Below are 58,289 nucleotides of genomic sequence, written 5' to 3'. Positions count from 1 at the left end.
TGCCTGAACTTGTGGTGTCACCTCAAAGTACACAGCCAGGTTTCATAAATAATTCTTAGGGTCAGCTGGATACCATATGAGAAGCTTGTAATACATGCAACCCATTGTTGAAAGAACCACCAGAAACAACCAATTTTGGTCTAGAGAAAAAACCCAACACCTTTGTCACCCATTTGGCACCTCTGACCAGAGCTCTGCATCTGTTTGTGGGCAAGAGACACCCAAATCCCAGCTTTCTCACCTGAGAGAGCGTGTCAGTGGCCTCATGGCTGGAGGTAGGAGAGGGGCTCAGGATCTTGGACCTCAGATCTCCTGGAGCCGAAAGTTTCTCTCACCCCTCCTGTGACAGTCCAATTCATCAGAGCACTGGCTGTCATATAGTGGAAGCTCTCTTGATTTCACATATTAAAGATGCTTTATTTTGTATAAATAGCAACATCAAGCTAGAGAGGGACCAACTGTCTCCAGTTAACAAGGTAGTCCTTTAAAAGATGAATATATGCACTTACAAAAAATCTCTTGCAGAAAACTCATATAAAATTATATGAGTTATACAGTAGCATCTACCTTCAGATATGGAATAAAGAAATTGAAAAGTCCCATTCTGAAGCAGGAATTTCACCCTACACCATATTCCAGTACCCAATGAGACACAATTAGCCACCTTTTTCTTTAGAGATACCAGAACATGTTTAACAAAATAGTCTGTCCTGGTCAGGTAAGCACTCTACAGTGAAAATCTTGTGCCAGCCTGGCATCAGCTTGAAGAAGGATCCACAGCAACCTGTAAGGAGTGGAGTGAAGTTTGGTGTTTGAGTGTCTTTGCACCATGAATTCAGAGACTCCATGGGATTGGGACTTGGGATGGGGGGGGACAGTTTGTGATAGCCAGAGAGTTGCCAGAGTTGTCTAAATGAAGGAGAAGCAACTAAGAAATCAAATGCTCGTAAACACCTTTTAGGAATTCTGTTTCAGCTTCTTCCATAGATTTGACATGTGATACATCCATCTTCCGAGCCACCGCTCAAGAGTCAGTTAGGGAGAGAGAAGGGAAGATAATCCTAGTGACAAGCCTGTGCATCCCCTCTGCTTAAGCTTTAGTGCTACAAGTGAAGCCAAAGGCAAGGGCAGGCTGGAGGGACCACAGAACAACACTTTTCTGAACCTGCATCTCCCTTGTTTCACTTTCTGTCCACTGAAAGGAAGAGTGTCAGAGGAAGGAAAGCGTGCCACCCAGGCACAGGTATTTTCCCCCAAAATCTCCACTGATTCCATACTGGTCCCCGCTTTCTTCTTCTCACTGATCAGCTGTAGCTGCCTGTGCAGGGACTTAAAGGGAAATGTTTCACCTTTGACTCATATCCCAGGACTTAAAAATAAAGTAGAAGCTGATTTGCAAAGGCACAGGTGTTCTTTAATGTCTTTTCCCTGAGCTTCAAACATCCTTTCCTGCCTCTACATTTCTCCTGCTTTGGTCTTGGGACATTTACCAGTATCTTCTCTAACAGATTCTGGTTATCCCACTCGTGACCACTTAACTGCTGTTAGTCACTTTAAAAATAAATACAGACACTAGGGGAAAGAATCTTAATAGAAGCACAATATGTTCATGTTAATATAAGTACCTATTAACTCTGGGCTTCCCGGCACAAGAGAAACCATCTGAAAATCAGGCTACAGAGACTGGATAAATCTACACTATTCTCCCTGGTATACCGCAAGCAATTAAAACTCATTTAAAACTCAGCTTGCAATCTGAGTTTGTGATCCACAGTGTCCTGCAGCACAGAGTTGTTCAGTGCCCACAGGAACTGTAGAAGAACAGAGGGACAAAGAAACCACCACTGATTGCATAAATCCTTCATAGGCAAGCCACCGTTGGATGTAAAGTACAAACAGCATGTGGAATTTGGGTATTCAAGGATATTGTGCTGTGTACAGAACCATTTCACCACTGTGTTCCCGACGCAGATTTAATTCCATGTCTGTTGGTGGTAAAGCAACCCGACAGAGACAAGCAGTAATTATCCTACCCAAAAGAGGGCAGCAGTTAAACTTCTATGGCGCAGTTCATGTTCTTTTCAGAAATGGTTTTTAGCAATGACAAATGTTGTTTCAAGTAGCTCAATGACTGGGAATTGTGCCAGAGCCTGACAGTAGAAGCTGTTATTTTATTGATATTTCTCAAAAGGAAGTCAAGCCTGATTATCCATGTTGACACTCAGAAAATGTAAAGTAACATTTAAATTCATAATAAAGGGATGAGAATGCTTTCTGTAAGAGTGAGGATGTTAATAATTTAATTTAAATCAGTCATTGAGCTGCAAAGTGAATTTCAATGTATCAGGAAAAAGCAGACAGAACCAGAGATCTGCAATCTGTTTCAGAAAGTTTCCTCCCTGCAACTTGAGCTCCAGCTGCTGTTGCTGGGGTTGTCCAGTTGCTGTCTATGCCACACCACAACTTGTCCTTACCACAAAGTGACTCCTAAGTCCACTGATCAGCACAGTTTTCTTCTTCTTACTACTGCTAGCTGCTAGAAAAGAGTTTTTCTTCCAGATAAACTGCTTTCCATCTTATTTATTGGTTATTTTTTTTTTCTGCTGCTGAGGCTTCCACCTTCTGACTGGGGAACCTCCAGAAGCTCCTTGCCATCCTTGGCCCAGAACGCCCGAGTCCCAAGGGTGGAAGGGGTCCTGCAGGTTCAGCCTCCCGTGATGAACTCAGAGCAGGCAGCATAAGGTCATCTCAAGGTGTTTTACAGGAACCAAAGCTGGAATGTGCTGGAAGCAATTTACTCTGCTTTGGCAAAACCATGTATTAAATCAGCTGATTCTTCAGCCAACTGTTATAAAACCCTCCAAGCTATTGCCACACCAAGCAATTAGAATTTTTGCAGCTTGCCACCAGGTTTCTCCTCAACCTGTGAAGGAGATCTTGAAGTGGGCTGGATTTAACAGAAACCAAACACAAGAGTAAAGCACTGCAGAGAGAGGTGCTCAGCAGGCTGCCTCCAGTCGCCTCCAACCTGCTTGAGGTTCTTCATTTTGATGTGACTTTGAGTTACAGGCTTCAAGGTTCTGACTGTATTAACTACCAAGGCCAAGTGCAAGGCTGCTAGGAATATAGAATTGGCTTCGGCTAGGGAGCTACATAAGGCAGGGGTTGGTCTTGATTCCTATGTGGAATTTGAGTTCAGTCAAAGAACACTAGGAAGCTCCTCCATCAAACAGCACCAGTTATGGGGACATGAAATATGGAGGCACCCCAGAATATTTTCTTCTGTGGGCATCACATGCCACTCTTAGCCTGGTACCTGTGAGGCACCTGATGTGCCATGCTTAGCTGTGACAGTAAAGACATAGGATTGGCTATCACCCTGGGTGACTCCATGTCCCTCAGATGTGTCCTTCTGCAGCAGCAAGATGACAAATCTCCTAGGCCATGACAATCCGTGCTGCTTTGCTACTCACTGGCCCTACTAGTGGGGACAGAAAAACTTCCATAGGGGATGGGACATTAGTCCACTAGTGCCACTAGGATGGGCACAAACGCTGGGTACCACTTGGTTTTAGGAGTGGTGACTGCTCACTGCTCCCCTTCTGCCACAGCAGGTGCAAAAATTCCTGCCCTTGCACCACACTCGCTCCCGTTCGTCTGCTCTGGGCTGTGGGTTAAAGGCCTTAAACCTGCCAGCCCTGAAATGCTTTCACATCAATACATCTTGTCATCTACCCTACTCTTTACCTTCCACTGGGAAAGCTGCCAAGCACATCTGGGCTATGGTTCATTTTGAAAACAGCACTAACAAGACATTCCTGCATTGCTGCAAACATGCAGCCGCTTGGGACACCAATCCCAGCCACCACTGTTCCCCTGACATGACCACAGTAGAAAAGAACACTTCCAAATCAGCAAACCACAACATTTCAACAAACTAAAGGAAACTGTGTGTGCAGCAGTGTCAGTGCCTCAGCTACAGGCCAGGGTAAATACCCTTTGCTTGTCCTGCCCTGGCACTTCACAAAGTGATGCTTCCCAGTGATCGGCTCAGCCACGGGAATGGGCTGTGTGGAGCAGGCCCAGCAGCTTGGCCAGCCCCCCACTCAGGCTGAGGGTGCTGCTCTCTGTGCTCCTGGGCTGTCCCCAGCGTGTGACACCCTCCACTGACGGCACTGCAGGTACTGGCTCCTTCCTGCTGTGATTCCCATTCCTAGCCCTGGCTGGAATATGGATTAAAGTTCAGAAGAGGGCAAGAAGATTGATAACATCAGAGCTATATGCGGGATGAGGCTGTCAATTAAGTTCATTTTCATTTTAGATGTTAGTCGGATTTGTTATTTTTAGAGCTAGTTTAAGTTGGCAGGTCCTGCTATGTGGGAAATTGAATGTTAAAACAATCCTTCAGGCCTAAATTGGAATGCACAGTTGGAAATTTCCAAGAAATTGTATTTCCAAAATCTGTTCTGGAAACTTCAAAATGACATAGTCACAGCAGTTCATTTTAATGTTTGCAATTCTGAATATAGTGTGTTAAATATAAAATATAAGCCCTTTGCCTTTTTACTACATTTTTTTGGTTTGATTTCTTTGGAAACAAAGTATTTTTACCATGTTTTAGATATATGATTGCAAATGCACTGCTAAGTTCTCCCAAAATATTTCCATTTTGTCAAACCAATATTTTCCTATGTGAAGTATTTTCTTTGGGAGAAGAAAACCCACAATGGATTTGAATTCACCTCCTTCTGCCCAGGGATTTGGTCTCCAGCATCACAAATACAGTTCCCTGAGGGAAACAGCCTGTCCCCAACCAACCCCTGGGAATGGAAAGACAATTTTCTTATGGGAGATGCTTTTATTTAGATAATTCTTCCAGAATTAAGCATTTGGGGGGCAGAGCATTGACATGTGTCAGTGTTACAGTCCCTCTGTGCAGCAGGGACAAGGCATACATTGAGAAGATGGATACAGAAAAGGCATTAATTACTCCTCTTAGTGACATGCCACGGGTGTCCCACCAGATTTGCAGCAGATCATCATCATTCCTATCAGTGCTCTGCCATTTATCTAGAATTTCTGCCTGTGAAAAGGTGCCTGATCTGTGGCAGTCACCTCATTCACCTATGGCTGTGTGGATGCACATTTTCTGAAATGGGCTCCTTTTAGGTGAGAGTTGTGTTCTGGCTGTGCATGGCTCTGCTCAGTGGTGGGCGAAGGCCAGGGTGGTCTGTGCCCCAACACCTTAACAGCTGCAGAATCCTTCATGCAGCCCTTTAGCCATACTTTCTTTCAGGATCTTTTGGCTGGGCACTGTCTGACCATGCATTCCTGCAGCTGTGGTACAACACTCAATGGTGATATGAGGCTTCTGTGTGGGGCCATGATGCCAAGAACAACCACAGAACCCCCACAGCCAGGCTGTCAAGGGCTTGGAGACCAGCACATCCAGTTGGTGACAGCCATCTTCTGCTCCACTCAGCCTCAGGCCCTCGTGCTGGGGGAGGATGTGCCACCTTTGGAGGCTTTTCCTGGACAAAAGCCTGGCTGGCCAGTCCCAGTGCAGGCTGCAGCCCACGGTGAGTCAGAGGTTGGACTGCAGATCTCCCAAAGTCTCTGCCAGCTGTGGCATTTCTGTGCTTCTATTGTCTGCTCATCCCTGGTCCCAGCCAAAGCAGATCCAGCTGTAAAGCCAGCCTTGATACTCACTGCTCTTCCTGCCAGTCCCTGGTCAGCTTGGGTATCTGCAGTCTTCCTGGTTTCCTCCCAGGTGAGTTCCCCCTATTAAAAACACCCTTCCTTTTGTTGAGTTCTGTCATAACATCAGGGTAAACCACACACTACCCAGGTGCTTTTGAAGCTGAATTTTGACTTTTCTTACCTGCTAGATTTCATGCCTAGAAACCCAAACCAAAAAACCTCTTACCCATCCTTCAATGTTGAGGCAAACCCCAACATAAAAATAGCTGGAGAACATACCTGTGAAGTATTGGACAACTGAGCCTTTCATAAGAATGTGCCAATGTACACTTTTGTCCTTGTGCCAAGGTCCCAGTAGCTAAGTTAGACACATAAAGGTAAATGTGTGTTCCCTCCATTCCTTTTTACTGGCTGTACTATTGAGCACTATCAGGTCTCTTTTAGTGAAATTAACTGCTTTGAAATTGGCACCAGACCAGTAAAAGCCATAGACAGTTGCTGAGCTTACTGCTGCTATTGAGGCCAAGAATGACCAATGCTATGGAAAGCAGCTGTCAAAAAGACACAGTAACTCATCTGAGCATGAGGCCACCACGAGAGGCGACGGACGGACGGAAGGAAGGAAGGAAGGAAGGAAGGAAGGAAGGAAGGAAGGAAGGAAGGAAGGAAGGAAGGAAGGAGCTGCCCCCTCAGGAGCAGTGATTTCATTTTCAGACTTTGCATTACTAAACATAACCCACTTTAGTGGGTTAACTTTGCCATATTACTGAGTGACCTGCAGATCCTTCTCCTTTCTAGTTCAGTTTCCCCTCTGGCCACAGAAAGCTATCAGAGCTCCCTATGGAAAGAAGCAGAATTGTGCAGCCAGCTGTTGCCCTGAAAAATGAGAGGAAAAAACCTCACCCATAGCTGCCCAACAGCATAAAAGCAGGAGAAAAAAAAAGCACTGTAACTTATGACAAGCATATTTATGGGACAGTTGATGTGGCCTTCATAGGAACAGCCAGGAATTTAGGGGAAAAGCTTTCCATCTGTGGCTACACTTGGTGGCACATGGTGTGGCACTTGGCTGGGCAAACCAGCAGCCTTGGGGTGAGCTGCCGTGCTTTGCTCTAAAGCAGCCCAGGGATGGAGGTGGTGTGGCAGCAGGGCAGCAATGCAGCCTCCCTTCCCTGTACAGCAGCACCCAAAGCTGCAGGCCTGGCTCACTGTGAGGACACGTGCAGGCTCCCTCCTGTCCAGCAGAACTCCCTGGGAAGGCTGCTGTGTGCTCCCAACAAAGGTGAGACCAACAGGAGGTGCCAAGAATGTTCTCCCCAGCACATGCACCCCCACGGGGTAACCACTGCATGCTGCAGCAAGGCTGGACCATCTTTAAAGTCTTTTTCCTGGCTGCCACTCACAGCCTAAGAGGATCAGCTATCTCCTTCGGCCCACATGTACCTCTTGCACATTCAATTACCCCATTTCTTACAACAGCTAAGTACCTGGGGCTTTCTTGGGTCATGGGGATGAGATGGGGTGTACTTTTAACTCTATCTTTTGAGCACCACTGAAGTTTGAGAAACACTTAAGATCACTCAAAGTATGCTTCATCAAGCCCCATTTTCTACACATTTTAAAAACAATAGATGCTGTCACAGGTATTTTTTATCTCACAGCACTGAAGTAAAGGCACTTTCAAAACCATGAAGGCTGCAAGTCAGTGCATCCGTCAGTCTGTTCAAATTTCTGTTGTCCGTGTCACCAGGCTCCAGTTTCTTGTGCAAGGCCTGGAGCTACTGTTGCATTTGCAGAAGGTGACCCCAGCTTTATGGATCAGATGCTCAGTTTGTTTTGGTAAGATGGAACCCAGGACTCCGTTTTTACAAAAAGCTGCCCACTGTTCATTCACTGCTCAGAACAGAAACATGAAGTAGGCACAGTTTCCATGTTCTTAGCTGCAGCAGATTTCTCTGCCAGGAAAAACATTTTTACACTTTTTTTGGGGGTGTGTGTGTGTGTGTTTTAATGGCTGCTATTTCTACATTATCTATTCTTAAGATTATTTCCTGTAGGAAAGATTTATTATTTTTAATTCCAATAGTAAATTTAGTAACAGTTGCCATTTTCTGCCAATGTTTCTGCATTTTGGGATAGTACCAAATTATATGTTCTAAATTCCTCTTCTCATTGCAGTTTCTCTAGGAAAGCTTTTAAGGCAGTTATTTCATACCTCAAAAATTACAGGGAAAAGAATTTTCTTGTGCTCCTGAGACCAATTTTCCATCCAGTTCCAGGCTATCGCCTGCTTCTTACATAGCCTCATTCTTCCATTTCCATTTAAAAGTCAAATGCTTCTCTCCCTCATTTAGCTTTCACATTGCTCAAGCTAGGCACCTGGTTATAACTTCCACTGCCAGTTCTTTTGCATCCCACTAGGAATAATTTGCTTCTCAAGAATTGCTGCTGCTGCTCAACAAATCTGGCCCTGCTGAAGAGTACAGGTATGAAAGATTTGTAGAGGCTCCTTTCTGTTCCTGGTAGCCCTGCTATATAAAATTTTCTGATTTTTATGAAGTTATCTGGGCTTTTTTTTTTGTTTGCTTTGTTTTGTTTTTGAGGAAGGGGAATTTTAATACCAACACTGAATTTTTATAACCTCTGAAAATAATATCCTTGATTTTGCAGGAAGTTCAGCAGAAACAAGAATTAGAGCCAGCCTCAGGATGTGGCTCAAGGTTTACTTGTCCAAATTTTATAAAATTTACTCCCAAGTTCCTGTTTACTTCTGAAATGTCTGCAAAGGACGAGAGGCTTCTACAGACAGTGCCTGATAAACTTGAAAGATTGGTTTTTCAAATTGGTTCTTCAGGTAAAAGAGGAGTTGGCTTCTGTTCCCTGCAGCACAGATTGTAAATCAGTAATGGTGGAAGCACCTGTTTCCTTCTGGGCTGGCTTCTCTTGTTTTGCTTAGTTGCAGAGATTCTGTATGTGCAGGTGAATTATCTACATTTTAGAAATGAACTGGAGGCAACAGCCAGAGGGAGCAAGCCAGCGTTGTGGCTGCCCTGGCAGCACCACCACTGCACAGAAAGTGACTGTGTTCAGTTTTATCTATTCCATTCCATATCTATTCCATCCACTGACCTGCTCACTCCAAACCAAGTTTTACCCGGAATCCTGCTCCTTATTCTTAAGGGCCGTGAGGACAGAAGAAACAGTCTGAAGGTACCCCGAGATTCCACATCAAATGCTGCAGGAGAGATGAGATTTGGATCTTATGTTTGTAGCTCAACACCATCAATAACAATACAAAAAGAAACCCAGTAAAACTTCTGCCTAAAAGGAGGATTCAATAACACATAACACATTGTAGATTTTGATTCAGATTTTTAATAAATTCTGCCAGTAGAAGCTTTCAAAGGCAATGATATATCAATAAATAACAGTTAAATTGAGTTCCTGAGAAAGAACCTACCACATGAAAGAATGTCAGATAGATGTAAATAACAAAAAAATGGCATTACTATATAAAAAAGCAGTAATACTGAATCTTACATGAACTGTCACACCACAAACACTGCATACCTCAGAACATTCCTTTCATACAAATGTAAACAAATACACAATCATTTTTGTTTAGTTTAGGCTGATGAATTCATATGTTGTTGCTTAGATATCTAAACAATGGATAGGATAGGATATGCTAAAACATTAAGGAATAATATGTGGAATAATATACGGAAAAAATAATGAAGCTCCAGATTTAAAAATAAAATAAAGCAAAAACACATTAAAGGAGTGTTTTCATCAAATGTTATTAGGTCAATCACTTTAAATAGGACTGTTACACTAATCTGAATTATGGATTTTTATGTGTGTTTACTTATTTAGTTATATATAATATATATGCAAATATGTATGGCTTAATTATCTTTAGTATTCTGATATCATCTTGAATAATTCTCACTTATACATACAAGAAAAATGCATATTTTAACATAGTTAAAAACTGATATTTCAAAGTATGCCTATAATTTGACAGAAATGAAGGCCTATTGTGCTCCATCACAGCAACATTTTAACCTCTAGACAACGGGACAGAATGACCTACCAACAATGCCAACATTTTCCAACGTTAGTGCCTAAAACACTAGGATCCTAAATGGATACACATGTGGGATCTGATGTCTGGAAAGCCACGTACCTCCAGGTTCCATAGGTGTCCGTGGAGCTGCAGGCACCCAGCCTCAGCCTCGCTGCGTTACAGGAGCCTCGCGATGGGAGACACTCTGGTCTGGATGCTGTGCTGCCTCTGCCAGCTGGAGCCACAGCCTCTGTGCTGCTCCCTGCCTGAGCCATGGCCACTGTGCTGCTCCCTGCCTGAGCCAGCCCCATCCAGGCTCTCCCCACAAATCTGCTCTGTTGTAATGTTCTGGCTGCTGATCCTCGGTGGGGAAACGTGTGCCTGTGACACATGCTTGATAAAACCATCTATTACATCAGACCACAACATCACTACTCAGATATAACCTTTGCAATCTGTTTTACAAAATTAATATTGGATACAATCATAAGAGGAAACCATCCACACAATACATTATCAACACACGGTTTAAAATGGTCTAATTTTAGACCCTTAGAAAAATGAATCCACAGGACCTGCCTGTGAATGGCAAGAAAAGGCCATTTCAAATAGAAAACCACTGCTCATGCAACATTCTTCACACACTAGACAATGAAATCACACCCAAGTTGCCACTTGCTCACACTTTCTATTACACTCCAATAAGCAGAAGGAAATAAAGCAGCTTTAAGGTTATGTCACAATTTTGAAATGTGGAAAATACATATAATAAACAAAAATCACGGTGTGAATACAATGGCATCAGTAAATTTAGAAAATTAGAGAGCAGTTTTCTTTTTTTCATTTTTCTTCTTCTTTTTTTTTCTTTCTAACATTATTGCACAGAGACCTTTCATCACATGTTCTTCAGCTTTATGCATCTTCCTAAATATGAAGTAAGTGCTATGGATAAAATAAAATGTAGAAAAGAAGAACAGCAGCATGATTTGTCAAAGTTAATCCCTATAATTTAGTAGGAAAAAAACCCTGCTATAAACAAAATATAAGTGCTCTTTGTTCATTTAAAAAATAACACTGACAGTTGCAGAAGTCTGTAAGTGTTAATCTGAGTAAGGGGGATGCTGACCTCAAATAAAAATAGGCCAGAAATGAGAGACTGCTGGCCTTGCAGATTTTGGTGAAGACCAGGATTTCAAGTGTAATTATCAACAAAGTTATTTACAGTAGAACTGACCTGAACTTTCAAGAGTGCCATCTTTAGGACCTGGCCCTGCAAGCTTCTTTTACTCCCCAGGATGTCTCCAGCTTCAGCTGAAGGTAGACAAGTGCTGCAGGATCAGCTCCTAAAGGATCAGTTAAAGGCCCTATTGGATTTGAGATTAGTCTTATCTGGAGTACTCTATACAATAATTTACACATATACAGGCTGACAAGCTCCAGTATGATCTACCACACCTTTCTCTTCTACATCAGACTTCTCAGACTGGCAAACTTCCATTCCAGAAGGTTTGGGATACCTGAACGGATACCCGTTGTCATCAAAGAATCTTCGGAAAGTAAACTCATAAAAAGCATGTTCTGTGTGTTTGCTGTTGGAAGAGGCTAGTGGATCCCAGGTCCTGGTGCTGTCACCACTAGCATCACTCCAAGGACTTTCTTCTTCAACTGGATCAAAATTTGAAGTGTCCATTGGATGGCTGATCTTTGGAACATAGGGAGCTGGCTGCCTACGGATATCGGTAGAGAAGTCCATAGAGTGAAAGAAAGAATGGGCTTTAATATCATCTGCTCCATTTCTTCCAAGCCTGTCCTCAGCAGCACAGCAGAGCTTTGTGATCAGATCTGTTGCCTCAGGGCTCAGCTTGATCTGTGAGGGAATGTGCAGTGTGCTTTCCCAATTTATCACCTGCAGGTAACAAAGGTATTAAGGAACTTCTGGAAACAGAACTCTTCCAATGGCCAACATGAACTGTACAGGAGTACATATGTAACAAGTCATCTCACAGTCTGCATAGTTCACAGCTTCAAGAACCCAATTACCAGATTGCATTTCCTGTTAGTAATTACTCTAATGAACCAGAAAAACATTGTTGGCTAGCAGACAAAAGGGACAATTCAATTTTTAAAAAAAAAGCAAATTCCTTCCCGAATGCTCCCATAATCAGATTTGAGAACATACTCAGTTTACACTAAGGAATTCCTTCTCTTTGTCTCCAAAATGTAAACTAGGAAAAGTGGTCACGAGACAGATCCCCTCTAAAGAAGAACCATCATTGCTCAACTTTGAAACACTTATATTGCCAACCACAATTGTCACTGGCATATTAGGTACTAATAGGCACCCTAAGGAATTAAATGGATGAACTTGTGCTTGAGAAATCACAATTCTGCTGAGAAGATTCATAAAACTAATATCTATCTCTGCAGCTGGCAAAGTAAATTCTAGTCTGATATTCAGTGTCTTCATTTACTGGCAAAGGATGCATGCTTGCATCCTATTTAAAATCAAGCTTTTTTAACCATTACTCCTTTCTTTAGCAAAAAAAATGGGAGTAGGTCTGGGAAGGGAAGGGTTAAAATTTTGCTACCACAGACTGGAACTTTGCTTCCACTTACCTTCAGCTGGGTTTCTGTGGGTGTAGGAGCCAGGAAAGGAGGCTGTCCCACTAACATCTCAAAGAGGATCACACCAACACTCCACCAGTCACAGAGCTGAGTGTATCCTGAAAGCCAAGTCAAAAGGTTGACCTCCACTAGCCAAGGAGAATGTGTATAGAGCTACTTGCAATTAAGTATTAAAACATACAGCACAAATTTCTGCCTTTTGTCAGACAAAAGGTTTGTGACTTCTGCTTGCTGACCTACTTCTACTGCTGTTTACTTCTAGTAAAGATCTAATCCTATTGTCCTTGAACCTTTCTGAATAAATTCTCAATGAAAGTGAATCATGAAACTATCATTAAAAAGAATGAAGGAGGGTTTTTTTATGCCCAGTCCCACAGCTATGCAGCACAAACTGAACCTCAAGTAACAAAAATGTTTAGCAACTGATGTCCACCTTAGGTTCAGTGGAGGTGATTCCACGACTTTGAAAAGCTGCTGAAAGACACAGCCTGACTCTGCAGACAGAAGAAAGCCACAGATGACTCTCTGAGCAAGTTACAAGCAAAGGAACAACTTTAATCACTTAATTGCTGTGACAAGACCAATAAGGTGTATGTTTAAGATCTGAAATTTAAACACTGATTTCAATTGAATTTGTGTAATCAAATGATGTAGGATCCAATGTGAAATCTCTGTTAGAGAAGATCTGGCTTAGGATCTATCTTGCAGACAAGTCTCAACACCTAATCTCCTTGCTACAGTGACCATGTCAGTTCTGCATGGATAGTCACCAAGTACTGCACAAATTCCTCAAGCTAACCTTTTGAATGTAGGGTGTCCAGAGCAAATTGTGAAAAGCTTTCTGTTGGGTTCCACAGGTTCTGGCTGGGAATATGGAGGACATATTTCCACAAGTTTACATCATCCATGCTGAAGGGGCCCATCTGAATCAGTGATCCAGAACTGTCAGCTGGCTAACTCACTGGTCTGTGTAAACTTGATAGAGATCAGAGTTGTACTTCATAAGTACAGATAATCTGCTTTATACTTGAAAAACATCACTCTTAAAATCATCCAACACATTTATTAGCAGCCTCACTCGAAGGCCTCAGAGTGTGGACATTACACACACAAAGTATGGCTATCCCCAGTGTTAGTGAAGTGGTGCTAAACACTGGAGCATGAGGAGTTCTCCTTAATCTGAGCCAAGTGTTTGTGGCCTTCAGAATGACAATCTTCCAAAGCAGCAAGCTTATTCAAGGAAAAAAAAAGCAAAACAGGAGAAAAATACAACCTACCTTTACGAAGCAGGACTTCAGGAGCAATGTAATTAGGGGTTCCAACTAACGAGTGGGCCAGACATCTCTGGTGCTGCTTCTTAGCTCTTTGTTCCAATGTCTTCAGCCTATCTCCACATCGACAGTTGGACACATCATCCCAAAGATCACTGGGCTCCATGCTATCTTGTCTGATATGGCTCCCTTGCAAATGGGAGAAAAGTTCACATTTGTGGTCATAGAACTCGACACACAAAGAGAGAAGTATTTACTCAGATCCAGAGCCACCTCCTACTCTCACTGAAGAACAGTGTTTTAACTTTAAGCCCAAGGTATTTTTTTATGTCCTTCCATTCACAATAGGTTTTCCATATAAAATGTCCAACAAAATGTCTGTCTCAGCACAAGGAAGTATAGTTCCATATGGGGGACACAGAACTAAGGAGTATACTTAAGTTAGCTACACCAAGTGTTTATGACCTCTTTGCCAACAGACACCAGAATTCAACAGCACATACATATGTATGTGGACTACGCCAAATCTGCGATTCAATAATTTCACCACCAAAAGAGACCCTCCAAACAAGTATAAACTGAAAAATTACTGCTGCTGCAGTGGACAGGGTTTTAAACAGTATTGGAAACAAAAGGACTGGAAACAAGCTAATTGAATGAGTTAGAGAGAGACAGACACATTATATTGCCATTGACTGATTGTCCAGTCTCCTGATTTTGTGTTTCTGCCAAAAAGTAGGTGCTTGTTTCAAAACAAATAACAGAATGCCATCCTAGAAAAATGGTGAAAATATTACCTTTCTGATAGTATTTTGAATTGTGAGTCCACCTGAATCCAGTACAAAGTCCAAAGTCAGTCAGTTTGATATGCCCATCGAGGTCTATCAAAATGTTGTCAGGCTTGATGTCTCGATGAATAAATCCCATTTTGTGCACACTCTCTATGGCCAAAGTGAGCTCTGCAATATAAAATCTAGCCAGTCGCTCTGGGAAGACCTCCATCCGAATCAGCAGGCTCATCATATCCCCACCAGGGATGTAGTCCATCACAAAGTACAAATTGTCTTTGTCTTGGAAGGAGTAATAGAGCTTAACCACCCACTCATTGTCTGCCTCAGCAAGTATGTCCCTCTCTGCTTTGACGTGAGCCACCTGATTCCGGTTCAGCACATCCTTCTTTCGCAGAGTCTTCATGGCATACAGGGCATGGGTGTCCACTTTGCAGGCCAGGCATACTTCTCCAAATGCACCAATACCCAGAGTCTTGATTTTCACAAACATAGATTTGTCCATTTTGGCCCTTTTAAGTCTGTTGTAGTTGGACTCCTTCTGGTAGAGAATTTTCCTCATTTGTTCCTGTTCTGCTTCACAGAGGCCTGCCTTTACAAAGGAAAGCAAACCACAAGAGCTAGTACCGTAATATTCATATCAAGAGAAAAATAAATGAGCATTCCTAAAACACATTTCTCAGAAAAATTAACCAAGAACCAGAAAAGATATATTCATGAGGGATATACTCTCTTGTCTGTCTGTTGAGGTATTTCTGAAAAAAGGGCAAGCTCACTGTGCTCAAACTTGTTGTCTGAATTTGCAATACCTGAGATTGCTATGCCTGTCTCTTTTGGCTGAACAAGAAGACATGGGGCAATATTGTCAGAGAGGGGAATACAACGTAACAAACCTGACCATGGGATTTGGTTTACACCTTTCAAATGTGCACTCGGCCACTGCACTCCACTACATGTACGTGCACTTAAGCCCAGCTTAATTTAAAATGAAATTTAAACCTTAAACAAAGCAGTTCACTTTGTTCATGAATGGTTCCCCAGGGCAACTCACATTAACAGCTCCTTCCTTGGGTGCTGTCTGTTTGGTTTTGTGTTGTAATTAAAAAGCTGCTTTTGACCTACACATTCCCAAGTGCCTAGAAACCTTCTTAAAAAATTCTGTTTCTTCCTCTGCCATAAACATCCTCCACTCTCAAGGTTTTTAGATCTCCTGAGCACCTGTTCTATAAGCTTATCTTTTTCCCCTCCCAAAATATGTACATAAAATCCTCAGGTCTGGTCTCCCCTCAGCCACTGCAGCCCAGACCCTGGTGCTATTTCCGTCCTAAATGTATTCTTTTCCCTCTGCACCCAAGCTGTAGAACAGCTGGCTTGTCCACCTCCTGTCTCCAGAGAGCCTCCCAGTAACTGCAAGTAACATTTCACAGGGCTGTGGGGAGAAACCTCCTGGAAAAGAGAGAAGCAGCAGGATGCAACCAGACTTTCCCCATCTTCCAAGACAGAGCCTGCAGAGTACCATCTCTCCTAACTTCACTGTCTGGCCCTCCGTTGAGAGCCACTGGTGGCCTCCACCCGCAGAAATCCCTAGGCTGACCCCCAGGCTTCTCTGACAACTCACTTCCTGCAGCATGCTCTTTTCTTTCTGCACATCCCAGTTCCAAAATTGTGAATTAATTGGCATCAACTGAACTACTTTTGAGAGAAAGATCAGTGCCTGGTGAGAAGGGGCCATTGGGAGGGTAGAGGGGGCTGAAGCTGACTGATTAGCGGGCTAGAAATCAAAACATACACCCACAGGGCTGCTGCTTAGACTGATTTAATTTCACATCTGTAGTCTAGGTATCTAAAGATGAATGTGGGCAGCCAGACTATGCAATGAGATGCCCACAGTATAAAAATTAAATCTGTATGAATAAAGGATAGGGTAAGTTTACAGAAACTTGCAGAACAGGTAGGATAAAGTTTCAGACTGAAGGAAACAGCCAAATCAAAACAAGGTATACTGTTTTTGAAATGAAAGATAACTACATCCATCCACAACAGAGGAAATATTTACTTTTTAGAGTAACATAATGAATGTGCTCTGTTCTTGCTAATTCTAGAATAATGCAATATTAAAACAGCCAAAATCTCCAGCATGTGTATTTTCAGCCAGTGATAAGGTTTCTAGGGGAAGGAGTTGTTTTTGCTTATACCTGAATTATCTCTGAATGAGGGAAAGCTGAAGAGTCAGAAGAGAAGAACTAGCACAATTAGATGCTGTTGTACCTCTCTAGAAATCATTCCCTATCTCAGTCTCAGAAAAATATTCACAAGACTCAAGCAACACAATACAACCTGTACTTGTAGTGAGGACAAACTATTAACTGTCAGTAAAATGCCAACGTTTCAAGAGATTTTCCAAGAATATTCTCTTAATTCTAACCTCAGTAAACAAACGCCTGAGTTTTCTGATGCAATGTAAGCATCAAATCAATTGAGTCTGGAAACTTACTGTGCTAGGGAAGATTGGGTAGTTAATTATTATCCATTACGCATTAATAACAGCTTTCCTTAGAGCTTATCCTTTAATGCAAAAGTAGACTAGTCATATTCCAGTCATGCCTGGGAAGGAAAAAAACTCCTCTTCCAGCAAAAATTTAAAACACAACTGCCAGACCAACCATCAGAACTTGGCAGCTTTGTTTTAAGCACCACTATCGGCTTAGATTTGAGAGCTACAGTTAGGCATGAAAGAAGTTCTATCACTATGCTAAAATGTATCTCCCTGAGACCTGCCTCTAGCTAGAACAAGTTCTGGTAACAGTCCCAAAATCAGTTCAAGCTGGTCCAGTATGGTTACTTGCATGACATTATTACTTACATGTGTTCAACAGACAACTTTCAGTCAAGTATTACATAGTCATCTGAAAATACGGCACAGTGACTGCCAAGCTGAACCACAGCTTTGGTGAATGGGCAGCAATCATGGGACAGCGAAGGAGGAACTAGAGCAAAGAGTTTTACAAGAGCTGACAAAGTATTGCCAGAAACATCTCAGCCTCAAGCCTGCATTCTAAGTTCTTACCTATAATATGGGGGGAGGAGGGGGGGGGGGTGGCTCGCCTCATTTTACTTTTCTGCTATGAAGAAATATCATTTCACAACTCAGGTTTTTCAAACAGCTTCCCAGACCTGCATCCACAATTCTAAGGGATCGAATCTGCTATAGGGAGGTGTCTGATACCTACTACTTCAGTGGATTCTGCCTTTACATTTTTTTTTTCAAATTAAAAATAGCAATAATCAATTTGAACCTATTAGATTTTATTATAACAAAACAAGAATTACTTTTGCCATTTCTTGTTCCAGTTGTAACCTTCTGTTGATTTTCTGCTGGTAAGTCTTTATGACGTTCTCTACATGTTGCTCCATGTAGAACTTGAAGGCAAAAGGTGAGTAGCTCTTTATTCGGGATTCTCGCTTTTCCTCATCTTTGCCATTTTTTCGCACAGGCACTGGAGACGTCTGAATCTGCTTTTTATCTTTGCTTGGTTTTTCAGCTTTAGTGTTCTTGCTGCTTTTATCATTTCGCTCACTGCTCTCTTCAGCCTTGTTGCTTGTCGAACTGGGGACCACACGCAGAGTCTGCTCCACGCCCTTGCACAAGCAGTTGATATCAAACTGCTCAGAGGTGCCAGGAAGTAACAAATGCTTGGGATAGGGTGGGGGTGGACACCGCAGTTCCTGGTTACCATAATCCACATCGAGCTGGTAGGCATTAGCTGCTCCGGGTGGTGGCACATGCTGCTCCATGATCTCCAAGCCATCCACAGCCGGTGCCTGTGCAGGCAACCATGCAGGGTGGGTAGGTCCCACTGCAGTCTGAGGCTCTGGTCTCATCACCCGCATGCTCTTCACTGGCTGGAGGATATGAGCAGATGTGACTGCCGTGATTGTGTTTGGAGACGTAATGGAAGGATCGGGTTTTACTGGAGGAACCTGTCTCATAGACACTGTCACTTGTGGCTGCTGCTGGTGGTTGTTGAAGGAGTTTGTTCTGCTTGGCACGGCGGCATCAGGTCTGAAGGATACATGTTGCCGTGGAGATGTTTCTATTCCTGGGTTTTGTACAGAATCTCTGCGTGATGGTGTTGCTGCCTGCCACTGCTGAACTTGAGGATTGTTCATGTCATAGAGGTCCATGTTTAGGCTATTTCTAGATGGAGTCAATAGATTTTGTGGTGGACTGTCTGAAAAATCATTAGCAAAGGCTGGACCTCTGGATATAACATGCATTTGATGAGAAGAAGGACTTGTCTGTTTGTGATGAGAATGTGAGATATACAGGCTTGCTGGTGCCTGCTGAAATGCATGACCAGTATTGTTCTGAACTACTGCCCCTTTATTTGGGAGATTGGCATATCCCCCCTCCTGCTGCATCTTGTTTTGGAAGGATGGACTCCGCTGAACACCATATCCCATAGGTTCTCCCTGCACCATCATGTGCTGCCTGCTGTAATGTTGGCTGTTGCAGCCATGGGACGCCTGCAGCTGCAAGGCCTGACTGCTGTGATTAGCCACTGGATAATTAATCACAGAAGACTCCATATTTGCAGGGTATGCTTTCTGCTGATGGCTTGTTGGTGTGCTGTGAGTGCCTACCCCAGAGGGTCGCTGTACAGGAGCAGTCATAGCTGAAGACTGAGAAGTAGAGATTAAATAGTCCATGTATGGCCTTGGAACCTCAGTAAGCATATTTGCACCTTCTGGTCCAAACCCTGTCCCTTCATAGGCTGCATTACTGATCTGATGGTAGGACGGAAAAGATTCATTTGATCCTTCAAAGCTTGGCCTGCGGGTTACATTATTTGGCACAATACCCTTTCCTTTATAAAAAGAATACAGAAGAATGTTAGGAAACAATTCAGGTGAACCAATTACTTTGTATTACTCATGCATCTATACATACATACACACACACACACACGCACACTGCTCAGGAAGTATGTGTTTTAAAAACACCTTTCAAAATCTAAATTAAACACTCTGAACATTTAAAGTTATAGGTGCCAAGTATTCCTACTGATAACGAGCTACTGGCTCACAATAATGCTCATGCCAGGAATCATCAGGGAGTCCTATCAAATCATGAAAATAGAAGCACAAATTCCCTAACTATGAACTCATCAGACTACTTTACAGCCTGTTTCCTAAAGCTGGACCAGTATTAGCAGTTATTGCTCTCAGACAGGAGGAAGCTACAGAGCAGAGTGTTAAGTACAACGGAAGGAAAAAAGCTCCTGGAAGGACTTTCTATACAACTTAAGGTCAACTTTGTTATAAACTACTAGGCCATCACATAGTCCATCTTCTGCACAGTGAACCACATGCTCACACTTGTTTTCTGTTTACATTGCTCTCTTCCATCATTCTCAAAAATCCTTCTTTCCTTCTGCTTCATTTAAACAAAGGCACCATACAGTTTTTCCTGTATTCCTTCCAATGTGTTGGACACAGAGTACCCCCTCATATTACTCATCTTCCATCTGTTGGGGAGGAAAATCTTTCAGGGTGTCAACATATTAATCTTAGCTTGAAGAATGTGCAAAGACAAGAAAGCAGCATTCCTACAGTGGAAGTGTTAACGGCACTTTTCATCAGTTCTTTGGTCTGAGGACAAATTGCAGGTGTATAAAGCACTGGCTGTGCTAAAAAGACAAGGGGAGACTCTGTGCTGTTGTTATGCTTTTGCTCCCCTTCTGTTTCTTTAGCTCTCACAAATCACAGGACTTGGCCCATTTATGCCTAAACCATTTCCTTTTAAAATCCTGACTTCACAAACCCTGTAAGAATAGCCATACTGAACTAACAGGCTTGACCAGTGCACTACAAGCTTTTTGCAGTACAGCACGCCCCAGCTGGGCCAGATGCAGCACACCTGAGCACAGCTGCTGACTCCTCACCTTGACACACAAGCCCTGCTGCCTTTGGACACACAGGGACATGCACAGTATTAAGACAGGTTTCTGCACAATGTCTGCACACTGAGGATGTGCACCACACTAAATGACACCCTCATAAAGAATGTAATGTTTTGAAATGGAATCAGGTTGGACAAATAATCAGAGATCTTTAAAGTGAAATCTGTAATTGGCAGCTCTTTCTCCTGTGATAACACAAGGACAGAATTACTGAGGCTGTTCTTACAACACCCCTGACAGCTCATCTGCTGGGACACAGTGAGATGCACCGATGACGCTGTAGCAATCCAAAGCATCCTAAGAAGTGGCTGCTCTGGTCTGGAGGCGGGAGGCAGCCATAAGACCCACTGTCATCTCTGTCAGCAGGATTCATGCTGAGCCTTGGGTGCAAGCTGACTTTGCTTTCCCTTATCAGAGGCCAAAAGAAAGTAGCAGCAATAACTGTGCTTCTTTGGGACACATAATTCAGCTGTGCAAATAATCTTGATGTCAAGAGACGTATGATGTCCACCTCCTAGATTTATATAGCAGTAAGTCTGTTCTGGTCCAATGGGGGAATATTTGGATTTGAACAATAGATTTCTGTTTAAGAAGGTGGACTATGTATGTGTACACAGACAACTCTTTGGAAGCAGGTGGCCTTGCAAAGCCAGGATCACTTCATTGTCTCCTACAAGACTGCTCTGGAACACTGCTGTCCGACACTTCTCCCCAGCAGTGACCCTATTTAAAAACAAGCTTATTGCAAGAAAGAAGAACACAATAAAAAAAAAAAACCCAAAAAACAAAAAACCAAAACATGCTCACCTGGTGATGTTTGCTTAATTACACGTACTATCTGTTCATTTCTAGGATCCAAGTAGCTCATCTTACTGATGTACTCCAGCGCTGCCTCAATACTTCTGCTCCCTGTCTGCTTCAGTGCTCGGACAGCCATCTCCTGTACAAAGCAAACCAGAATTGAATCATGTTGTGACAAAACCCAAGCATTGAACTGCAAGCTGAAAAGCAGTAAGTGTTCTGACATTAATAGGAGCATTTTAAACACCAGATCACAGCTGCCTGAAGCCAAATGGGGTCGTATTTTGAAAGCATTTGCATGCCTCACACAAAAAAAATCATAAGAAGGAAATAATAAAACACAACAATCTACCCAGATTCTAGCAATTAAAGAAGTCTCAAATTAAAATGTGTACTTCAAGAGCCCTTAAAACAATCTTTGAATAAGGGATAGAAAAGCCAGCATAGTTTCACACTGCATGAAATGAAATGAAAATTTAGCTGTTAGTATTTGAGAACATGTCTCTTAATCACGCCTGAACACAGTAAAAACTTTATCCTTTCACAAATACCACAAAGAAGCTAATTAGGCAGGACTTGATCTCTGCTCACTAGAGTCCATAGGGAAGAAAAACTGCTCTTTTCAGTACAGCTGGGACATCATCCACTATTTGCTTGGAAAATAACTGGGCATCCCAAACTGAAAGCTATACTGTCAGTCTTTTTAGCTGTATTTTATTAACAACCATGGTTAGCAACCCCTGCTCTACTCTACAACTCCTAGCAGCTTGTTTATACTTTTACTTATAGCTCAGATATAATAAACACCTTTCAATGACTCAAACACTGCATGACTGGAAAGCAAAATTCACAAATTCTCATGAGGCTGCGTGGTCTTTTCTGAAATGATGGAGATACTGAAATCCAGAGCTTTAAGGCTGAGTTTCACTCACAGAACTTCACCCATCAAAAAGTTGGATACATACTCAAAAGTAGGTGCTGAGCACCTGTCTATAATCACCTTCGAAAGGCAATTCATAAAATAGATATAAGAGGAGATAAACCTTAGTGACACATGATTAGAGAACTAACTTGAACTAAACTCCCAGCTCTTAGATGGCTGAAGCTGAATGAAATGAATGCCCCCACCAAGGATTTGCCTGCAAATGTCAGTATCCTATTCTCTTGCCACTTTACCGCTATTTTTAGGGGAATTCTGTCATCACAACCTGCCCACTGAGCGCTGAATCAGAGGGAGGTCGTGCCTCCCTGGCTTGGCTGCCCAGTTGCAGATGTGGCAGCTGGGTTGGCACTGGTGCATGGCTCTCCCACGGGTCAGTTCTGGGCACTGGCTGGCAGTCGGAACTCCAGTTGGAGCAAAGGTCAGCTTTGCTGCACTGTACACGTCAAACACCCGCTAATTGTTTACTTAGCAAGGGAGGCCCATCTCAGATGACACCAATTCACACTTAGCACAGAGCCACATGCTGGCACTTGGCATCTTGTTTTGTTTAACTCAGACCCCTCCTACTCTCCCCAAAATGGCAGCAGTTTCTTCATTACTCAGAGGTTCTACTTGTGGAATAGCTATAGCAAGCTGAATATTCTTCATACAGTTTATGTCTCATAATTCATAGAAAGGCAATAGCTGGTTTCAAATTTCCTATAGCTGAAACACTTCTCTGGCATCAACATATTACCAAGGACAATTTTAAATCAACAGAAAAATATTATGTATGAAGGAAAGAATTTCCCACAATGTTTTTTCCTCTTTCTTTTTTTCTTCTTGTGGATACATTTCTAAAGTATTAGCAAATTCACATCCTAGTGCTCACCATTCTCATCATCCAGGGACTCTGGGCTTTACAGCCATGTTCCACACAGCTGCTAACATACTCTGTCCCATTTACAGCAGCTGGATCTAGCCTTAGGTCACAAGTCTTAGTTTCCTAAATTAAATGTTCTCTATAAGCACATTTGGGCTTGTTTGGATGCTGGGTAACAAAAGTATTAATAATTAATCAAACAGCCCACAAGGTCCATTTCTCCCTCTGATCTGTGCTGGCTGTATATAATTCCAAGGGGCCAAAATAGGAGAAATGTTATCACCAGCACACTGATATAATCTCTGAAAGCATACTGTAACTTTCTCCTCTTTAGCCATTGCCTGTGTCTGAAAAGCAAGAGTAAAAACAACACTCATCTTCCTGAAGCTGCATGTTCTACCTTCAGCACAGTTTAGGGGACTCATATTTAAACTTCAGTGGGAATAATATGGGGGAACAGGCACAATACATTCCACTGAGCACAGCTAGATAACCTAAGAGGCCAGCAAGAGCTTGGGATCAGCAGGTGTGGCAGTGGCAATCTCACCCTTGCAAGCCCCCAGTGCAACAGCAGCCCTGTGCTCCAGCTCCCCACTTCTCATCTTTCACTAGGTCAGCTCCCACCCTCCAAAGGGTTTCCTCATTACACGCTCTTTGCTCAGCATTTACATTACTGTTGGAAAAAATGAAGTCTTTTTGTGGTTCAAAAGAACACCTGTGATTCTCCCGTACAGCATCCCACATCTCGGGCCCTTTATCCTGTAACTCTCATGAGACACCAATATCCTGAGTTTCTGATACTAATGCAGAAAAACCTCACATCATCTACAAGCAAATGGAGAGTAACCAAAAAAACCCAAAAAAACCACCAAAAATACACATACAAAAGGAAAAAAATTTCCTCAGAGGCAGATCACAGATAATCACAATTCTCCACCCAGGAGACAAATCCCTCTGGGGGCATGTGATACTCAAGGACAGTGGAGGGCAACAAGAAGCCCCAGCAGTGTTGTAGCTGGCATTTGTCCTCTTCTGCATCATTCTTCCTATTGCCACTGTCCATGCCCACAGCTCTCTTCTCTCTGGCAGTCACCTGAAAAGAGCTCCATTACCTCCAGCACCTTTTCCTTAGGGACAGAAAACATGCTGATGTGTGGCTGAGGATCACAGAGAGTGTGCTCTGCCCGAGGTGGCTGCTGGCTCCTGAGGCACGGTGGCCTTCTCCTTTCTACGTGCAATACAGGGATGAGCTCTGCCGAGCAAGGGAGCATGACTGGCATGAGGCACCAAAGGGAGCCTGCTGAAGGGGAAGGTGGCTCCCTGCAGGCGGCTGGGGCCTGGGCTGAATTTGCCAGAAATCAATATAAGGATTGTTTTGAAGTTGAGGAAGAAGGGCAGAAGATGGATTAAACAATTACACTCGTTAGAGAGCAGAGGCTTAAATGAGATGGAGGGTGTTTGTGAGAAGCAGCAGAATGGCTCAAAAAGGAATGAAATCGATGCCAAAATCTTGCAAATCAATACATAGACAGTAGAAGGGCTGAGGAAATGAGGACAGACACTGGGCAAGGATAAAAGTGCCCAGCTACAGTGACACAGATGGAGCTGTCTTGATTTTACACCACTCTTACCTTCGTAAGTAAGATTCTACACATACTTACCTTTGTAAGTACCCTTTAGAAAGACAAGGGGAAAAAAGGAACCAGAAATGAGGGAAAAAAGCCACTTGCAACTGCAGCCAATGCCAAAACACTCAAGTAGGCACAGGATCAAATCCAGCTTCCACTGAGGTCAACAAAGATTTCCATTAACTGCAAGGTACACTGCATTGGGCCCTCTGCTTCAGATTGTTTCCTTTTCACAAGGCCAAGCGCTGTCAGCCGCAGTACGGGTTGAGAAACTTGGCTGCTGGCTGTGCTCTGCTGCCCCACAGCAGCTGCCAGGCCCACGGAGCAACACCAGCCACTGGCAGTGTGCACACAAACCACAAGAGAACAGAGTGCTCCCAGCCCCGACTCATTCTCTGTATTCTCTTTGGAGGATTCAAACATCTCTGTGCAGGGCTTTTATGCACCTTTTTGCTTCCAGACATCACTAACTATTGATGAAAAAATCAACCAGAAAAAGTAAAGGTGAAGAGCTACAGGGGAAAAAAATGCACATTTACAATTAACTCTAACAAAGCTGTAATTAATTTAACAGCTGCAATATTAAAATGAGATTTCAGTGGTCAGCTATGGTTCTGGACAGATCTAATGGAAAACCAAAGTCAGGCCATGAACCACAAAACAGACGGAGGAAACTGCAGTATCCTAAATTTGTGGACTCAAATAAAAAAATGGGAAGCTGGAGTTTCCCAGCTAATTCCTACAGTGGGCTACCTAAACCTGACTGCTGCATGGTCCACATGCTCTCTGTTATTTCCCCAGTCTTGCACTGGTAAATGGCAGCCTTCCAACAGATTTCAAGATTTTGCTAGAAGGAAGGCCACCTATGAGCTCAGATGCTCAATAGGAGAAATCTTTGTTTGATGGTAAACAGATATTTGGATGTGTGCACATAAAGACTTCATCTCACTCTGTGCTCTGCAGACAGTGTGAAAGGCTTTCCCCATTTTACCCTCCTGCCTGGCTGCACTCCACCAGCATTGGCAGAGGTTTGCGTTCTTGCTGTACTACAGGGTTGTCCAGCAACATTTTTCATTCAGAAAGCTCCTCGTTGCCAAGATGCATTTATCATCCAAGTGAAGATTGCACAAGAGGTTACAATAAGTAAGACTTTTTCCCAAGAACATTGTGTCTGAAGGAGACAATAGGTCCTCCAAAATTTGGCAAGGGTAATTAATTGCTAACAACAACAAAATTAATTACTTGCTTTCCATTCACCAAGAAGGATGGGTGACAGATGCAGGAAATAGATACAGGTTCCCTGCAGAAAGAGAAAGAAATAAAGCTCATGCCAAAAGAGATGATCCAGCATTGATTACAAGCCTTTCTGCGATAGCCCCCCATTGTAGGATTTTTCATTCATGACTTTAAACATGCAAAACCCAAGCAGTTCAGGAAACAAGGTGTAAAATGTACTCTACCAGAACTGCTGCAGCCCCACAGAACAGAGAAACCTATTTTGCAATATTCTCTCTCTGTAATTATTCTCTAGCTGGACATTTCATCCAATTTTGTACTCAACTTTTGTTTTGCCTGTTTTCAGGTTGCTAACATCAGGGGCTAAATTTTGCACATAAATTCCCATGCCTACCATAACCTTGATTAAAATATTCTAGCTGCATAATTAAGATATTATCCTGAGTATCATTAGTGCTTTACAGTTTTAGTCCATCAGAAAAGCAGATGAAATCAGCAGAGGCAGAAACCTACTGAGTGCTGAAGCATCACTTAGTCCACTCTGAAACCATGTGACACATTCAGAAACTAATGGACATCCTACCCCGTGATTAGTTAAGGTTGTTTTCTGTCCCCACTGCTCCTGTTACAAACTCCTCCAAAGCCATCCGGCTTAGGCAGTAATAAACCTCCCTGCCAGCCTAAATTATGCAGGGTCAGTTTACTGCCTCTGATTTTAGTTTTCATTGTCTTTTGACAGCAGTTCGGCTATTACTGTTACGTACACAGCGAGCCCCTTTTATCCTAAGGGATTCTCACAGTTTGGCCTCCAGGGCTGAATTTGTTTTCTTCTGCTAAATGGGAATTTCGTTCCCTTTACCGCTGTAGTAGCCTGTCTCTGTATCAAGAAAGATCAGACAGGGACATGATTTTGATAAGAGGTGCACACACCATTCTTGCTGACATGCCAACAGTGGTGGAAAAGTCATCCTTGTGGTAAAGTCACTTGGGGCTTCAGTCCTGGCTTTTAGCCCTTGCATTTCTACCTTTTGTGCTCCTGAATTATTTTTATTTCTGCTAGCACTCCAGCTCTGAAGGTCACCCATTCTTTTGGCTGGATGCTTTAGCTCTGCTTTGCACTGACTATGCATTCCCACCTCACATTGTCAGAGTGCTTCCTTCCTCCTTTTTTTTCCCTCCTACCAGGCTTACCAGGGGTTGAAGTATGCAGAGGAGACACACTGTAGTACATAAAACTGGGCAGAGAGAAAAAGAATATAGACACATGACAAAATGTACGACTCAGTAAATTAAATCACATCAACATAGGAAAAAAGTACATGACTGTAAATCAGGAATGGGGAATTGGAGGTAAGGAACAACTTTACCAGTTTTTATATACATTTTCAAGGGATATTTGCAGAATTAACAAAGACAGTATGTGCAAAAGACAGAGGGAGGATTCTGTAAATGATACAGTGCTCTGGTAAATGCCCTATCAGAAGAAAAACAAATAAAAATAAATCTAATGTGACAGTCATTGCTATGCCACTGCTCATTCTGTTTGCCTTCCAACACTTTTAGTCTTTATTTAGCCAGTCACCTACAGAAGATTGGTATATTTACTACTCTGTTTGTACAGCATCCAGTACAATGGGGTCCTGTTATTGTTGTGTTTATGGCAGCAGGATAACTTACTATTAAAGTAAGGTAATTAAATCCAGGACAAAATATGCAACCTTGAGTACTAGGCAAAAATATGTTGGAGGGTTGAAGTGTCAATTCTACTGGATCCCAGCAAAGAAACCCTTGTATCATGACCATCACAAACCAACTCTGAAATAAACTACCTTAATCCTCAAAGCCACAGAATATGACACATTCCACAGAATCACTACAGCTGCAAAAGACCTCCAAGATCATCGAGTCCAACTTTTGACCGAACACCACCATGTCAACTAGACCCAGGGATGGTGACTCCACCACCTCCCTGGACAGACCACTCCAATGTTTAATCACCCTTTCTGTGAATAAATTCTTCCTGATGTCCAACTATATTCCTTCCATGGCTATATTTGCTATTGCTGTGGAAAGAATCAGACAAAATAAACCAAAAGTAACTAGATCATCTGGTTACTTTTTTTCACTTACAAAACCCTTCTTTTGGTGATCAAAGTGTTTCTAATATCTTTTAGGATTTAAAACAACTCTGGATGGTTAAAAATCAAACAAATGAACCAGACAAGTGATACCAATATTTGAAATCTATCACTTTGGTTTTTGTATTTTATTAGCCTTAGAGTGAATACAAAGCTCTCTCACAAGTATCACAGAAAAGACTTTTCTACTTTTCAGTTTTTTCCCAACTGCTTCTCCTTAAGTTGATGACTAATCAAAGCTATTTATGTTCTTCCAAGACAAGAAAAAAGTGCTATATAGATTTAGCAGCAGGGTACTTATAAAGAACAGCTACCATAACACCTTCATCATCTTATAAAGGATAAGAGTGAAAAAAAACAGAGTTGAGAACAGCAACTGGAAATATGACATAATTTCTCATCAGACGTCTCAAAAGGTGCCAGTTACATCAAAACACTTTTTAACAATATGCAACTTATACTACCTAGCAGCATAGAACTCCTTTTATTTTTCTTTCCTGGTATTTGTTTGTTCTTTTAACTAAGCCTGTATACTCCACTCCCCCACCACAGCTCATTGCAAGACACACTGTGTTTGGCCATGGGCATTTCACAGGAGACACGTCCCATTTTACACTATAGTCCTTGTGTTACACAAGTTGTTAAAATATGCCTCTTCCCCTGAAAAGGAGAGATATGAACTTCAGGCTATAAGCCAATCCATGGTCCCAAAGTTAAGACATTTGGAAATAAATCAAGCATGGCTGCTCAACATATTTCCAGACAAATGCCTGTAAAATGAAGGAAGTATTTATAAAAAGCCATCTCCAGACAAAGAGCATATATGTAAACACTTCAAGAAGCTCTGATGAACTATTCAAGAGATGCAATCTGTTTAAAGAGAAAACACACGTGCACTGCTATGTCCATTTTCAAATCCAATCAGAAAACTTCATCAAGCAACTCCTGTTGATGCCCCAGAGTGTGTGTGTATGTACTGACACACATACAGGTATTACATAATGTCTGCACATCTGTGTAGATTATTTCCTTTCAAATAATCTAATTTCAAGTGAGCCCCCTAAAAGTAATATGTAAAAATAAAGAAGACTCTTATTTGTGTCACCAGACAGATAAAACAAGTAATTTAATTATATTTACATATACATTTATTGTACTGTTTCTGGAAGCACATCAGGCACTCTGGAAAATATTTGGAAAGGGGGAGGCTGAAGGAAGCTGGAAGAGGTCCTGCTCCAGGCAACAAAGCTGCACTCTGCACAAAGCTCAAGTGCCATGAAAGAACAAACAGACAAGGAAAGACAGACCACAACATTAAGAACAATAACAGAGTGAGTGAAAATAACTAAGAGCCCCCACAAATACCACTCTTCTTCCTTTCTTTCAAGTAGTCTGGGAAGGAAAAACAGACCTGAGCTGCTCTCTTCCAGCCAGGACACAGGCATGAGAGGAAGGGGAGCAGGGTGTAGAGAGCTTTATCACAGAGGCAACTTAATAGGTAGACCTGAGGAACAGTGACAAATAACCTGTTCTCCTTGTCCACACCAGCCTTGGAAAAAGCACATTTGTGTCTGAAAAGCTGATGGCACAAGCCTTATTTCCTCAGATATTTGGTGAAGGGAGTGATACTGTAAACATCCAAGATGCGTGGTGATTTGCTGCCTACCTCAAAGGCTCTAATGCCCCGTTCTGAAGGCACCTGCTTGCTCCCCCAGCTTTTCAAAGAGCACACACTCCTGATTTAACAATCATACTTGGCCAACACGAATAGGCAATAGCAGTAGTTCCCTGAGTACAGAAAATTCCCCTTCTGGAAAACACACTGCTTCAGATTCCACATCAGTAGAGAACTGTAAGGAGCGAGCACACAGCATTCCATTTTGAACATGTGTAGTACTTGAGAACTATCTATATTCCAAAATTCACAGGGGTCAGGTTTACATTAATGATAGAATAAAGGAGAGGGAAAAATGTGTATTTGTACATCTGCAGTGCTCAAATTATCCTTTCTACTGTGATGGCACCCCAATGCCTTCTGCACTGTGCTGAGCTCTGCACAGACACAAGAGAAGAATCCTATTTTGAAATGGATTTCTAATTCAAAACAGAACAAACAATTGTATATACGGCCATAACTGTTCCTCATTACTCTTTAAGTATGCTCATTGGAGAGCTATTTAAACAATTTAGAGTTCAAGTCTAACCAAATGACCCATGTCAGGTCCATCAACAAACAGAAAGTTGGACAAATCTCTCCTAACCCTTCCTTAGCACTGGAGGAGGAACACTATAATGTGCTAATTCAGAAACCTTATAGTCAGGCAAATCTTGTTATAAGCAGCATTTACAAATTACTGCACTGGCAGGTTTACATTACAGAGCAGCATGGAGGAGCTTTGCTTACTTCATGCGTGAGTGAATGCACATGCACACATGTGCAACTGTGTATATAACCCCTTTCCAAAGATCCTATTTTCCTTCCCTGAAATCCTCTCACTTTGGTTACAGAAACTGGGAATGTCCCACCCTCGGGATACAGTCTGTGTTTCAGCCTGCGCTCCAGTTGACTTCTGTCTGGCAGCCACTGTAGAGACCTGTAATCCATCACACAGTGCTTCAGCCACATGCCTAGCATTAACTAGTGTGGTTTAAGAGCTACTCCTGATTCCACAAGGCAAGGCACAGCACTATTCCTCCACACCTTTAGTACTGAAATGTAAGGTAACATCCTACAACAGCTTTTGAACACTGAGGAAAAGGAAACAGAGGACAATTAGTAAACAAATCCAAGTACAAGCTCATGAGTTGTCTCAAACCAAGCACCACAATCACCTCCTGTAATGTTCCCTGAAAACCCCTTCCAGGATCCTGTTCACGTTTTTTAATAACTACGGGTGCGATTGCACTCATCATCCCCTTTTCATACCAAACCAAACACTGGGCAAACTCTGAGGCTAACAACTCTAACTCAAAGAACAAGAGTCATTTATCTGGTATTCCAAAGCAAATCCTTTCTACACGGCACAGAAGTCCAAGCCAGTGGAGAGTACTTCACTAAGCCTCTGGATTTTAATTTGTGTTACTAAAGTGTTGAATGCCACACCTCCCATCTCCCTGTTTTCTACTTTCTTTACCCAACAGTAAAGAAGTTAAGTTGATGTAAAGAGAAGTAAACAACCCATTCAGCAGCAGCACTGAGCAGCAGAGTTTGCCAAAAGCTAATAGCAGACAATATCAGGTGTAACAGCCCTTATAATTATGAGGAAGGTATGCACAAGGCAAGAATTTTCAAATTCTTGGTTCAAAAACCCAGTCGCCATTTGGTTTGAAACTTTCCACTGGATTGGCATGATTTACATCCAGAAAGCAACAAAGAAACCAGAAACTCAATTTGAAGACAGAATTCAGCTTGAAAAGACAAGACGACTAACACACACAGAAATATTTTATTATCACTTCTTCATAAAGCACAATGATGCAATTAGCAGAGCAGGAAAGGTGCTGTGCATGTCACCAATGCAATCGGAAAGTTTTCCCATCCAAGAGAATGGGTAGACTTCAGCCAGACTAATTCCTCCACTTTTGCCCTTGTCTCCCTCAGACTAATGAAACATGCAAATTCAGCCAACAGTGCTGATATTAATACCAATGTAAGTATTAATTTGAGGATATTAATAACACTGCAGCAAATAACCTATACAAGCTCCTGGGAAAAAATCATAGCAAGCTGCCTTCAGGAGTTTATTGATTCCATTGGAATCTCACAAACTCTCAACACACATAGAACATAGCAAAGAGCCTTGCTCAGAAGGCATCTTCAGTGTTGAGGTAGAATTGAGCCCAGCCTTGAAGGAAAGGTGCAACACACAGTAGAACAACACTGTTGTTTCCAGAGAGGTGCTCCAGGACACTGCCAGGTGTGTGCCAGGATCCTCATGTATGAAATCCAGCCATGAATAAGAAATGAACCTCCAACTCTGCACTCGGGGAGTCCAAATGAGGGCCCCTACACTTAAGGTGTGTAATCTTAAAACATAAAAACCAAAACCCCACCTATTCCCAATGCAATGCATCTTAAATCGCTAAATACAGTAACATAGCAAATTCCTGCAAAAGCAGCACCTTGCTGTGCAAAAGCGAGCTGTCATTCAAGTCTACTCTTGGAATTGGGCTCTCTCATGGTCTTTCAGGTGGGATATTTTGTGGAACTACAATTTACACTTATTAGCAACCAAGATATATTTGCTGCAAGAGCAGCAGGCCATCCATGCCCTCCTCTAGAACTTCTTTTCACATCCTGAGCTGTGAGAATTATAGCATGATCCCTTCCTGCTAGCACACATATCTCCCCTCTTTTTCTTTTTTTCTTTTCTTCACTTTTCTTTTTATTTGAGACAGCAGTTTCTTACTCTATCAGGGTAAGTAAATCAAGGTGGATAGAATAGCAGTTCAATGAAGGTTTCATGATGAGCTTATTCCTCTTCATTAGCAGCAAGTGATGTGTTTGCTAATTTTGTTGCTCACGCATTAGCAAAAAATGCATTTGGCTGGCATTACATTTACAATAATGCTATTTCATGTATCAAAGCATTTCTTTTCAATGGCCACAGACACCAAGATGAGGGCTTCCTATTGCTCTTCCTTCTACTAAAAAAGATACATATATATTGAGTTATGTAGAAAACAGGATTATCACAGATATTCACAGACTTTACAAATTATTTCTTAGACAAATTGGATATGAGGAACTTATAAACACAATATTTAGACTTAGCAAGATGAGTTATGGAGTTTGCTGACCAGGAATAAAGCCCCAAAGCATAGAAAAGAATTGTGTCAAAGACTGGAAGAGTTTTTTTGTGCTGCCAGAGACAGCTTTTACCCACAAAGTTACATGGTGCTGCAAATTTGCAGTGCATTAGTACTGATTATTGCATTTCTCCATATTCAACTCTACACGTTGAATTTTGCACCTATTCTTGTTAACAGTGCCTCTGTCATTTTTACTGAGTGCTACCTATTTAAGGCATTACAAATTTTCTTTCATTTCAAAAGATTTTAACATTTAAAGAGTGATATTCCTCTACCTGTTTTTCCTTGTAACATTATATGGTGGTTTTTTGAGTTTTAAACCATTAGAACTTTGAGGCGTTGTTTTAAAGCCGCCAAGGCAAGGAAAATTCAAGTGAAGACAGCAAAATTAAGTTGCCCATTCATATTCAAGGTCAAGTATTAACAATATTTCAAACAAGGTTCCAGACTATTCCTGATATAGCCTTTAGAAGTTTATGAGAGTTTGGCTCCCCTAATTTTTCTTTGGGGAGTACTTTAAAAGAACTTATAAAATCTCCAGGATATCTGATTGGAATGCATTACCAGTGAACTGTTCTCTCCTTTGGGGATTTGTACCACAATGGGACCCCAACAGACATCAAGCAGTAATGCAGAGTCTAAAACAAAGAATATATCTGAGAAATACAGCTCTACTGTGAGACAAATGATGGTTACTTTCTCTCTCAGCCTCCCAGTGCAACACAGCATGCCTCACGTGACTGAAGAAACATCTGGGTTTTATCTTGAGATAGGATTCCTAATATTTTTCTGTAGAGACACTTACACACAGTATGCAAGTGCTGTGCAAGGCAACTTGCCGTATTTATGGTTCAGAGTAGGAAGAGGCAAAACTTTTATATAAAATACTGTTTTTTAAAATTTTCTTGGCATTTTGAATTTTATGTGTTAATTGTAATGCTAGCTTTCTTTCCCCCCCCCCAAATTCTCATTCAAAAATATAAGAAGGCATTCATTCAGCTTCTAACATTTTAAAATCAACATGCTCAATTTTGTAATGCAATATACACTGTAGCACTAGGGATCTCATTAGACATTTTCCAGATGTCTCCATGCAGCTCTTCACTTAGTTGCATTAACTCTATAAAATACATACATGTAACTACAGCTCCAAAAGTAAGAACTGCTAAACAGCACTGAGTGGCATTTAATGATTTTCAAGGCTACAAAAATATCTCTTTGTACTAAATGCTTTATACGACTCAAAGTTACCACAGCTTTCCGCAGTTGCAAGACAAAACTCTCAAATCTACCAATGCTAGAGGCAAAAAATGAAAAAGAGAAAGAAAAAAAACCCCTCAGCCAGATAAAATATCTTAAGGTCCGGCTTTTTACATGTAAAGCAGCCGCAGCAAAATTATTCACATTCTTAGCACATAGCTGACCAGGACAAGATTCCACAGAGAGGTAAACAATTCCCCAAGAGAGCAGCTGCATCTTCTTCAGACTGGGAGCTACTGGGGCAGTGTGAGGGTTAGGGGGAAGGGAGAAATGCCCATTGAGGTCCACAAAACTGATGAGAAGCATGAAGAAAAGACTACTTCTGCTCTGTGATAATGTTTCACTCCACTGCTCCTTCACTGTGCTCTATGAGAATAGAGAGGAGTAGAAAGAAGTAAACAAATAAATAAATAAATGAAAAAGAAATTAAAGCCAGTTAGTAACACATGCTTTAATTAGTGTCCTAGAGGAACACTGTAAGCAGGAATCCAAGTCCAGTTCAACACAGAAGAAGAGGGGATAAATATTAGATAGTGTTGAACAGAACTGAAAGGAACTGAAACAACTAAGTCATCCAGCTTTGCTTTTATTGTGCAGTTATTAGCAAAAGTATAGATGAAAGTATAAAACTATTTATTTCTAGGTTTTCACATTATCTCTGAAATTGTCCTTTTTTAAATTTTTAAATTGTTTCTTTTTCCTTAACAGTATCTTTACTCAGTTCACCTCAATGTTACTTCTGATGGCTGCCTGCCAAGTGGTACACTTTAATAGTCAAGACACACAGTCCTGAAGAAGCATCTTTCTCTCTCCACTCCATTTACATGCCAAAGCTGTGAGATGTATTTTAGGTTGTTGTAAGAAAATAAATCTTCTGGAAAGATTCTCCTCAATGCCATCCCCTTTCTCAGAAAGCTGCCATGAGCCCAATGAAATCAGCACAGCAATGTAGAAAATTACCACATCACTACTTTTAGCATTCATAACTTACTATTCACATACCTGTTCCAGCTGCAAGTGTGTTGGCAGAAAACTATTTCTGTCTTGTCCCTGGCTGCCTGTCACTTCTCCCTGTGCTGGAGGTATCGTCTGCTTCCCTCTTGCCTGACCACACTTGCCACCAGAGCCAGTTGGGTTAGCACAGACCTGTGATTCAGCTGTTGAAGCATTTTGCCCCAAGACAGCTAGGGTTAACTCCAGCAGCAGCTCAGCTAGGGCAGTAAGATCTCAGGGAGAGGAGGAGTAAGATAACACAGCATGGAGCAGATGGCCCTCTCTGGAGCACAGCTGGAAGGAGGAGAGCACGTGAGTGCAAGGCTGAGCTTTCTCTCGGCATTTCCTCTGATGGTGGTTGACAGCCAAGGCAGCTGCCACCACTCTCAACTTCTCTGCTACTTTCTGTGCCTTCCCGCATCGTACCCCTCAATGCTCATGTCCCTCCCATCATCCCCAAAAAGTTATTTTTAACCTGGATCACTTCTCCGATCAGTCACTGCTCAGCTCCGCAAACACTGTCTTGGCACAGCTTGCAAGAACGAACTGCAGAGAAAGAAGATGGAAAATGGGCAGCTCTGGCAGCAACAGAAAAGCTGCTCTCCTGGAGCTCCAGCCCAGGAGTCTCCTCTACTTCCTTCACACCAGCCTACAAACTTCCCAGGTGAAAGGAATATGCTTGTGATATCTCAGATCATAAGGTTTTTCTTTTTCTTTTTTTTTTTCTGGCCTCTGTGCTGCATTAAGAAAGATTTTAAGTGCTGTATTTTGTATGCTGGTATCATACTAAGTTTAACAAGCTAATCTCTCCCTTACTTGTGCAGTTATCACCTAATATTTCAAGGAAAAACTAGGACATTTTTCAAAATACATTTGATCATTTAAAAAGATATAGCCAAGAGGAAACAGTCTTACATGACAGGCTATAAATCAACATGTTAGACAAGTAATTTTAAACCACAGAAGAAGGAAAAAAAATCTCACTGTATCAAGCCAATAAAAACCCTCTAACACTCTAGAATGTATTGGACCTATTCCACAACAACTATATTTCTTATGAAAATACAGTATTTTGAAATCTAGAGAAGTCTGAACCTGATTAAACTGAAACAAAGGAGAGGGAGGAAAGCAGAGCAGAGGACATGATTCTACTCATCCTTCCTTCACAACTGAAGTCTGAGGAGAGAGTCTGAGAAGGTTCAAACAGATACACTCTCTTGAATAAGTCACTTAGTGTTGACACATTGCTTAGTAGTTCCCAGTAATGCTGGCAGGGGCTTAGTATTCCTCACCTCTCTCCTTCAAGCCTTTACTCAAACTTCTAGGAGACTCTTATTTTCCAATGCTTTTAACCTATATAATTTGATAGGAGAACTGCCAATTGTTTTTCACGCTTCATTGTTATTATTAAGTTAAATACTTGGCCCAGTATAATTTTGATAAATATTTACTGATGACACAAAGCTGGGAGGAGTGGCCAATACCCCAGAGGTCTGTGCAGCCCTTCAGATGGGCCTCAACAGGTTGGAGAGATGGGCAGAGAGGAACTGTCTGGAATTCAACCAAGGCAAATGCAGAGTCCTGCACCTGGGGAGGAATAACCCCAGGCACCAGCACAGGCTGGGGGTGACCTGCTGGGAAGCAGCTCTGCAGATAAAGATGTGGGGGGCCTGGTGGACAACAAGGTGTCCATGAGCCAGCAGTGCCCTCGTGGCTGAGAAGGCCAAGGGGATCCTGGGATGCATTAGGAAGAGCAGTGCAGGTCAAGGGAGGAGAGCCTGCTCCTCTGCTCTGCCCTGGTGAGGCACTTCTGGAGTGCTATGTCCAGTTCTGGGCTCCTTAGTACAAGAAAGACACAGAGCTCTGGGAGGGGGTCCAGCAGAGGGTTACAAAGATGATTAAGGTACTGAAACATCTCTCCTGAGTAGAAACTGAGGGAGCTGGGCTGTTTTGCCTTGAGAAGAGAAAACAGAGGGGACCTCAACAGCGTATACAAATGTATAAAAGGAGGGTGTCAAGAGGATGGATCCAGGCTCTTCTCAGTGGTGCCAAGCAATAGGACAACAGCAAACAGGCAGAAACAGAAGTTCCATTTGAATATAAGCAGGAACTACTTTACTGTGCAGTGACCAAGCACTGGAACAGATTGCCCAGAGAAGTTGTGGAGCCTCCCTCACTGGAGATATTCAAGGACCATCTGGACACAATCCTGTGCCACGTGCTCTAGGATGGCCCTGCTTGAGCAGGGAAGTTGAACCAGATGACCCACTGTGGTCCCATCCAACCTGACCCATTCTGTGGTTCTGTAATTCTTATCATCATCATTATTATTATTACAGCCCATGCTCAGTTGCATGAATAGTATTTAAAGACAGCAGTGTTTCTTCTAAAATCTTTAAGGGTGCAAAACATTAAGAAACAAAAAGAGACAAGTGATCACTTTCCTTCCTTGAGGAAACATATTCTTAAAATTGAGGTCTACAGCAAAGCCACACTGAACAATATTCTTCTTGAGTATTTCAGAAGCAGAATGAAAACCAACCCATGCTTTAATGGGGTAACACTAGCAGTAACAAGCACAACACTACACGGCATGGGAGGGAGGATTCATAAGACAGAATTACAGAAACTAAGACTCAACAATGTGCAGCAATGCACAGGTGAATGTCTTGATTTCTGCATGAAGTGAAAAGAATTCAATTTCTCCGCACCTGTTCAACAAAGCTGCCAAAGGTAAGGACTTATGCCTGGTTAGGCAATCAAGTTTCAACTTCCTAAATTTGCCCTAAGAGAACTGGGTGGAGACAGTCCTCCTACTGATTGCTTATCTGCAAGTGTGTTGCCAAGTACTGCCAAACATGTCCCTGCATCAGACCACACTGCAGGTTCATGGGAAGATCTGTATTTGTATCCTTTAAGCATGCCAAGCACAAAACAAAGCTAAGCCTCCATGGCAATGATAGTGGAGATGGTCCCCTGTAGTTTGATGATCAGGGTCACTCTACACTGCAAGGTCATCTTGGGGTAGTTTCTACGGCTCCAGAGAAGTGGTCTTTCCTCACTTCCACTTACTTGGCTTCCAACTGTGTGCACACTGCCTTGGACAGTGCTGTGAGATGCAGAATCACAGATGCGGTGACTCCTGAACAGCAGTGTTCAAGCAGTGCTTCCAAGGCCAACATCTGCTTCCTTTAACAGGCATTGTAACTGTCTATTTCTCTTTTCCAAGGCATTCATCAGCATTTTAAAGTGTTGGCATTATAGTTAATTACTTTTAATCAAGCTCTCCAGTGTCTGCCACCACCTTCAGAGACTAACCAGAGGCCAATGGCAGGCAGGCTTAGAACTATGTGCGTGCATACATACATACATACATACATATATATATATATATATATATATATATATATATATATATATATATACACACACACACATACAAAACTATGTATGAAAACCTGAATTCAGGAATATTTTTCCACAAATGAACTATGTAGGATTTATGTTTCAGAACATGCAATACCTGAGGTTGTTGGAACTATCCAAAGTACTGCCTTGCAAAAGAAAACAGTAATACAGCCATAGTAGTTCCATATGTAGCCCATTACTTGGGTGACTATAATGATTCTCGTATATAAATTTTAATAGTTGATTTTCAACTTGCAGCTTTTCTCTGCAAAAGTTTAGAGCCAGGAAACTAGAGTAGATGTACCCTAAACTGTAATAATCTGACAGTCGAAATTTTAAATAGGATCTATGTGCTAAAAGTCAAATCAGCTTTCAGTGAGTATTACAATGCTCCCATCTAAGCAATCTCTCCACCAAGTGACTTTGCATTCTTTCCAACCTGAAGTGTATGGACTGGGCCATCCCACCAGCTGACTACTCATTTACTCCTGTCTGAACATTAAGCCATTTTTTCAGTACAACTTCAAGGTGTCCTCTTGTAGAACGTTAAATAAGCAGACAGTAAGAACAACAGTAAAACAATAAAACCTCTGAACATCATTATTCTCTCATCTTTTCTGCATTGCAGTCTTCTTACATCTCTACCCTAGAAAAATCAGTCCAGCTTGTAATGTCTTCTGGGTAGAGACCTCATTTTTTACAACAGTGTTGCACCAAACAGCTTTATGCCAATGTCAGGGTGAGATAGTGGCTTTTTATTTGATTGTCACTGCAATGCAAATGTGAAATCCAAAGTGAGTAGTAAAACTCTTGTTAGCCATTTACACTGGTAATACCATCCATATCACACTGAGGTTTTATCAGTTTCTAACATGCAGGTCATAAACAAAAGATTTTGTTCTGCTAGGAAAGGTATAATCATTTTTTTTTTAATAATGTCATTACAGATGCTTGGAAAATTCTTTGAACACTGACAGCATAATTTAGAGATGAAAGAGGGAAAATACCAGGTATGCTACAAGTTACAGGAATATCTTGGCTGGTTATTATAACTGGTTATTCAGTTGTCCATGTAATCTGAAATCCAAACTACCAATATTAACATAATTTAAGGCCAAAATCTGTGCCAAACCCTAAGTCTAAGTAAATGGACTTAGCATGTGTGAGTACTGGTCAAATAGGAGGACTCTTTTATTGCTCAAAATAGGCAGCAAAACTCTGCCCCGATGAAATCGGGGAATTTTACAGCTGATTCCAGTGATGGCAGAAATTCAGCTCAAGAACCTTTGTATTCTAACATGATGGGCTGGGGATACAATCTCAGTCTACATGGATAGTGGATCTGAAATCCCAAACACACTGCTCTTCTTTCACACTACTTTCACAAAACTTTCTCATCTCACTGCATTCTGCACAGCAGTGCTCAGACAAGAGATGGGTTCTGAGCAAATTGTGCAGGCAAAAAGTTCACTTTTTTTCTTCTGACCCAAGAAACCAAGATGGACCCCCTGTTGCTGCAGGTGGGGTCTGAGCAAGGACACTGTTACCCAGTAGCAGATGAAATTCAAAGGCCTTCCCATCCCCCTGCAGCACTTCCTGCAATGCTCCATACACTAAAAGTCATATAACACTACAAGCTGGATCACAGCTCAGTGCATTCCACTGCACTTTGTCACGCTTCCCTGACCGATACGATGCCAAAAATTACTAGCTTTAACAGTTCTCTGGTGAATAAAAGAGCTTTTGCAAGTCTGAAACAGAGCTGAGTTTTCAATTCATGTTAAATCTGCTTTTCTGTTCTGAAGGAACATTTTTAACGCTGCCTGTAATTCCCCTTCTGTGCTTTTTTTACTTCTGTAGTGACTCTTGTGAAGCTAAAGGAAAAAATCAAGCTGACTAATTTTAAAAGCATTAAAGAGATCTCTAAAACATGCCTTAAGGAAGTAAAAATATGACGTAGCAAAATACAAAGACGAAAAAGATACACATCACATTCATATAAATCTAGAAATACATGGCAATAAGATTCACAAGAAGGCTACCATAGACAACAAAATCAAAAGTACAGTTGCCAAATGAGCATAATCTTGGAACAATACAAGACTGCTCCTTCAAACTCAGATACTCTTGCAGTATAGAATTATGCCCTAAGAAATTTTCCTCTGTAATCTTTTATGCAAAACTCATGCCTACAATTACCAAAAGAACCCGATTATGAGAAAACTGTAAAACACACACAAGCACTTAACAGACTAAAATGCTCATTATAGCAATGCTTGACTCCTCTCCACAGTAGAAGAATACCAGAATGATGCCTGTGCACCCAAAAAAGGGATCCTGCCTCCCTCTAAGCCAGTTAGCTTTGCTTAGCAGATCAAGAACTGTTGCCGGCTCCAGCCCATTTTTGGAACAGCACGTTTCACTATCCAACCCCATCTTCAGACTGACCTGGAAACATGCCTACCCTGATTTCTCCTTGCATATGGAAATAATAAAGCTATTTTTACATGAAAAGCAAATCCTTTATTTTCTTAAAAACAAGCACAACCATTGCAACAAGCAAGGAAGGCAGGCGTTTCAAATAGAGGAGGGTGTTACCTGAAAGTACAAAAAGCAATTAAACCTTGTGAACAGAGCATGTGGGCAGAATGAGGGGTTAAGCATGACTTTAGACAGCAAGCAAAGAAAAAACTGAAAAGAGGGTGGGAGGGAGGAATGCAAGGTAACCTGGAGCTCTTAAATTCAGTAAACTGAGAAGGTGGGGAAAGCACCTCTGCAGTGACACCAGCTAGAGCCAGGAGCCGGCACACACTGGGGGAACTCTGGTGGGAACCCCACACTGCTCTCCCTAGTGCGCAGGGAGCAGTTCAGGCTCAGGCTGCTGCTTCTTCCACCCTGCAGAGTGGAAGAAAAGGGCTTTCCCAACACCCTGAGCATCATCTCTTCAAGCCAGATACGCCAGTTAAAACAACCAGTTTCCTGTTAATGGCTGAGTTCAGCACTACCCCCTTCGAGACCCAACTGCCCTTCCCCCTCAAGTAAATGCCAAGTATCAGCCTCTCCGCTCAAACACCCAGTTCCTGCTTTTTAGCAGGAGCTTCATCCTTGTTATACTTCCCATTGGCCATCATCATTGTCAGATATCACTCTCCTGTCAGAATTTAAACCTCAACAGAGATACCTCTATCCATTAGCTGCCCTAATCTGTGAGTCAAAAAGAAAAGAAAAAAAAAAAGAAAAAAAAAGGAAAAAAGAAAAAAAACAGAGCCTCTTCTCAGACTGGGAAACCACAAAACTACTATATGAATGTGGCAAAACAAACTAGCTCTCTGTTTAGTGGCAGGAGTTTCCCCAAATTCATGGCCTCAATAGTTTGTTTGCAAGGAAGGCTTCACTAGCTTGACTCAGGGCTTTTTCTAAAGCTAGGCAATGGTCCTGCTTCCCTGAATTAATGGGAGAGCGGAAGAGCAGGAAGTTACATACATGCCAGAAACCAAGATAACTGGCCTGCCCTAGATGTAGATGCTGTGCTGATGCTGCAGCTGTTGCTGTTTGGCCTGTGTAGGGCAGGGTGAAGACTGGGTTCATACTTCACTACACAGCGGCGAATTTGGGAGCATAAACCCTCCTGCTCAAAGCAAGAAATGGTTCTTTGCAAAGAAACAAAAAATCCTGCTAAGCATGTAGCACTGCTATTTGCTCAAAATAGTGCTCCTGGAAGTGCTGAACACATACCAGGACATTCTGACCTTCCCAGGAATCTAGGAGAAGGCAGCTCTGCCTCCAAAGCAGAGCTGCGTCCCAGACTCTCCCTCCAGAACAGTGGTGTTCCAGGCTCGGGGGGTAACAGATTCTCCCTGGCAGGAAATCTGAATGCCCATTTCTGCCTGAATGAGGAGAAGGGCCTACAACAGCAAGTTCTCAACCTCCAGCAGTTTCTAACGCTTACAAATCACAGAGAAGTTCCTGGAAAAATCTGTTGCTAATGATTTTACAGCACAAAAGTAATACTGAAGAAACACTTTTTCTAGTTACTTTCATGTGGTTAAGAGCCCTGAAGGTTCTCTTCTCAGCAAACAGAGAGATGAGGGGCGGGGGAGGCACACAAATGCAAATGAAAATTCTTGTGGTTTGCTTTCGAATTTGCTGGCACTTTCCAGTGAGGTCCTCTTGTAGTATGGGGAGCTGGCTCATCATGTGTCCTAGCTGACACTGATGACTTTTGCCCACTTATAGATTCCTAGGCTCTAGGTCTTCAATTTGCACTGCTGAACACTGCACCAGTTAACTTCTCTCCATTACTTGCACGACCACAACGCCACACGTTTCACAGGCTCGTCATTAAACACCTTCCAGAAAGCACTCAGTGGACATAGTGCTTGCATTAAAGAACATAATAAAAAGATTTTCTAAATAGGAGGGATGGCCAGCGTATAAGAAATGATCACAGGAAGAAGATGGAAGTGAGTTGCCAGCATAGCAACTGCTGAAGCACCTGGAAGAAAAATTCCACCCTGCTCCAGCACACAGCCAGCAGGTTGCTACCATGTCTGGGCAGCATAGATCACATGGGCAATCGGGGGATCATCTAAAATTCATCTAAAATCATCTGAAATAGAATAAAACAGTGCTGGACAACCAGAAAAAACAGGCTCCACCGAGGTGTAATGCATATCATTTGGAGCACTCATTTGGAGACAGGACAAAACCAGCCCAATATGGAGTGAATTTATCTTGATTCAAAGGTCTCTGTCTTTTGACCACAACTTTTTATATTTTTAATTGGTACAACCAGAATTTTTTTTGTATCCTTGTAAACAAGGATATCCCACACAAATTAGTATTTCAATTACGTTGATTTAATTGGATTTTATGCATCTTTATCAGGCTGACATCTGGCAGGATGGTGGAATGAATACAGCAACTGTGGCAATGCTGGAAGAAAAGCATGAATGGGACAGGTGGCTGGTTTAAGCACAGCCTGTGAAGCCCTGACACTGAATAGAAGAAAAGATGCAGAAATGAACACATAGAGGGTGTGCTGGCAAAGTTACATTACAGTTGCAGCTATAATTCTTTAACATGTCACACCAAATTTTTTTACATGAAAGGCTGAAGTCTATAAAGGAGTTATTCCTTAGTAGTTTGCAATTATAAAAAAAAAAATAAATCAACTCATTTAGGGTATTCAGAGGCCCATAGAGAAAGGCCTGTAGGAGGTGTTGAATATTAGCCATTCAAACCAATGGAGCAGAAAAAGCAATACCATAGGACAACAGGTAAAGAAAGGAAGGTATAGACTTGAAGAGGCTGGAAGATAAGAACTGATATAGTGGGAGAACAAAACAAAACAAACAGGGAGGGAATGAAGCTGCAGATCAGCAACAGTGATCTCTAAGTCTCAGATGACATTTCCTTTTGTTTTGAAATAACCCCCATCCAACAGATTCAAATAGTGGATAAAATCTAAACGCAGCCATATAAAGACTTTTACAGGAGTAATTTTACACTGCTAGTTCTCCACCTAAAGTCAGTCTCGTTAAAGGGCAGAAACTTAACCATATTATCACCCAGTAGCAGCAGCCTTCTTTCTAGCATTTTATGCATGTGAGGTGCAAGACCCTGCATCTTTGCATGCTTTGGATTAAATGAGTAATTTACAAACCTGGCGTTAGAGTAATGAAGGATATAGAAAAGGAGGATAATGAAGGGTATAGAAAACAGTTGCAAAATGCTTGGTCATTCAAGCAGCATACATTTAAATCCCACCATTTTCCCAATTCCCACTGTATTTGTGCTTCTCTAAGTGCATAAATGACTGTGTGTGTCACAGTAATTTTCACATATGCACACATAACCGATAGCAATTAAAGACAAAGCAGGAGCACAGGACAGAGTTATTTTCACAGAGTGTCTTTGCCATGGCCATTACCTGATTCACAAAGTTACAGGTACCCAGTGTTCTTTGACTTCAGCCTTCTGAAAATTAACTGACCTAGAAATAATTTTTGAAAGTATTTTCATATCCTCTCTTTCTCTTTTCATCCTTCACCTCCCTAAGGAAATATTTTTAATTACATGGATTCACTCAAAATGAAGAGCACAAATTTCTCATCAGGAAAAATCCATCTCTTACACTGCAGGGAAGCAGAACATAGCCTCAAACATTACAATATTGTTTCCTTAGACTGAAAAAGAAATCCTCAATACAGTACCAAATCCTGTGGATTAAGTTCTTCACAAACAGCTGGCATGGTGCAGACACTGCAGTCATGCCAATACATACATTCACACATGCATTGCTTGTATGAAACCAAATTTCTATGTGTCAATTTGTAACCCAGAAGTTTCTTGTGACCTGCCAGTGACTGCCCAGATGGCAGGACAAGTCCATTAGGAACAAACCAGTTTTGCTGTGCTGCAGCCATAATGGGAGACCCCATCAAGATCAGAGCTGACAGAACCACCTCAACAGAAGCGGCCCAGTAACATAAAGCTAAAAATATTTCTATCAGCAACGGTATTTTGGGTGATGTGCAGCAGATGTGTAGAGCAGGCAGACAGCAAGAGTTTGACTAGCTGACTTTCATCAGGCTTTCATTAAAGCATCTTCTGGAGATGGGAAACTGGGATCCCTCTCAAGCCTGGACAATATGAGACTGCTACTGCTAGGATAAGACCACAACCACAATGCCACAGCAACTTAGGCCTCTAATTTGGTAATCAGAGGCATTGTTAAATTTATTTTTTCCAAAAAGCTAGGGAATTATAAAAACTTAGAAATAAGGGCCAGCATTTCCCACTCTAAGCCTCAGCTCCAAGCAACATAAAAATGTCAGATCTAATCTACACTTACAATTAGGTTATGAACATAAGCAGGAGTTAAAGAAGTTAGATGTAGTTACATGCTATACACATAACCTACATAAGTTTAAAGCCCAAGTTAACACAAATATTTGTAGCTTTAAGCCAACAATGATCATATGTTTGTCCCTGCTTGATTTTACTGGTGCAAATTGCATTTGTTCCAGCAGTACTTGATTGTGGAACATCTACTCTATAGCTAGAGTAGCTATAGCCATAGACAGCTTGTAATCCACTCAGAATTCTTTCTGAGGTCAAAGAAAGGAAAACCTTGGTCTAACCAGCTGTTTCTTAAGAGTGATTCAAGGCAATGGTGGGTAATTAATGGACATATCCACTACATGGGAAAAACAGCAGCTGGCATCACCAAGTAAAAAGATATGAAGGGCTCTTCCACATCTCTCCCCACCTACTTCAGACAGCACTGCATACAAGCATTTTGCAAGTCAGAGACAGACAGCACCCAAGAAGCAAAGAGTGCAAGTACTGGAGCCTGATTTACGGAAGATTAAGGGGACACATGGACAACACACATGGCACATGGACATTCTATAGGAGTTGACACCACAAGCAGCTGCTGAGCAGAATTTGAATGCTGAGCCCATGGGAGCACCAACAAGCTGTGGTCTGCTCAAGATGGGGGTACAGCAAGAAAAAACTGAAGAAAAACAGATGTAATTGTATGTTATTTTATGTATATTTGCCCATGCTTTAGGAAAACGAAAATAATTTTTTTAAAAAAATCACTCCACAGAAGTATGGCACATACCTGCGTATCACATGAGTAGCAAGGAATTTTTATTTTCATTGTACCGATATTTAATTAGCAGCTTCAACATAAGCTTTTAATTAGTTTAATAACTACTAAAAACATTCCTTGGTTGAACTGAGTTCTAAATGCACATCTTGACCTACCCCTAAAGACTATAGCATGCAAAAGTCTTGTATCAAGTCCTTCCACTGAAATCTCTCAACGTTTAAAAGTGTCATTCAATTTCTTTAAGAAAGAAGAGAACCCCCACAGACAAGCAAAAAACACCCCACATCCCCCTTCCAATGCAGAGATGCTATTTTTCCAGTCTCAGTATAAAATATAAAATCACATTGATCCCTCTCAGATACTGAAGCTAAAAGAACAGCAGAGATTTAGGCTGAGAACAACCTAAAAAATGCAAAAGGAACTGTTACACCCTACTACTATTGTGATATCAGCTTCCTGTTGGAATAATAATGGCAATCTTCACTTTTGGTCACAAGGGCTTTTTATTCAGAGACTGAAGTAAACGCTTATGCAGATTTTTCAGTGACTGTGAAGAAGTCATTTCCTTTCTCACAAAAAAAAAAACCGAAAGAAATCCATAGCTCAAAATTCTACTCGCAACTGAATTTTAATAAATACTATTTAAGTATCCAGTGCAAGTTAATCCTGTACCCTGTTATAGCAATATATAATTTTATATTTTTATATTAACTCCCAAGCTTCTAGAATGTTTATCTGATATGAGGAATAGGAAAGTTTAAGATAAGATTCACACTTATCTACAGTTGAAGTCTAGCATCTGATTCCTGTCCTATCATTTCAAACACAATCCTACTATCAAGATGTAATTTATTCTATAGTTTGATAAAGAAGAAAAAAGACTAACAGGAATTAAGGGCAGAGTTTAAAATATTCTTGTTCAGTGCAATATTACTGCCCAGTTGCCAAATCTTGTCATGTGAAGGAGAACACACAATCATTTACAACTGTTAATAAATATTTCCACCACCACAAAAACTCAAGGGAAAATACTTTTCTGCCTTCTGCAGGACAAGCATATTCCAAGCCACACTTACACAGAAAAATACCAAGAGCACCTTCTCAAATACATTGTGGGAGTTGCGTCATGACACAGACAATCTAAGTATGCTCACTAAGCCAGTATCATTAAGAAGTGACAGAAACACAGGAAGACTGGAGACAAGAGAAAGGGCTTAGGAGAGAAAGGTGTCAGAAGCTTTCAGCTGAAAAGCAATCTCTACCTCCTGCTTTCAGCCCCTGGAAATCTATGACTCACTTTTTTTCTGAAGAACTGAAACGACTTAAGTTGCTAACCTCAGGCATATTAGTGGGAAAACACATTCCGTTACATGCTTTGGTGGAAGAACATTGCATTATACTGGAAATCTCTCAGAAAGACTGAAACCAAAAAGGGAGGTTATAAAGACAAAAGTGTAGGAAAAGGTTATAAAACAAGTCCTCAATACATCTAGTAAAGAGAAGGCAGAGTGAACAACTTACCTTCAAATAATGGATGCAAATGAAACACCCAAGAGACTGTTGGCCTGAATTATCAGATCTATTTCAGTTGCTAAAATAAAACATTTCTCCTGCATTCAGCAGTGAGTGCCCTCATTTGAACATCCCTTTTTTCCTCCCTGTAACCCAAAATACTCCTACAAGCAGCACAACTTGTAATGACTCGCACCACATTAGCTCAGCTGGTCAGAGCATGGTGCTAATAACACCAAGGGCACATGTTAGATCCCTGTGTGGGCTATTCACTTAAGGGCTGGACTTGATGACCCTTGCAGATTCCTTTCAATTCAAAATATTCTGTGATCATCACCTTTAAAGTATGTCCCACAGAATAACCCAGGCAATCTTGTAACAGCTCATTCTTCAGTCATTTTTCATTAACCAAAAAATCTGTACCGAAAACATCCCGAAGATGACTAAGATGGTAATCCTGGAGGTTTTAGTAAATAGCTGGGTAGGCAAAACTCCTAACACAGGTAAAGTTTACTCAAGCAAACACAAAATTTTATTACAGGACAGGCCAATGTTATGAAATTAATTATCTTATTTGCTATTACCATTTTTGCTGTCCTTCACCTTGAAGGCAAGCTGTCTCTTTAGACTTGTCCTCTTAACAAATACATCACTACAGATATTTTACTGCAGCAAAGCTTCAGCAAGTCTGTTATCAAAACAAAACTCTACACTGTATCTGTTTCCTGTCACCACTCCAACATTATGGTGAAAAGTCCTACTGCTCAGTAACACAATGCTTGATAGCACATGGATCATAGGTGGACAAGCATGACCTATACAGAACAGGAAGAACAGAATACTAGCTCTACATGCTAAATGCAAAAAAAAAGGATTTTTTTTTCTCAAGCTCTATTTGGCAGAACAGAATTTCCCTCACTTAAAGGACTGCAAATATTTATTCAAATTGAGAGAAATACTTTATTTTCCATTCTCAAAACCTGAAACCAATCAGCATTCCCAAACCAGGGTAGAATCTTTGCCAAATGGTTTCAATAAAAAGAAGGTAAGCCATGATGAAGAGACTGAAAGCATCCTAGAATGCAATGAGGAATTAAAAAAAAAAAAAAAAAAAGGAACCAAAACCCCCACCCCACTTCTACAAACTGAATGTCATTAATTCAGCACAGCATTGATGACAAGGTAGTCAACCTGATACTCTTACACACATTATGACACCATTCCACAGGCACCATTCAATCTCCTTGAAAGGCACTACAATTAGTAACCAATGTACAGATCTTCCCCTTCAAAATATCCTGATATTAGCACAGGGGTACATGTTTTACTCCAGATATTTATAAAAGCCTCTGGAGAAAATGAAGCATAAGAACTTCCCCACTTCACATATTCATAGTTGTACAGCAGATAGTATGTTACTGGCAGTATGTAGCCTGTAAAAAATCCTAAAACATGATTTTTTCTTAAAAATAGCTGCCCAAACAAACCATGTCTAGAAATCTTCACCCAGAAAAAGCACCCTTTGCTCAAAGGAAAGTTTGCTTGAGGGAAAGAAAAAAAAAAAAACCAACAAAAGTGACAAGTGTGTAACATTCCACAGTTCATCTAGAACTGCTGCAGCCCACTCTAAATTACAATGTCAGTGGCTGTTTATGCTCTAAGGAAGTACAGTAACTACAGTACAGCTCATTCAGGTTGTTGGAATGCCACTGATCATACACTCAATTGCATCTATTCATTAGAAACATTCAGTCCACAACAGCAGCTGCTTTTACCACCACACCCCAAACGCCACCAGTTGCCCCAGGTGATTCCAGTGGTTTACCAGCCCACAGGGACAGATGCCCCACACTCTTGTCCCCTTACAGTGACTGCAAGTTATACTTCCAAGCCCAAGGACTTTTATTTACTAAAGAATGGCATATTAGGTGTGCTTTTGGCTTCAAGCTTTTACAAAGAAAAAGCTCTAGTCTTTTGCAGTCATGCTCTATGAGTTTCAAAACTATTCAGGCTGCACTATTTGTTTTTGATTGAAACTCCCTAAATAATTACTGTTGAAAAGATGACTTAAGCAAACAACAGACAAGTTGCGCCATTTGTTTCAGAAAAACAATGACTAGTTATGTGTGTTATTTTGTTTTTTATCTCTTAAAAACAAGAAAATACGTAATTGTGGCTTCTTTCAGGTGAACAGTGAAGTCCCCATTAAGTTTAGGGGATCAGATTTCACTCTAAAACCAAAAACTACACAATGGCTGAAAAAGAAATCTTTCTGGAAGAAAACAGGTCATTTAAAAGAATACTGGCTACTTCCTAACCAATTAAAAAAATCTGTTTTCATATGTAACACCTATGATGACTGCAACTGAAAGACATGAGAATTTGATATTTACTTAATGAATTACAATGCATTTCATATACATGTTAAGTCTACCAATTGGTTTATAATGAACCTCCTAGCTGTGTGGAACTTTTCATAGAGCAAGAGTAAAGTAATAAAATGTTATGTTTCCTTTTTATTTAATAAAACCAAATTCAACTTCATCTTAAAGCTTAAGAGTCACTTTAGGTAGAAGAGGGAGCTACAAACCCCAATAAGCAACATCTGTAGGATGCAAAATGGTTGTTAAAATCTATCCATGCTACACATATGTGGAGCTAGTTAGAATAATTTAAGTATCCTTCCCCTAACCTCTAAAACTCTTTTCCTTTTCAATTGTCACTACTTCCCTTCACCCTTCCAAAAGCTCTTATTGTGGCTTAAATGGACTGAAGAGGAATCTTAATGCTTGCATGGTATCCACCACAACATTTCCTACAAGGTGTTACTTTTCAGTGTTTCATCCAGGACACCAAAAAGCATCAGCCCAAATCCAGCTGGAAAATGGAGTTCCCATAAGATAAAACTTTCAGTGTTATAGCCCTCTACTCCTTCTTCACAGCTTCCTAGAATGCTCATGAATAGAGCTTCATATGACAAACTGCCAGACGCTTCAGGATACTTGCAGCACCTGAAAAGCTGATTTGTGTACCATGAAGCAGGATCAGGAGGGGTAAGATTCTGTATTCTGCAGGCTTGCTCTAGTGGAAGGCTCAAGTACAACATTAGCTGTTCATGCACTGAAATCCTTAACCTCAAAACAGCTTCTCATAGCTTTTGAAAGGGGAAGGTTGGGTGTGGGCTTCAATGCCCATTTACTAACCTCACACAAGCATTGGGTTCAGAGTAAATAAAAACATCCCCAAAGAAACTGAAGCTGCCTTCACTTCTCTGTTAAATCAGAGATCTTTTGCTGCCCACAGGACTACAGAAGATGTCCACATGGTAGGCATTTAAAGGCTTTGATTCACAAGCAGGGAAAGGAAAGCTTGGGATCACTGATTTAAAACACATCATAATACAAAACAAGTTCAGCATCTGATTCAAATCAGCTCAGGCACAAGGGGGAAAAGAAGAATCTAGAGGTAGCAATCAGGTCTGTCACCCTACACTATGCCATCTCCAAGGTCAGATACCATCCACATCGTCTCAAGAAGCTCCACTCATTCACAGCCCTCCAGGACAGTGAATCTTTATGTGGTCTGGACTCACCCTAGGAAGCTCAGCACTTTTATTCACAGGATTCCAGTCTTGAAACCTCTATTTGGACTCCAGCCAAATGTGACCCTAGTTAAGCCTAGACCTCAGTGCCAAACACACCTAAAGAATAGGCCCAGTAATGCCATTGCCAGGCAACAAGTCACAGCTAGGGAGAAACAACAAATGGGAGGATGGAAGGATCATGGTCAATGAGGAGGGGCAAAATAAAGCCCAATCAAAAATGTGAGCAAAATTTAAGGAGCAAAAATCTCCACATCAGAGTCAGAACTAGGTTCAATGCTCTAGAAGTAGCAATACCACTGTATGAACATTGAAGTCAAAATAGCTGAATATATAAAAAAATTTACACATATACTTCATTACACTGCTTTGAATACCAAGACCTTTTAACAGGTGTTCAGGTATTTCTGTTTTATACATTGGCTTAACATTACTGTGCTGTAGTGTGCTCAAAGTACTTTCCAAGATTTCAGTCCAACAAGCCAAGATCTATGTGTGAATGATTTGTCCCTGTAACCTACCAAATGTTCATTTCCAATCCAGAATCCAGCTGTGCTCATTTAACCTTGGCTCATATGCACAGGGAGTGTTCCCATCCTAAACAGCTAGGGAAATTTAGAGGCTAGAGTTCTAAAAAACACTGTTTTCATGGCATACTAGAGATCAGAGAAAATCCTTACTTCCTCCAGTTAAATAATTCAGTACAGCATCTTGGTTCACTGGACTAGGAAGTGTTTAGTTGTTCTGCAACACTTCTTATTAGATATGCAATCTACTCTAGCTCTGATTATCTTGTGTAGCATAAACTCTTTGGCATAGAAACAGCACTAATTAATATTTATGTAGCTCCAGGGAAATGCATACTGTTATACTGTTTATAATAATGTTTGATGTTAGTTTTGTTATACAGAATCAGAATATAGTCTAGGAGAGTGAAAAGACTCACATTCTGCCATGAATGAATGGGGGCTAAGTTTTGAAATCAAGGAGATGCCACTGAAAGCACTTTGGATTTAAATCTCTCAAATTTGTATCAAGGACTATAAATGGAAATGTTTCAGCTTGTCAACAACTGCTATTCAATCACACGGGAAAAAAAGTGTTCCTACAACACTCAGAATCTGAACCTAAACCAGCATTTTTTCTCTAAAAAGCAAAATTTTGAACTACTCCTGGACAGAGGTGAAAGTTGACACCAACACTGGAAGCACAAGCAAGACGAATGCAGCTCAACACAAAAAGACTGTGTTATGCACCATGGGAAAGGTCTTTGAATTAAGATTATATTCTAGCATCAGTCCCAGGATGACAGAAATAAAAAGCATCTCTACATCAAGTCTCTGATCTGAGCAGTGCTACCACCTCTTAATAGAAGCAGAGAAAGCAAAGAAGAAAAGGTGTGGACAGAATCACTGCAGTCAGCTGAACATCCATCCAAGCCCTCCCGTTTCTGGCCACAAGCAAGTGAGATTCTTCAGACACCAGATATTGTGTCTATCATTTCTTACTTTTTTTTCTGACAGTGAGCTGGGCTTAGATGTGCTAGACAAAATTCCACCCTACTACGCACAACTAAGGCTTATTACTAAGCATTGCAGGGAAAATGAAGAAACAAAAAAAAAGAAAAAAAGAAGAAAAGAAAGCTAAACAAACAAACAAAAAAAGATAAGCTACCCTGTTCAGTCTCATATATCAACTGGGGAAACCATAGAAGAATCCTAGAGGTGACCATGACTGTCTTGAACATAAATGAACCCAACACTAGTCACATCTGTCCCCAGTAAGTCCATCTATTCTGCTGCTCATATACAGCAATATGACTGCCAGAAGAATCAGTGCATTTCCATGATTTTGACAGCCACCATCAAAATCCTTTCTTCAGCCCAGAGTATAAACTTGTTTTGACAGCAGTGCCAATCCCTCTCCCAACTCATACATACCTGATCACAACCTGCGTTCACCAGTTCCTGGAGCATCTGCCTGTTGACTTCCACAGCTACTGTGGTGCTTGACTCATTAGCAAAGGGCAGCAGAGAATATCTGATTTCTCGCAGAGCTTTCTGATACGGTCCAAACTTGGGCGTTTGTCTCATCTGCTGCTGCCTTGCAGCATCCTTCCCTATTAAAATCTTAGGGTCCAGAGAAGTTTCACTGCCTGCTGCAATTGGCAGTCCCTGACCTGAAGATTTGGATGGCTGCTTTAAACCTTCTCGAATCTCTTGCAACCTCTGTCTGCTGTTTCCAGAATACGTCGTAGCAGGAAAAGTCTTTGGCCTCATTGTTGATCCAGTTTTCTCTGAGCATAAATACAGCTTTAGTCTTTGTTTCTTTTAAATTATTTCCAAAAAGTGTCACTTGATGGTATCAATTTCTTGTAAACATAATCCTTGAAAGAGAAGAAGAAAAGGCAAAATTCTCAAGAGATTTCTGCCAACGTTTTACTTCAGCTCATAATCTTCACATTTCCTACGTAAAATGAAAATCTGTGGAATCATCATTTTGCAGACTGACAGTGACTGAAACAAAAGAAAATAGAAAGTACGTTCAATTAAGTAGATATTGTAAATGCCTCTGAAGGGACAGCATGACAATTAATCAAGTGAAAATGAATCAGCTTAACCTCTTAAGCTGTCACAGTTGGATATCCTTTAATGATTTTCACTTTATCTGTTTTCAGCAGGATTCTAGAATGTTCTCTCAACATAACCAACAAATAACTATTTCTTCTTGTAAGCTTTATCGCCAAAATAAATCAAAATAAAACTCCTAAAAAATCAAGGTTTAAAAAAACTAGTTTAAAATTTTTACAGTACCTAATTGTGGCAAGTTTCCTACCCAGTTGCATAACTGAATTCTGGACAAACCTATCCTATTTCATAAATAGGGAAGAGTACACTCATGAAATGTTTTTCCCCCACTTAAGATTATGTTTGTTTTACACTAGCTGAGCAGTTTCAGAAGTTTATGAAAAAGATTTATAATGGAAATATTGATGACTCTAACCATAGCAACTTCTTGTATTTCAATAACAAAGTGAATAACAGAAAGACAAGATATTTTCACTTTCCACGTGATTAACTTAGCAAAGACCAAAGGTAACAGTTCTCACCAGAACTGGAAGGAAGAGAGGAGGGAAAAAAAGAAGAGAGGAAAGGGTATATGATATTTCATTACCTGTGCCTTATAGCGAAGAAAGGGAAAAGACAGGTAAATGGAGCTACACAGTAAGAGCAGAAGATGAAGAACCAGATCATACAGCATCCCAACACAGAAAAAGAAGACTTTGAGACAGCTTTATGTTCTCTGCTGCATGTCAGCTCTGCTGAACACCTATGCAGCACAGCTGAGCTACTGTACAACTTGTGATCTCCATGCAGCAGAGGTTACAAGAATCCTACCTTAACTCAATCTTTATGCATCACCATAATATATGAAATAATGGTGTGTTTGGAGCAGGATCAAAAGACAGCCTAATCAGAAATGCAACCTCACTATTGATGCTGGTTATGCAAGTTGGCTTCTTCTGCTGCCATTTGCACTTGCAAAGTGACTTCTGAATGGTGCTCCAGCCACCTTGCTGGTAAGGGAAGAATTCCATTCAGTTGTTTCCAAATTGCAAATACAGAAGATGGTAGCACACTGTATGTTTCTCACCGGTACTCAGAAGTCAATTGCATTTTTTTTAAAGGTGCTTCCCTTTTGATCATAGGGCATTTATCATTGGAAAGGGCTTCTCTGGGAAGTACTGTTCTTTATTTTCCCATGCTCATACTAAAAACTCTTTTTGTTGTGATAGCTGTAGCATTTCCCAAAAAAACAACCTATTTCCATGCATTTATCATCACTTCTCACTGCCAAGTAAACAGCTTACTGCTGTGAAGCCCAACAGAATCAGGACACATTCACCTCTGAAGCCCACCACCACTTCATCAGGATAGAGTCTACTTCAAGCTTTCCTCTACCAAGGTCTGAAATGCAACAGTGCAGTCAGACCCCAAACTCTTCTATGATGGTTTACCAGCCTGAAATGCAGGAGCACAGATTAATCGCTTGAGATTAACCCAAGTCAACCTTTTTTGTTAGGATTTAAATGCTCCATTAACTAAAAACCACCTATAAGGTGTCTGAGGTCTTGAGCTCCTCCATTCAGTGTTCTCCATGAATATCCAGCAACGCTAACTCACAGAGAAGCGACAGCAACATTTGCCAATTGTTTTAAGGGAAGTGCTAAAGCTGTTCATCCAGATTTTGATGTTTCCACAAACCAGCTATTGGTCAGTAACAGATCAAGCTTTCATTGTCCCAAGCAAAACAAAAGCAACTGCAGGATGTCAAAAAGAGATTTTTTTCCTACTCAGACAGAATATAGCAAAAGATAATACACAGGCTTGGTAAAAAATAAAACACAATAGTATTGCAGCCTTCTGTGGATTACATCATAACTAGCTAGTGCTTAGAAGATACAGAGCAATTAACTGGTCAATAATTTTCTTTCTTTTCCTGACAGCAGCAGGCACCATATGGCTTGGTTTAGGCATCTAGGTTGTTCTTCCTTTTCAGTCCCTGTGCCAATCCTCAGGCCTGGGATGCACTGGGAAAGCTTGCAAGCCCCCCACCTTTTTGCAGCAAAAGACTGCTTTCCCACTTACACACATGCTTCACATAAAGAACTTCTGTGACCTTTAGCCTCAGCTCGAGTCTAATAATGCTGGGTCAAGCCAGCTGGCAACTTCCTCAGCTTACATTTACAATACTGCTTAAACCAGAAAGAAATGTTGCTCGCTCAGACAGTATGGATGAAAGAAGTAACAGCAGTATTGGAGCTAAATGCAAACCTGTTTCATATTTTGCAGGGTTTTTTAAAACTAAAAATGTAAAATAAGCAAAACAAAAAAAAAAGGAACTAAATATTACAGATTATTTACAAGGAAAGTCAAGCTGTTGGCTTTTTTATATCTTCCTGTGATTTGCATTTTTCAGAAAAAAAGCATAAAATGGTTGTATGCTTTAAAAGATATGTAGTGTGTCTCATTCTGTCTAAGCATTTGTAACTGTACATCTGGATTTGGATAATTTCAAATCCTTCTAATCTGCACCCTGCCTGCAGCATGGATATAACAACAGCCTTCCTGCCATCAGAAGAAATTATTTTTGAGTTGTTAGCCATTCTGACTAAACAGACCTAAGGCCTTTTCCAAAATGTTACATGTTCTGTACTAATTAGAAGCTTGTCCATTATCCTGAAGGATAATGGACACTTCAAGCAGGTGCAGCATTACTTTAATTGCATCAAGTTAAACAATTTTTGAGTAACTGATTATTTTGTTTCATTTGAGAAATACCAATAGCTGCTCTGTCAGCAACCAAACAATCGATCAATGACACACTGAAATTATATGTTGATGCCTGTTTTCCCAGCAGCACTATCTATTTGCTCTCCTGTTTCTTCATTCACCAACAGGCTGCATGTGCTAGCGGCTCTGTGGAGCTGGGACACAGGCAAGAAACTAAAGCTCACCCAAGCTGGTGAGCTGTTCCCCTGTAACTCTGCAGGCACTGGAGTGGGCTGAACTTGAAATCACTGCGGTATAGGAAGGAGTAAAGTTTTAAGAAACTGCTACAACTTCCTTCCATATCTCAATTTACAGGTATTGCTTTGTGGGCTTTCTTAGAACACCAATTCAAGAAAGCAGGGAATGTCCACTTTGTGTTGGAGGTCTACAGTGGGGGGGGAAGCGTTTCAGGAATTTCATTATTACACAAACCGTGCTCCTCTTTATAAGTGGGCACATTGTGGAAGCGAAGAAAAGTGGAAAGGGGATTTTCCCTAAAACGATTCCACCTCTCCTGCTAACAGAACTGTCCAAAACTGACTCTGTGCCCGTGTCCCACTGCCAGCCACAAGCACTGGCCCAACTCAGGGCTGTGGGCAACAGCTCACCTTCCCCCTGCACAGCAGCCCGGCAGTGACTGACCGCAAAGTCCGGACACTCCAAACGAGCCCCTTTTGCGTCATTTGCGCGAGTGCCTTTCCCGGGGAAAGGGGTATTTCAACACGCACACCGCTCACGAGGCAGCGGAGAGGGTGGCGAGCTGCTGGCTTGTGGCAGTGACCTTCAGCTGACTGGGAACGGCGCGGCCCCCGCCGCAGCCAGACGGGACCCCGCGGGCTCTGGATGCCCCCGGCCAGCTCCCCGGGGCCCTCGCTCCCTGCGACACCGGCCCCGCAGGGTCTGCCCCGGCGGCTCGCCTCCTACCCCCGTGCTGCCGGCAGCCCCTTCTCCCCCCACTCCTTTCGTGGGCAGAAATCTCCCAAAATAAACTCCGGCCATTTATTAGCAGCTCCGGCCAGCTGGGGCAGAGGCCTCGGACAGGCGGACCCCCACCCGGCTCCGCCGGAGCAGTGCTGCGCTGTCACACGAGTGTCCGGAAAATGTCGGAGGGTGCGGGCAGGGCGCCCAGGCTGCCCCCACGAGAGGACGCACACACGGGACGCTCGCTCCCGCTTCGAGGACCGACCCAGCCCCGCTCGCCCGCACCCCCCGCTTCCCCACAGGACTCTCCCTTCCGCGCAGAGCAGTTTTGGGGGATGGGGAGCGCTCCCACCCGGAGCTGAGGGGGAGCCCGCGCCCCCCGCACCCGCTCCGCTCACCTCCCCGGGGCGCCCAGCGCCGCCGCTCGCCCTCCGGGGGTCGGCACGGCGCGGCTCAGCAGCGGCGGCGCGGGCCGCTCTCCATCTTCCCCCTTGGCCGTCCCGGGCGCCGAGTGCGGGGAGCAGTCGGGACATTCGCTACATTGTTGGCATTCCATTCGCGCCACGTGACCCCGCGGCGCCCGCGTCATTCCACTCCCCTCCCGGCGCATTCCAGCGGGGGGAGGGGCTTCCAGGGCGGGAAGGGCCGGGAAGGGCTGGCGCGCCCTCAGGGACCGAAGTAGGAGCCTGCCCTCGGCTCGCCGGCCCCCTCGGGGCGCCCGTCCGTAGGTTTACGGGCAGGAAGAAGTGACACTTCCTCCCCTCACGAAACCCACTCCGCGTCACAGCAACTCCTCCATGG

The 58,289-nt window shown here is 41.9% G+C and overlaps 1 protein-coding gene across 2 annotated transcripts; it reads right to left on the bottom strand.

The window, feature by feature from the left end:
- Positions 1-9,052: 9,052 nt before the first annotated feature.
- On the bottom strand, positions 9,053-58,032 carry LATS2 (large tumor suppressor kinase 2). 2 transcript variants are annotated; one of them, XR_010996301.1, is made up of 9 exons: positions 57,887-58,032; positions 53,175-53,750; positions 21,224-21,356; positions 17,784-19,321; positions 14,463-15,045; positions 13,672-13,854; positions 12,386-12,492; positions 10,066-11,675; positions 9,053-10,035 (listed from the first exon to the last, which is right to left on the bottom strand). XR_010996301.1 is itself a non-coding variant. In XM_068181293.1 (8 exons), exons 2-8 carry the CDS (start codon positions 53,511-53,513, stop codon positions 11,181-11,183), a joined length of 3,378 nt encoding a protein of 1,125 aa, XP_068037394.1. In that variant the 5' UTR covers positions 53,514-53,750; positions 57,887-58,032; the 3' UTR covers positions 9,053-11,180. The 2 variants fall into 2 exon arrangements, 1 of the variants encoding a protein (XP_068037394.1); XM_068181293.1 differs by having other exon boundaries at positions 9,053-11,675.
- Between the last annotated feature and the right edge of the window lie 257 nt (positions 58,033-58,289).

This window comes from Anomalospiza imberbis, chromosome 2 (genome assembly GCF_031753505.1).
Source record: "Anomalospiza imberbis isolate Cuckoo-Finch-1a 21T00152 chromosome 2, ASM3175350v1, whole genome shotgun sequence".
In the NCBI taxonomy this organism is placed as follows: domain Eukaryota; kingdom Metazoa; phylum Chordata; class Aves; order Passeriformes; family Viduidae; genus Anomalospiza; species Anomalospiza imberbis.
Note: the sequence above shows the minus strand (reverse complement) of the source record. Positions and strands in the feature narration are given on the sequence as shown.

Bases quoted from the DNA above. Each gene is read 5' to 3' on its own strand.
- LATS2 (XM_068181293.1), bottom strand. From the start codon at position 53,513: ATGAGGCCAAAGACTTTTCCTGCTACGACGTATTCTGGAAACAGCAGA. The intron at 15,046-17,783 runs GTAATTCTTGTT...TCCTTTGTAAAG, and splicing joins TGGAACAAGAAATGGCAAAA to GCAGGCCTCTGTGAAGCAGA. The intron at 13,855-14,462 runs GTAATATTTTCA...CCCATTTGCAAG, and splicing joins TTCAAAATACTATCAGAAAG to GGAGCCATATCAGACAAGAT.